The sequence below is a fragment of the Papaver somniferum genome, chromosome 6 (assembly GCF_003573695.1).
Source record: "Papaver somniferum cultivar HN1 chromosome 6, ASM357369v1, whole genome shotgun sequence".
Lineage (NCBI taxonomy): Eukaryota > Viridiplantae > Streptophyta > Magnoliopsida > Ranunculales > Papaveraceae > Papaver > Papaver somniferum.
Genome location: NC_039363.1, coordinates 63594013 through 63665376, shown reverse-complemented (window position 1 = coordinate 63665376; position 71364 = coordinate 63594013). Strand labels below are relative to the sequence as shown.

Here is a 71364-nt window from a genome sequence, read left to right as displayed (position 1 = left end):
AAATCAGGTTCTGCTGGATCTGCATTTTGAGTTGGAGCTTGTGCATCCCGGATTTTACTACCCCTTTTTTGGTGATTTTGGAGGAGCTAGAGAAGCGTGCTTGCGCTGTGATTCGACTTTCTGTTTGCTCCTTTCTGTAACAACATTTGTGAAAGGCTGGAGATTGTACTGATTTTTGACTAGGCGTCGAATGCTTCGAGATTCCTCGACCTTGCATATTTTTCTATTTCTAATAAAGAATTGTTGATCGCTTGGCAGCTCCATGGAGTTCTGAGAAAGTCTAGAATCGCAGATTCTCCAGCAAGGCTATGTAGATTGGGATCATTCCGCTGTGTTCATGCTCTCCTGGTGCCTCCATGAATCACGTGTTCTCGAGCGTTCCCTGTTTCGTTGTATAGTATGGACGTTGGGGAAGTGTAGCTCTTTGGGAGAGGAATTATTTGAGTAGCAGCAGGATATGGAGGTTGATGACGGTGAAAAGATGGTGTCTTGTCTTTTCCTCGATCCTCCATGAAGCGTTTCATGTCCTCACGAGTGATGAAGCCTGCAGGTTTCTTTGTCGGCGGGTTATCTGCAGCCTTGTGGACTTCATCATCATCTACTACATGGATCAGAATGACTTCAGGACCAGCGGCCGGAGATGTTTCTTTGGATTTTCCTTTCTCCTGAGCTTTCCCTGACATCTTGTCAGTGGGAGTTTTGAGATAATTGCACAGCTCTTTCTGAGTGGTGGCCATGTCAATCTGATTTTTTGCGAGAGTCCCTTGCACCTTCATGAGATCATCTACGGTAGGTAGATTCTCCCTGACTTCTTCAGGACGTCGACTGAAGAGAGGTTGATTTTCGTTGTTGGTGTGAGGAAGAGTATTATAACCATTATTGTTGTAAGAAGGAATGGTTTCTGAATACCACCGTTGTTGCTAGTGCTAGCGATGTTCGCGTTAGAATTTATAACTGAACCTGACCTAAGATCAACCATTTTGGGAAAATGTGAGATTGCAACCGAGAGTGTGGTCGCCAATCTGTGGATGGGGAAAAACGGTTTGCTGGTTTTCAAGGAAAGTGGAGAGTCGAGCGTGCTGTCGAGACTCTTCAACCGAGCGAACTGCTAAACCTCACACAGATGCACCACTGCAAATGGGGTGCTTAGATTCAGGAAATCAATCTGTATGACTCCGGCCTAAACCAAGACAATGGTCGTTCCAGAGTCAATTTGGTCGCAAAGAGGGAGATGGGTTGATATGTAGGATGGAGGCTGAGAGTTGTGTGGGATCAGTGATGATCAAGCATTGTGGGTGTGTTGAAGGTTTCTGCAATATTGCTGAACTGCTGAAGTTGAGTTCTGTGAATAAGTTTATATCGAGTTGTTGACGGATAATGATGATAATCGATGATTGATGATATCCTGATGTCCTCGATTTAGACTTATTTATATTTCCAGAATAATGTACCACTGATCCCTGTAAGTGTGACGGTTTCTTAAGTGAAAGAGTGCGAAAGTGGGAGATCGTAGTAAAGTCAGTTCCATGTCATGCGGAGACTTGACTGATCGTGCACCCACTACTTTGCTAACTTCTTCAACCGTTTACACGACTTACGCACATTTCTCGTTGTGGATGAATCCACGTGCCGTAGACCGCCAGACCAAAAACCTAAGTGATATCCCCCCATTTGTGACGTGATTGATATTTCACGAATCGTGGAGTCTGCAAGGCAGACGTGTATTAGTTAGTCAGTTGTTGACTTATTTTGACTGTGAGTCTAGTTTTGTTGAATCGAGCATAAGTGGTGAATGCTCAGTGATTCATGGATTGAACATGTAGTTCTCTGAGATGTCAATGAATTACTGACTAGAGCGATTGAGCAAGTATTGCTCAACTCGACGAATTGCTGAATATTGAGATTTTGTCGAGCAATTGAGCAAGTATTTCTCAATTCGATGAATTTGATAATTTTGGCGTGCAACTGAGCAAGTGTTGCTCAATTCAACAAACTACTGATGAATTACTAAATATTGATGGTTGGATCAATATTCGAGCAACTGAGCAAGTATTGCTCAATTCGACGAATTATTTACTGGTGCCGTGACCCAATAAAATATTAATCAAAAATATTGGTGAATTACCGAATATTATTAATTTGGATGTTGATTGCTGAATCAATATTATTTTGTGTTTGAACTTGCTCAGAATGGTGATTCGTGGAGCGTTTGTTCGAAACCCTAATTTTTATCAATCCTTCATCCATTAGTGAATTGCTGAAAATTGGTTATGAGTGAGGAGGGACCGACCACATGGGATGATGAGCGTCCATGGGTGCCCAATGCTCGAGTGAGAACGCACCAGGGTTCTCAGTTAGAGAGTTGGTGAAAGAACGATGATTAAATGCAGGTTTCATCATTTATTGAAATATTGCTGGATTCAACATTAGGTGATAAAAACTAGGTATGAGAGATGAGGACCGACCAAGAGAGCATGGGACCGCCTCTTGGTGGTCACGGGACCAGTTGTTGGTCATTTGGAGAATCCCCCAGTTGGTTGGAGAGAGTTTGGACCCATTATGAGGAATTGAGCAAATTAGGTCATAATTATGAAAACCTGTGAGACCGGCTTTGTGCAAGACCTAGGAATGACTCTGGTCGGTCATGAAGGAAAGCACATGTTGTTGTGGTGTCCGTGTTTCCATACTGAGAGTTTCAGTATTTTCTGATGCGCGTTCGAGCAACATAGTGAATTTTCAGAAGAGTTTCATCTTGACTGAGAATTCTCGATTTTTGTTGGAATGAGCCTGTATGCTGAATTCATTAATATTTTGAGAATATTAAAATAAAATTATGTTTAATTTTAAAACTGTCGTGAGAGGCTAGGAGTCGTGTGACTATGTTGGCTTTTGGTTTTTCGTGATTTGAGCAATATTCGAGAAAATATGGAAAAATCATGAATTTTGCTCAAACCCCAGGAGTTTCATGAATTAAGGAAAATAATAATTATGAAAGATTAGGGATTGCAAGGTGTGGGACCGTCCATGGCTAGGGCATGGCCGGCCGGCTAGGTTGCCCGGTCCCGCACACCTTTTCCTATTTTATTATTTTTCATGAATCCTTGAAGTTATGGAGAATCCACGAGTTTTTGTTGAAACGGAGGAGTTTCGTGAGATTAAGGAATAATAATTATAAAAAGCTAAGGATTGTGAGGTGTGGGACTGGCCATGGCTTAGGCATGGCCGTCCGGTTAGGTTGCCCGGTCTCGCACACATCTCTTAATTTTTATAATATTATTTCGTGAATCCATCAAGTTATGGAGAATTCACGAGTTTTGAAAAAACAAGGAGTTTTCATGAGTTCACGAAATAACAAAAAATAAGGAAAATAATGGGAGAGTTTCTTATTATTTTATTAATATTTATTGTTTTCTCCTGTTTTGTGAAGGATTCCTCATTGTTTCATATTTTTGGACACTCGTTCGTGCATCCGGGTGCTCAGTCGTGCATCATTGTCGAGTACACTCGTACCATTTTTGTAGGGCTTACTCAGTGATGGTTCAGATGGCCGGTTGTGGAGTATATATTACTAATCTATGAATTCAGTGGAGAATAATCCATGAAACTAAGTAATAAAAATGAACAGTTGTTGATTATTAATTTGCAGGATCAGCTGTGGTTTCGACTACGAATTCAGAATAATAAAACAAGCATTACCATCCTATGGGATCGTGGATTTGACTATAGAATCAGAGTAATTAAGATTATCTATTACCATTTCATGAGATCAGTGGATTCGATCATGCAATCGGAGTAATGAAATAACACAGTTGTTTTATTTCCATTCTATGAGATCAAGCAGTGGATTCGACCATAGAATAAGAGAAATTGCTATTGCAATTCCATGGGATCAGGCTGTGGATTCGACCATGGAATAGGAGCAATAATAGATTATTCTGGGAATCCAGTAGTGAATGTCACGGCAGGATTAATCTATTGCAAAAAAGATATTAGCCAGTTAAAGCGTCACATCTATTTTGAATGATGCATAGTCATGGAGTCACGATGTTGTTTACGACCTGAAGGCGTTAATGTTCTCAATCTACGGAGAACCGCCTGAATATATGCACAGTCTCTCCACATAATCAGGGAACGGTGAGTGTCACCGACGTCCTGAAGGCGTCCGCCGCCCAACTATTCTTCTATGTGGAGGTGGGTCTCTCTCCTGCAATTAGGGAACAATGAGTATCACCGACGTACTGAAGGCGTTAAGCTCTCAATCTACGGAGAACCGCCCAAATAATTTATTCTGCATAGAGGTCACGACGAAATGCCAGGGATCGAACACTCAGCTGGTGGAGGCTTTTCGAAAACATATTCATCATGGCTTCACAAAATATGAATCGTTGCATGCCTGAAAGCCGTGTCAAAAACATGCCTCATGATTTTACGATTTTTTCCCTTTGTTGAAAATCCACCATCTACACTAGGTCATCAGATAAACCTCACAATCACGTTCCTCCTAAAAACAGGGATGCTGACGAGGCTGATGACGAGGATATGCCACAATGCTTCAAGTTTAAAGGTTTTGGTCATTTTCCAAATGAGTGCCAAAATCGTAGAAAATACACTGGGAACAAAGGTCTTGATGTAACACTTGATGAGATGTATGAGATCTATGATTCTGATGAAGATAGGAAATCAAGTGTTGGTCTTCTATATGAAAACATTGATTTTGATAATTGTAGCAATACATATATCAACCTTGATGGTTTCGGTGAAGAAGAGAATCCAATCAAGTTGGAAGAATCAATTGACCCATCCTTTGGAAACTCTGTTTGTAATGTTTCAGGATTTACTATGTGTCTGGCTGCTTTCACACTACAGATGCCTGAATACTATCCAAGTTTGAAGGGCTCGTTTTGTTCTCAGAAGGGTCATGAACTATCAAGATGTTACAAGTACAAACATCAAGTGAGGCACGCCAACAAACTTCAACGAAGAGAAAATCGATTGGCAAGGAAGCTTAAACTTGCTCAGAAGACTGATGAGGTTTGTAGGATTTTATCTTCGTCTAAGAAGTTGGTTTCCAAAGACAACATAAGACCATTAGAGAATAAGGTATGGTCAAATCGCTTTGATAGACAGAAGTCAGAGGATTCCTCTCAAGAGGAAAATGGTGGACAAATTGTTGTTCACCACAACACAAATTAATTGTGTTGTTTGGTAAATCTTGTCTCATGTGCCTGATCAAAAGAGATAAGATTGTGTACCGCTCAGGCTTTAGGAAAAGTTTTTTTTCTTAGGTTTGTTTTTCATGTCTATCAAATAAAGTAAAAGGGTTATTATCGACAATTCTACTCTTTATAGGTTTAGAATTGGGTGTCCACGAACCTGTTTAAAGGCTGGGAACCCTACATTTCTTTTTCCTCTATGATATCCTTTATATCTTAAGACTGCTTGATGAGATTGTGAATTCCACTCACAAAAACCAGTTGTTTATAATTGTTCTCTAAGCATCATGTCTTTGGATGACAAAGATGTCAATATGATTGTTAAGCCATCAATCAAGGAAAAAGAGAAATCTCCAGTAACTCCTTCCTTAAAAAGAAAGAGGAGGAATACAAGAAAGCCAAGAGCTGTCCCTTCTAACTCTCAGAAGTTTTCCGATGTTCTTGATGAGTTGAAGGAAGTAAGAAAGGAGATTAGTGAAATAAAGGCTTACGTTTTAAGATCTTTGGAAATTCAGAAGGCCCTGGTTCGACATCATCAGCCAACACGGTTTGTTGGTATTGACTCCTTCCTCCATGAACCTTATATTCCAATGGATGTTGACGACAAGGAGTTCGGGAATGATAAGGAATTTCTCAAAGACATTGTTTCCTAGTATGTCTTATTTTTGGCTTAGTTGGAAGAATAATTAGTGCTTGGAATAACAATTATTGTGACTACACATAGCTATTATTTTCATCTTCTTATTTTTCTTTAGGTTTATTTGGTTTAAATTCTAAAAATATTTGGAGGATGATGTTTTTGCAGTATTAATCTTTATGATTTGATATATTGCAATTTGTTATGGGATATTGGTGTTTACGTCCGTGATCTATGTTTGTCCCATACTTTGTCAAAAGTAAAGTCATTCGTGTTCGGTATTCACGTACTAGTAAAAGAATGAATGGACTTTTGAAAAATACAAAAGTTAAGCCTATATTTTCAAATATTTTGATGGAAGATAGGTTAAAATCTTTTGTCTTCAAGGATTATGTCTATTAATTGTCGTTATGCAAATAGTGATTGAAGATAGAATGTATCCTTGTGTATTCCGCAGTATTGATCATCCCTGATCCATATTTTTATGTATTACTGTGAGGCTTCGTAATGTATCTTATGTTGAGCACTGTACAACCAAGTTGATTTATCAGCTCAGTTCGTGTTCCGTGAGATATGTTATGTCAAGCATATTGAACTAAATTAATCATCTTGTTTGGTTATTTAGTTATTGCTCCGTAAGTTTTCTTATGTCGAGCAAAACAAATGACAATTAAATTGATTACTTTTGTGATTAGTTTGGTTGTATACTCCAATTAGATTAATTATGGGTTCTCTTGTAATTAATCTAGTTGAGTACTTTCGTGTCTCCATAAGTTCTCTTATGTTGAGCACAATCAATTGAATTGATCACCTCTTATGTTTAATTTGATTGCATATTCCGATTAAATTAATCATGAGTTTACTTGTGATTAATTTGATTGAGTTTTTTAGATATATAAAATCATTCTTATGGTTTTTGGTGTTCAATAAAAATCTTTTTTTCCTTTTGAAATTAAGGTCGCTCTTGTTGTTCTTTCGGGAATGACATCAAATGAGGGAGAGTTCTTTTGAACTTGTGCTTAATGGTCATATCTTGAGGGGTGTGCGGCTGTGGAATTTTAGAGGGGTTATCTTGTATCTTTAAACTCCTTGATGAATGCATTTAGCTTCGGCTTTATGATTGCATCTAAATTAGTTGGTATGTATTTTTTCCTTTTGTCATCAAATGTCTCTCGGAAATTTCATTATGATCCCGTTCTTGTACCTTTGCCAATTTTATTAACAAAAAGGGGGAGAATTAATATGTAGTTCATACTACAAATACATATGGTTTTCGGATCATTGTGTAAGGGGGAGTGGTTTCCATGTGTAAGGCGGAGTGATACATATCACCATAGTATTGCTGTTGAAGTTGTGATATAATTGAACTTTGACGCTGTGTAATAATACTATGACACTGTATAACAATGATCGAGAACTATATTTTCTCATTGTTATAGCTACGGGTCTTCAACAGCGGTGATGCTAAACTTACAACCTTTGGGATCATTGGAATATTTGGAAGTGATGATGTAGTTTTTACAATGGTAAGAAAGGGTTTGATTCTCGGACTTGTGAAGTTGATTTTAGACTTAAATTATAAAATTAATCTAGAAAATAAAACAATGGATAATTACAATATTGAAAGATTACTGGGAATCCGGATTTCACCAAACTCTTTTTCTATGGTTCAATATTAATTCTTAGACAAATGTAGCTCCAAAAACAATAATCATTGACTCTTAATCTTTTCCAAGATAAATTTTATAAAATATTAGTTGTAAATGGTAAGCATGAGTTATCAAAACACAAAAGCTAAGCATAACCCATCAAACTAAATGACAACTAATTAATTTAAAATCATAATTCAAATTATATTAATGAAAAAGTCATAAAAAGAATTAAATATAGTTACCACAGTGATGAGAATTGGCTTCCTCCGTCATCCCAGTGATGGGGCTTAGCTCCTCATGGTGAAAACACACTCAAAATTGGTATTCATAGCTCAAAAAGTGTTTACAAGAGGTAAAAAATAATAAAGCAATGAAATTACAACGAGATATAAGTGTTGCAAAGTCAGTATTACAATAAACGATAAATCGTATGTAGCAGAATAAACGACTGTCTGTTTGTGTCTGTTCTTCGTGTTCTTGAGAACGACACTTCTCTTCCGTCGTCTGCAACTCATCTTCTTCCTCTTCACCTGCTGCTGCTGCAACTCCTCCTGCAGCGTGACTTTATGCCTATGCTCTACCCCAAACTCTCGATACCCCTTCTATGAACTCCCAGCAATCGTTTTATACACAACAGGTCCAAGTTTCTCAATTAAAATCCTTCCTTTTCTTCTCTTTACTTTCTCCGGAGGTCTCGGATTTTCTTTCTCTTTTTCTTCACGTTTTCCCTAATTCTTCCAAAACTCTCTTTTGTTCGAAGGAAACAAATCTACAGTAAGATATTGCTTAACAGTTCTCCACGCAACTTCCATATTCTCCATATACTTTCCAAGAATAAACCCAAGATATACCCAACTCCCTGTTTTACTCTAAACCGAAGAAAGCATCCTATTTTCTCGAATCTGAAACACCTACCTTCATGTTTAATCATTACAACTCCATACCAATCCACATGCACGATTAACTCGCACAAAATCTTATATGGACAGAACTTTCGATACTTCCCTGTTTCACCGAAATATGCATAAGATCCTTTCCTTTTTCGAACCCAATCCAATTACTATTCCTATTTGGATTAATCAGGCCCAAACCAGTTGAAATCCATGATAAAACCCGAGTAAAACTCGTCCAGATAATCTTCAGAAGTTACGCATAAGTGAAATTCGCTTTCCCGCATAGCTATTTTCTTAAACCGTGAAGATGGAATGCCCTCTATCGTCTAATGGGGTGCAAATATCACTTTTGGTGCAAATAGTAGATTGGGGTGCAAATAACGGTGGGTTACCCCTTATCAACTGTGTGCCCATTATCCATTTGAGGGTGTCTTCAGTAATTTTCTCCGGAGAGTCCAAATACCGCATTTCGAGCTAATTTATCCTCAAGAGCTTATTTCTCCAAAAACACCTACAAAGACATAAAAAGCTAAAATAAATACGAAATCGAGCACTAACAATACATACAATTGAGATCATATTAGACACATAATTGCGTCTATCAAATACCCTCAAACTTATTATTTGCTAGTCCTCGAGCAAATCTAATCTAGAAAATAAAATCCTAACTCACTGTCGCAGGCATTGTCGATTGCATTTAGCGTATGCAACAAGTCTTTAAACCCCTAGGTGGCCCTAGTGTCCTAGTTATAGTCTCGGGAGGCCTTACAAGAGATATACCCACAAAACCTTTACTCCAATCCCTAGCTATCTATGCAGAACCTTGGAAGGCACTAAAGAATCTCCTTGGTTGGCATACTTATTGACTACAGGAAGAAGTACCCTGATGCGAAATTCCAATTGTTGTACGCGAGTTTGCAACCACATACTAAAATTCATATATAAGTGACAGAGCTCTACTCAGATAGTCGCCCTATGGACATCAATATCCGGAGTCAACAAATCACATGGATAGATTAAGAGATGGATATAGAGAAAAATGTAGATGGTTTTGATGTTGACTAAGGTGAACGGTGTTTCCCATATCTATCTGAAGGTCACTGCCAAAATGAACCTATCCTAATGGACTGAGATACTAGTCTGACTAATATCAAACCAAATGGCATATACAAGGGTAACAGCGGTCGACTTTATTGAATTTATTCCGGTTGGTCTGGTGGTCTGGTCTCAAATTTTTTATTTTTTTCAACTTTTTTGTTTAATTTTTTTTTTTTAGTATCTCAATCACTCTATTTCACTATAGCAGTGGTAACAACTTGATTCGTATGCCCCACCTAATCACTTAGAGAAACATATTTTAAAAATAAAAACAGAAGTGAAAAGAACTCAACGAGATATGGCGAAACTATCATGTTATTTCCAACACCTGATCTCTGTGCTTTTATGAATAGACTCTTTAGATGTTTCCATCTAATCAGATTGGTTCTTCAACTCCTATAACCAAGATGCTTCCATCCACTTAGATTGGTTAGTGCCATCCTTAGTAACCATAAATTTCTAGGCTCTGGAGTGTAATATAATGCAACTAAAAACTTTCTCCCATACCCTCAAACTTAAATCTAACATTGTCCTCAATGTTCTAAAGATGAATTTAAAAGCATGAACAAGGAGAAACTGTTACCATGTGAAGCAAAAGAGTTAAGGAAAGATATTACCCTGTTGCATGAGCATGGGTTACCTCCAAAGAAGTGCTAAATTTAAAGTCTTTAGCCAGACGTCAAATACCACAAAATGGTTAGTTACCTTTCAAATCATATATCAATAGTCGAAATAATTGTGGATCATCAAAACCAAATAAAACTGCCACAACTATGAAACAACTGTACCGGATTAGAAAAATGAACAGACAGAGCACAACCTGATCTAAAATTTCTTGCAAGACAACTGGGTTTAACTATGGCGCATACTTGGGCTTCATATGAGTGTCTTGACTAATAGATTCATTTGCACTACATGGCTCTAATATCTGGATTTGCTCCTAGACAGTATCAGGAGGATCGGGTTGAGGAATCGGGAGAGACTCAAGTAATACCTCGGTCATACTAGGCTCAATTCCTAAGTTAAGGACTTTTAACGGGGATACGTAACCATCACTACCACCAAACTTAGGGTAATCAGTATTCTCAGACAAAAGTCTAACTATTGCTTGAATTTACGGATCCTCGGAGTCTTTAAAATACTCAAAATCTTCTTCTAGATCATTACCTCCAAACTTAGGGTGAACACTACTCTCCGTGAGGCCTAGCACTATGGCTTGAATTCCAGGGTCTGTAGAGTCTTTAAAGTAATCGATAGCTTCTTATAGTTCAAAAGTTTGGTCACTTAACTGACTTAAGAGAATTGTCTCATCAAATTCATCTAAGGAATCACCAAACAAAGTGTCTTCCTAATTATCCTGAATTAGATCCTGAACTAAAGTGCAAATCATATTCACTTCCTCCAAGTCATCAGAAGGTTGTCTATTGACATTAAATACATTTAGTTCAGTGGTCATATTACCAAAGGATATGTTCATAAGTCCGGTCCTACATTTGATGACATCATTAGCAGTGGCTAAAAATGGGCGACCTAAAATCACCGGTATTTGAGCACTAGGGTACTGAATAGGCTGGGTGTCTAGAACAACAAAATCCACTGGATAAATAAATTTATCAACCTCAATCAGAACATCCTTTATGATACCACGAGGTACTTTGATAGACCTATCAGCTAATTGTAGTGTCATTTTTGTCGGTTTCAACCCTCCAAGACCTAACTGGGTGTACACATGGTAAGGAAGTAAGTTAACACTAGCTCCTAAGTCAAGTAATGCCTTATTAACCATGTCGTTACCAATCGTACAAGATATGGTGGGGCATCCAGGGTCTTTATACTTAGGGGTTGTTTGTTTCAGAAGAATTGAACTTACCTGACCAGCTAAAAAGGCTTTCTTATGGACATTAAGCTTACGCTTTCGTGTACAAAGGTCCTTAAGGAACTTGGCATAAGCAGGCATTTGCCTAATTGCTTCTAATAAAGGGATGTTAATATTTACCTGCTTAAATATCTCCAGTATTTCGTTAAAAGTCGACTCTCTCTTTGTTGGAGCTAACAACTGTGGATATGGGGCTTTGGGCACAAAATGAGATATGTCGGGAACCACATTGGCATCACTAGAAATTTTATCGGTCTCTTCATCTAGTGGATCCTCCTGGGGATCATCTTGGGGACTAGAATGAGGTTCTACATTATGTCCACTATTAGGCATGGAAACCTTATTGTCTACCGTTTTACCACTTCTAAGGGTTGTTACAGAGTTTACATGATTGAACTTATTCTCTCTAGAGGATACTTAATGAATTCCGCTAGAATTGGGTAGTGGTTGACTAGGGATCTTGCCTTTCTCTCTCTCTTTAAAAGACTGAGCAATTAGACTAACCTGGGTGTTTAGCTCGGAAATATCCTGAGATTTTTCCTGTAAACCTTTCTCAACCGATTGCTTAAACTTTGCAGTGTTATGAGATAATATGGTGAGAGACTCTTCTAAGCTCATGATTTTTTTATCCGACAGGTTCTGATGTTGATCTGGACCTAAATGGTTCTTAGTATACCCAAAATATGTGGGAGTGCGAGAATTACTATACTGGCCTTGATTCCGGCCCTTATACCATGAAAAATTAGGATGGTCTCTCCAACCAGGGTTATAGGTCTCAGAATAAGGATCAAATCTCTGACGGTTTTCAAACCTAGAGTTGTTATAAAGAGCATGGGCTTTCTCTTCGTATCTAGCATGGCGTGACCCTTGATTCATTTCTAAGGCCTCTAGACGCCTAAGAATATCTGACCCATAATCAACTCTATCGATCCTATGGATAGGATTTCTAGGTATTTCTGGTTCTCTCATTGAAGCCCATTGCCTAGTTTTCTCAGCTAACTCAATGAACTCGTCAAAACATTCATCTGGGTCTTGATAGGTAAATTCTTCACCACTAATTGTTTCTACCTGCATACGGGTTTCACTATCAAGGCCCTCATATAAAATTTGGGCCATGTGGGCTTTTTCAAAGTCGTGATGTGGACACTGGTATAACAATTCACTAAACCTTTCTACATTATCATGAAGTTTTTCACTAATTTCTGCTTAAAAGTTTGGATAGACTGCCGAAAAGCAGCAGTCTTATGATGTGGATAAAATTTCTTAACAAATACCTCTACAAGACCATCCCAAGTGGTAATTGTTTTAGAAGGCATAAAATGATACCAGTCTTTGGCTTTCCCATCAAGAGAGAAGTGAAACAAACGTAACCTAATCACATCTTTTGGGACATTCATATAGTTCATCGTATCACAAATCATTTCAAAGTCTCTTATGTGGGTATACGGGTTCTCATTCTCTAACCCCCTAAAGGTACGAAGCATGCCAATAGTCTCAGGTCTAATATCAAATTGGACCGTAGAAGCTGGTATAACTACACCTGGGTCACATACTATGCTTGACGGGTTCAAACGATCCCTAACGGTTTTTACCGGGACCTTATCATCATTTTCTTTAACCATTTCGAAAAAAATAGAAGTACCACCTAAATCTGTGTAACGGGTTGGACTCAAATTAAAAAGGTTGTTATCCTCAAGTCTATCTCCTACCCGTTTCCAACGGTGCATACACAAGCAATAATACCAGTGAAGCAATAAAATCGTGCACATGCAAATGCCGGGGTTCACTAATTTAGGTAAGCTTGGGTTACCTACATAAAAATATACCTACAATCAAAGATTGGTCACAGGTACTGGGCTGAGGTTTGTGGTGTTTCGGATGATAACGCCCAGAGGGTTCACCGTACTAAACCACGTGTTTTCCTAAAATCGGTGTTCGGATGATAACGCCCAGAGGGTTCACCGTACTAAACCACGTGTTTTCCTAAAATAGGTGCCAGACGGAATGCAATTGGTGTGTGCGTGTTTTTTTTTATCTATAAAAATAAAATACTAAGAAAAATAAACAAACACAAATTATATACAAGTCCAAAAATAAAAATTAACAAAAATAAACAAAAATCTTGGATTTTCTGTACTCTTTTAGGCAAGTCCAACTTTCCACTTTTAGCTTCCAGCAAACCTGCACACCACAGACAAAAATACCCAAAGGAAATCTAACAAAAGAAACAAAATAAATAAACCTAAAAAAAAATAATTAAAATCTAAAACCTAACCTAAATGCAAGTCCCCGGTAGCTGCGCCAAAAATTTGATGTAGTTTTTACAGTGGTAAGAAAGGGTTTGATTCTCGGATTTGTGAAGTTGATTTTAGACTTAAATTATAAAATTAATCTAGAAAATAAAACAATGGATAATGATAATATTGAGAGATTACTGGGAATCGGGATTTCACCAAACTCTTTTTCTATGGTTCAATATTAATTTTTAGACAAATATAGCTCCAGAAACAATAATCATTGACTCTTAATCTTTGCCAAGGTAGATTTTATAAAATATTAGTTTTAAATGGTAAGCATGAGTTATCAAAACACTAAAGCTAAGCATAACCCATCAAACTAAATGATAACTAATTAATTTAAAATCATAATTCAAATTATATTAATGCAAAAGCCATAAAAAGAATTAAATAAAGTTACCACAGTGATGAGAATTGGCTTTCTCCGTCATCCCAGTGATGGGGCTTAGATCCTCATGGTGAAAACACGCTCAAAATTGGTATTCATAGCTCAAAAACTGTTTACAAGAGGTGAAAAATAATAAAGCAGTGAAATTACAACGAGATATAAGTGTTGCAAAGTCACTGTTACAATAAACGATAAATCGTAGGTGTAGCAGAATAAACGACTGTCTGTTTGTGTCTATTCTTCGTGTTCTTGAGAACGACACTTCTCTTCCGTCGTCTGCAAATCTTCTTCTTCCTCTTCACATGCTGCTGCTGCAACTCCTCCTGTAGCGTGACTTTATGCCTATGCTCTACCCCAAAATCTCGATACCCCTTTTGTGAACTCCCAGCAACCGTTTTATACACAACAGGTCCAAGTTTCTCGATTAAAATCCTTCCTTTTCTTCTCTTTACTTTCTCCGGAGGTATCATATTTTCTTTCTCTTTTTCTTCACGTCTTCTCTACTTCTTCCAAAACTCTCTTCTGTTCGAAGGAAACAAATCTACAGTAAGATATTACTTAACAGTTCTCCTCGCAACTTCCATATTCTCCATATACTTTCCATGAATAACCCGAGATATACCCAAATCCCTGTTTTACTCTAAACCGAAGAAAGCATCCTATTTTCTCGAATCTGAAACACCTACCTTCTTGTTTAATCGTTACAACTCCATACCAATCCACATGCATGATTAACTCGCACAAAATCTTCTATGGACAGAACTTCCGATACTTCCCTGTTTCACCGAAATATGCATAAGATACTTTTCTTTTTCGAACCCAATCCAATTACCATTCCTGTTTGGATTAATCAGGCCCAAACCAGTTGAAATCCATGAGAAAACCCGAGTAAAACTCGTCCAAATAATCTTCAGAAGTTACGCATAAGTGAAATTCGCTTAACCGCCTAGCTATTTTCTTAAACCGTGAAGATGGAATGCCCTCTATCGTCTGATGGGGTGCGAATATCACTTTGGGTGCAAATAGTAGATTGGGGTGCAAATAACGGTGGGTCAATGTTAGAGCATTGCTCGGTCGAACTCGGATGCGTTGCTATCTCAAGCATGTTTGTCAATGTTAGTGATGAAAACTATAAGTCTTGATTTCTAGTCTATTATAGTTAAGTCTCGGACTAGGATAGAAAGTGTAGTTGAACTCAAGGACTTCATGGTGATTCATCATACAAGTAGAAGAACTACTCAAGGAACCGGTGGAACTTCTCGACAAAAAAGTATGTGAAGACTTGAACTTATCTATCACTCAAAAGTCTATCTACTCTATCTCCTATTCTTTGAGACAAGAAGTCGTATGCTATATATATATAGACTAGGATTATACACATTTGGTATTTCGATCCGAGTATACCTCGCCTATCTATATCTCGAAATATGTGTTGGTAAGATTTTCGCTTCGATCAAGTTTATCTTTACCATGTGACGAAAGTCATGATATGTTTCAATCATCTTGAAAATTGCTTTGACGAGAAATGGTGTAACAACTATATAACGCCTCTAAAAATATTTCAATGATTGAAATGAGAGTTTAGATTACATAACTAATGGTGGACATAAGCATTGTTGTGGAAACACATTTATGTATAAGTCCTATTCCTTGAACCAAAGTTTGCGAACTTTGTTGATCAAGAGAACCAGAAGAATGGCGTGAGCCGAGTCCGCGGACTCAGTCCGCGAACTTCCAAAGTTCTCAAACCCGAGAATTTATGCTGGAGTTGACAAACTACTTGCGTGAAGCTAAGTACGCGAACTCAGTCCGCGAACCGGCGACGTTCTCGTACCCGAGAATTTCTGCTGGAGTTTGTAAACTCTGCCCGGTAACTTAAGTCCGCGAACCTAGTCTGCGAACTTGAGAAGGTTATATATCTGAAGATGATTTCTGAACTTAAACTTAAAAAGACTAAGGAATGCAGTTTGCAAACCGTGGCTATAAAAGTTCATGAACCGATTCAAGTGAATCAAATTATCTTTGCTTCAATTGTGTCTTGTGTAGTACATAAGATTTCCTTGCAATTGAACAACTCTCTAACTAGTTCAAATGACATGGTTGATATGAAATGCTCATATGACTAACTATTTGGTTAACTATTGTTGAACCAACAAGTGCATACGTTTGGGTACGGTTAACAAACCTAGAAGCGTGCATTATCAAGTGTGTGTAACAAGCTAAAGTTTTTGATCTAACGGTTGAGAAATATTAGCTTGAATCTAAATCAGGTTTTCATCTAACGGTGAATATTGAATGCTTTGTTACTAACCTAACATTGATTGCAAACCCTGATTTGAAAGAATATATAAAGGAGACATCTAGTATTGTGCAAAACTAATCCCCACACCTTACGTGTGATACTAGTTTGCGTGCTATAGTCGATTCTCCTTTAACCTTTGGTTTTCTTCTTCTAAATCCAGGTTAACGACTTAAAGACTTCATTGGGATTGTAAAGCCAGACTGATACTACTTTTATCGTAGTTGTGTGATCTGATCTTGCATCTGCTATCGTACGAGTACAATCAGATTGATTGGCTTGAGATTGATATCTCCGATAGGCAAGATATAAAAAGTAATCACAAATATCTTCGTCTCATTGTTTGTCATTCCGCAACATCTTGTTTCGCTACCATACGATTAAGATTGTTGTGAGGTGCTTGATAACTCTAGGCTGTTATTCGGGAATATAAGACCGGATTATCAATTGGTTCCTGTTTACCTTGATTATTATCAAAAGACAGAACAAGACCTTTTAGGGTTTATCTGTGGGAGACAGATTGATCCTTTGATAGACTTGTCTGTGTGAGACAGATTTGTTTATTGTCAAAGCCTGCGATTTTGGGTCGTAGCAACTCATAGTTGTGGGTGAGATCATCTAAGGAAATCAATTGCAGAGTATCTTGTTGGGATCAAAGGCGTAGGGAATACAATTGTACCTTGGATCAGTGGGAGACTGATTGGGGTTCAACTACAGTCCAGTCCGAAGTTATCTTGGAATAGGCTAGTGTCTGTAGCGGCTTAATACAGTGTGTGTTCAATCTGGACTAGGTCCTGGGATTTTTCTGCATTTGCGGTTTCCTCGTTAAAAAAATTTACGGTGTTTGTGTTATTTCAATTTCCACATTATATTGTTTTATCTTTATAATTGAAATAATACATGTTGTGCGTTAGATCATCAATTAGAGTAATCCAACCTTTGGTTGTTGATTGTTATTGATTGATCCTTGGATACTGGTCTTTGGTATCATCCAAGTTATTCCTTGTATTTGATTAGAACTTGCAGTTCCTGCTTGAATAAATCAAATCAAGAGAGAGATATAAACTCGTTGATATACTTTTAATTGATTGAGTCTTGTTTATTCTCTTAAAATTATATTCGATTTTGTCCATACAGATTGCTAAGCGAAATATTGGGTGGTGTTGATAGACCCCCGCTTTTTCAGTTAACCTACAGGGTCTCGGTAGAAACCTAAGGTTAAAGAAGAATCGACTCTATCTAGTACAACTAGTATCACACAGGAGGTGTGGGGATTAGGTTTCCCAGTTTCTAGAGTTCTCCCTTATATAGTCTTTCAAATCAGGGTTTGCAATCAATGTTATCTTAGTAACAAAGCATTCAATATTCACCGTTAGATGAAAACCTGACTAGATTCAAGCTAATATCTTTCAACCGTTAGATCGAAACTTAGATTTTTACACACAAATGAAATGCACGTTTATCTAGGTTTGTGTAATCGTACCCAAACATGTACATCTAGTTGGTTCAACAGTAGTTAACTAAATGGGTAGCCGTATGAGCAATTTCATATCAACCATATTCTTCTTTACCACAACTAGTTCAAATGACTCAAATGAACTAGTTAGAGAGTTTTTCAACTGCTTAGATCTTATAGAAGTATACAAGACACAACGAAGTAAAAACGATTTGATTCACTCGAATCAATTCATGAACTTTATAGCTACGATTTGCAAACTTGCATTCCTTAGTTAATACAAGCTTAAGTTCACGAACAATCATTTTTAGAAAATAACCAACTCAAGTACGCGGACTTAAGTACCCAGAATAAGTTTGTTTTCAATTCACAAACTCCAGCGAAAATTTTCGGGATGAGAATCTCCAACAGTAGGCGGACTGGGTACGCGTTCTCTAGTTCCGGTTTTCCTGAGCAGCAAAGTACGCATACTTTGGTTCAAGGAATAAGGACTTATACATGTATGATTTATCACACAATTCTTATATCCAACCATGGTAATATAATCTAAACTCTCACTTTAATCATTGAAACATTCTTAGAGGAAGTTATATAGTTGTTGTTCACACACTATTTTTCGTCAAAGCAATTTTCAAGTAAGTGAAACTTAATATGACTTTCCTCACTAATAAAGATGAACTTGGCCAAAACAAAAGCTTACCAACACATATTTCGAGAAATAGATAAGCGAGATAAACTCGGCTCGAAATAACAAATGTGCATAATCAAAGTCTATATAGCAAAACGACTTTTGTCTGAAGATAGGAGATAAAGTAGATATACTTTTGAGTGATAGATAAGTTCAAGTCTCCACATACCTTTTAGTCGATGAAGTTTCACCAGTTCCTTGAGTAGTTCTTCGTCTTTGTATGTTGATCGCCATGGAGTCCTGAGCTCAACTACACTTTCTATCCTAGTCCGAGACTTAGCTATAAGTAGACTAGAAATCAAGACTTATAGTTTTGATCACTAACATTGAAAAACATGCTTGAGATAGCAATGCATGTGAGTTCGACCGAGAAGTGCTCTAACAATCAAGTCACAGACTTATCAAAGATGCTTTGAGAATAAATTTTGACGTTCTAGTAACGGTACCGGGTCAAAAAACTTGAATTTTTTATGTTCTGGACTTGTTTCAATTAAGAAAGGATCAACATGAAATATCGTTATTCTCTGTTTGATTAGAGGCTTCAGTTTGACAAAGAAGATTATAAAATGGAGTCTTTGTACTATTTCAATATCATCAAATGATGGAAATTAAACTAATAATATTCAAGACATAAACTAAGGATAGTTTGTCCAAAAGCCCTTGTTGTGCATAGTTTTTTTCTTTTTTGAGGGCACATGAGAGAAGAATGCACTTTTCAACACGATCAAGTAATATTGAGGTGAGCGTCAGTGAATTCACCACTATATTCTTGCACATGTTTGTCAATATCCATTTTTCACTGATTGTTTAGATCTAGATCTATTCCTTACTTTAGATTCATCATTTCCCTTAGAATCATCCAAACTTTTAGGAGAAGAAGGAAGATCATTACATACCTTGGATAGATTTGACTTTTATAAGAGTTGCACATTTGTCAAACGACTAGCTCTCTGCTGCAACTTGTTGACATATTTTATTTTTTGTTTATACCTGAGCATTGCTTAAGTTTGTGACCTCCAGTAGTACAATAAGGACATGTTTCCTTGAAGAGAAATTTGGGATCATCACTAGTTTCTGCAGATAGACACAGTTGAGATGGCCTTGAAAAATTTAAGAACAGAGTTTTCATTAGTAATTGAAAAGTCCATAATAATCTTCAAAGTATTTGATGAAGAATCATCAGGGAGGTTATCAAGATTGACTTGACATTGCTACATTCATCGAATTCGACAACTTCATCTAAGAGAACTACGCTTGAGACATTTTCATCTTCACAATCATAATGACCAGATGTTTTATCAAGTGTTGCATCGAGATCGTTGTTGCCAGCGTATTTTCAGCGATTTGGACACTCATTAGCAAAGTGACCGAATCCTCTACACTTGAAGCACTGAGGCATATCCCCATCATCACTATTGTTAGAGTCCCTGTTTTTAGGAGGAATACAATTATGTGGCTTATCTGATGATGATGGTTTTTCTCTGGAGAAACGTTTATTTATCTTCCTAAGAAGATCTCTAAATTATCTTGTGATAATAGATACAGAATTTTCAAGTTCTTCATCTAATATTCACGATAATCAATAAGATTTGTCTTAGAAATACCCACAGTTTCACTTTTATCAAGTACTTCAGTGTTTTTGAGTGCTTTGAAAGCAATACTTTTTCCAGCTTTAGTTTGTTGTTCATGATCAAAGATCTTTAACTTTCCAACGAAAGAGCTTCTGGAATGTGTAGAAAAATTGTTTCCTTCAGTGATGGCATGCTTCTTAGACTCGTATCAAGCTGACAAAGATCTCAGAATTTTCATCAAAATATCCCTCTCAAAAATAATCCTACCTAACCCATAAGAGGCATTCAATATCCCGATAATTTTTGATTAAATTCCTTAAAAGAATCTACGTCGGGCATACGAAATTTTTCCCAGTCAGAAGTTAGTTTTTGAAGCCTTGTTTCTTTCTCTGCGGTATTTCCTCAAATACGGTTTCTAAGATATCCCAAGCTTTCTTCGATGTAGTGCATGTAAAGACATGATGTTGAAGATCTTGGCTTATGTAATGAATGATTATATTTAGTATATTAGAATTATGCTTAGGATTACTGATTGCATCATGTCTAAAACTAGTTATGTCTTTCTCAACAGTCGCCTGTAGCAACTGTTGGAGGAACATGCTTGTTTACAACAATAACCGATGTTTTGAAATCACGATCTTGTATGAAGGAGCGTATAACTATTTTCCACCATAAGTAATTTGTGTCATTAAAGGATGGTGGTACATTAATAGAAATTGCAATTTTATCCATAGATTCAGATCGACACAAAAACAGACTTGTTAGGTCTTAATGTGTTAATTTGTAGCAGGTGTTGTAGGGAAATTGATTGCAAAAGAGGGTTAATCGGACACATTAAATTTTCTGCATGGGGAGGTCCGTTTGATATCCAAAATAAAAATTCCAATGGCTTTTGTTACTATAACCTTCCCAACCACAATTTTTTTGAGGCATTTCATTTCACCTCGAAATAAGAAATTTTATTGATACTCGGTATCAAAATAAAATAAATAAAAAATGATAAATTGTGGGTTCCATTATTTTTATGGTTACTGTTTAAACATTAAAGTACTTTGTATATACCGGAGCCTCTTACCTATTTAGTAAGAACTAGAATTCTTATCAATACTGGAACTCAAAGGGAGTAAGTACATGCATTAATATACCGAGGCTTCTTATTCCACAACAACGAAAGCACTCTTTCAATTTTTTTATATAATAGGGGATTCACTTGGAATCATTAGGATTTAAAAAATCCTCATATGGAAAAAGGGGAAAATAAAAAGGGCTAGAATATACACATTGATATTTTTGAACCGTATGCATCTAAAGGTGCGTGTACGATCCCTAAGGGATATAATTTTGTCCTAATCATAACTATCCCTCTTACTACAGAACGCGTACCTAGCCAACGCTTAGATCCGAATCTACCAAAAAACTTCTGGTTCACCCCAACATTACCCAGTATGATACCAATTGAAAATGAGAGGGTACCAAGTACACCATCAAATTTTTCGTTCGGCAACCTGTATGGAAGAAACCTAATATAATTTGTAAGTAGACCAACTTAATGATCCTTGAACAATATGTATATAGAGTTTATATTTCTACCTCTTCTCAATCAGAAAGTCAAGACAACAAAGTCTGTGGACCTGATTATATAGAAGAGTACTTGGACGATCTCAAAAATCAATATCCAAGATCAATCTAGTCGTATACAAATAATCGAATTTGAATTCTTCCAGGTATGAAACTTGTTATATATCTTTCAAGATACGAATTGAATTCAACAAGAACAAGTCTCGCAATCAATAACAATTAAGATGGACCTATCTACTATAATTGATTATCTACTACTTGTTATTCATAACTAATGATAAGCATTATAAAGCGTAAAGGGGAAAACACAAGACAACAGAAGTTTTGTTAACGAGGAAAACTGCAACCGCTGAAAAACCTCGGGATCTCGTCCATATTTGATTCCCTTAACTGACTTCCTTTACAATATAAGATTTGCTTCAGCCTAAGTGAACACTTACTATACCAATCCTCCTCTAACAGATAAGCCTATTTGATTTCGCTTTAGATCATTGATCAGGGCTTGGAAATCTATTTGCAATAAACAAAAGCTTGCAAATCTCATAAACCCAGAACACTTACACTCAGTTAGTTGATAAGCGTGGATTATTAACGAAACTCTTGAGAACAATCTTAAACCGATCAATTAAGAAGATTTTTCTTGTATCTATCTTGAGGAATTACAAAGTCTAAGATGAAGAGAAATTTGCGATTTTTATCTATCTCGTTCCTAAAAGAGATTACTAAAACCTCGATAACAAAATGAACAAGATCTGGATACATGAACTATCAAGGTAAAGATAGTCGTACCTGGCTTCACGAATACCTAAGTGAAGTCTTTAAATCATAAACCTTATGTTTCTCAGAATAAACATGGGTTCATAGAAGACGACTATAACAAATAACTATGGAACATAAATGTAAGGGATTGATTTTCCTAGTTATTTGAGTTTCTTTATTTATATATTTTCAAGACTAGGGTTGCTTAGAATTCAAGCTAAGATAACTTGAGATTCAAGAAAATACTATTTCTGTTTAGATGAAACTCTTGTTAGGAGTTCATGTAAGCATGTGAGAAGTTTGTCTTGGAATCACATGAAAGAATATATATTATGGTACACGTACTGAAACCATGTATAATGTTGGTTCTTGGCGAATATGCCATGATAACTAATAATAAATATCGTGTTCATTTAAATTGAATCAAGATGCACATGCACAAAGTGTTTTAGTGATCAAACATATATTACAGGTGTTTATGAAAGTCATAGCAATGCTAAACGTATTTTAGAAATATTCGAAATGCATCTACTTTAGTTCGTATTGGGTAAGTATGTGGAAAGGTACCGGTACCTGTGGACCAGTTCGTGAATTTCGATGTCCAAGGTACGTGTACCGAGTATGCGTACCCTAAGGCAATTCAAGAACTCGGGACCTTGAGGTATGCGTACCTTATTACTTTACACGAACTCAGGGGTATGCGTACTGGGTACGCGTACCTACCCCTATTCCGGAACTCAGATGACGACAGTACGTGCATCTTCCCGTGACCAGAATTTCAGTAGTTTGGAGAACTCTCCGTTATTGAATTTGAAACTTTCCCAATTGCCACATATGATGAACACTCTTGCTTGGGTAATTTTCAAATGATTAACTTGAATCAAAATAGTTCATTTAGAACAAATTTTTCTTAGCTAAATTTGTCAAGTATATGAGAAACTATTGCTTGAATCATATTTCTAGATAATTAACTTGACTCGAAACTATTTCTTTGTAATATCTTCTATAATTACGACATAGTCTCATGTAGATATAATGGTAATACATGTGAGTAAATAGAATGGTTCAGTCTTCACATACCTCTTTGTTAATGAAGTTCTCCAAATGTTTTCGTTTGATCTCCAGTCTTCAATCTTTGAGGGTTATGCAGTGATGTTCAATACTCAACTACCAAACTCTAATCCTAGTTCGAGACATGAATTAAGTAGACTTGAAATTAAGATTTGTGCATCTAACATTGACGACAAGCTTGAGATAGAAAAAAATTGCGAGCTCGACCGAGCAGTGCTCTAACATAGGGATTTGTAACTTAGGTTTTCTGGTTAATAACATGGCTCTAGCTCTACTAGTTACAAAAGAACGAGTTTCTTTTTGGTTATTGAAGACTAGATTGCTTCTACTACTCCAAATGAACCATAAAATAGTAGCAAATAAACATTGACATTCATCAAGAAATCTAGTAACATGATCCATAAGCCAGAACATAAGCTACCCAATCACAATCCAAGAAAACATGGGTAATAATACATAGAGATTAGAAACCACACATCACTAGAAAATGGGAAAAGCACAAGAGCATGCATGACAAATTCATGAAGATCAGAGCATCTAATACAGTCAACAGAGGCCATGGGTATTCTAGTATGACAAACACTTCTCCCAAGAATAACATTCTTAGTAGCATTCCAGATAAAAACCTGAACATGGTGCCCAACTCTAGGTTTCCAAAAGCATTTCAAAAATTTACTACAAGGGGATGGCCTAGACCTTTTGAATCCCAAGTAGGAAAATTTAGACGAAAATCTACCATTCTTTAAAAGCTCCCAATCCCTCCTTTCTAGAGTGCACAACTGGCTTAAGAAATGATGACAATCTTCTTAATAGAAGAATTATCAAAGTGGGTATTTAATCTACTAATATTCCAACTTCTAGTGGGTATTTAATCTACTAATGAAGTATCAGACTTTGTCACTAGGATCCTGAGGGACCATAGGATTAGGAGAAGCAGAACCTAACTTTTGTATCCACTTGTCACACTAGGGATCGATAAGTTTTTCATCACCAACAATCCAAGAGATAAAAGGTTTTATAAGTTCTTTTACGGTACAAGCATCTCCGAGACCAAAAGTATCTACTTGGACATTTGGCATTAAAGCAATCAGTCTTAGGAAAGTACCTAGCTTTGGGAACAATACCTAATAGGCAATTTGGGCTCTCAATGATTTTCCAAGCAATTCTAGGCAACATAGCCAAACTATTTAACTAAGCTTTTCCAAATCCTAAACCACCCTCAGACTTAGGGGAACCTAGTAAATGCAATTTTCTATCTTTAGGATCCAAAATTTCCCCTCACCAGAACTTACATAGGAAAGTCATTTTCCTACAAAGATTGGGAATTAAAAAAACTCAAATCTGTTATAAGGGGAAAGCTTGGCTAATGTGTTTACTTAAAGAAGTCCTAACAGCCTGAGATGGCAGTCTGTGGAACCAAGAAGAAATTATGGCATTCACAGATTGCAAGATACCCATGTGAGTTTGAATTTTAGAAGCTTGAAAAGAAATTAGAGTACTAATGTATTTTTTCCTTAAATCACGGATATGGATATTAAAAATGTCAGACAGTTGATTCATCAAATAATCAACAATATTTTACTAAACAAATACAAGACTTATCTAAATTGATTTCTTTCTCAAAGGCCAAACAATATTTATGTATATAATCTTTTATAATTTGAAAGTCTGTAACAGTTGCTTTAAAGATTGGAAGATGGTTCTGGACAGACTGGTCCATACTTTTTAATTATTTTTTCGAAAAAGAGGGATGTAACCTCATACTATATATTGATAATGATAACGATTCTCAGAAACTTGAGATCTGTTTGTTGTTACATGGTTGATACAGTTATAAATGTAGAGATTGTTTAAAATGGCATCTAGGGCATTCCCCTTCCAAATGTTTTCTACGACATTTCTATTACAAAAAAAAAAGAAGAGATATTAGCTGCCTTCTTTATTTTGTATATAGAATTTAAGATAAAAGTATTTACGTTGAAGTTAATATCAAGACTAACTTGATTTCCAAAATCATTATTAATTTCGTATCTTTGTTCTCTTGCTTTTGCATATCTTCCCATCAACATATTTAGAGTTGGTGAAGAATCACTTTGGAAGATGACTTGATAACCACTCCATTCAGTTGCCATTGGAAGGCAGCTTCCGCTCCTTTTTCTTCTAGCTGTTTTCTGATGTTGCAATCTGCATAGGATCCCCTAGCTTCAATTGTGGTACCTGTGTATTTAATAAGAGTCAGTCCAATACCTGAAGTAGTGATAGGATTGTGCATTGACAATGCTATATTTATTCTTAAGCTCATATAAGCCAATTCTTTCGCTGGTTCAGAGGGTCTGCATAATACTGTATGTTGATATGATTACTTGCATCAAGCTATTAATCTTACTATTTGTTTTGCTGTATTCGCATTGTTTTGAATTGATTTTGGAAATTAGACTTATATCTTGCTTTCCAAATATGCCAACTAATGAGACCACAAAATTCAGGACAACCTAAAATACATTTCCCTTTGTTTCATCTTTGATCCATGAATTTAACCATTCTTGGAAACTAGACCGGCCCATACGAAAGTCAGCAACTCACAGAACCACTATCTAAGCCCATAAGGTTATTTATAGTAGGGTCCAACTGGATTTTAGATTTATCACTAGGTCCATAATATTTTGAAAAGAGCAAAATGACGAGCTTACCCTAGTAGTTACCACGTGTGAAGAATGCACCCACTATCTATTCCCATACAAAACCGCTGAAACGGTCAGAAAAATCATTCGTTTTCTAAGAGAAAAAACTTTCTCTTCACAGAGAATTCAGAGAATCCTAACTATCCCAAATTCATTTAGAGATTTTTGAGACAACAGATCTCAAAAATCATTCAGAGATTTTTGCTAGTTTGAAAAACCCTAAACCTAAATTTCTCTTCTCTTCCGATAATGGTTAAAACAAGAAAAATCACAAGAACAATCCAAGAAGAAGAAACAATAATGGATGATAGCACTGCTCCTAGAACATCAGAAGACGATTCAAGAATTTCAAGACGAAAATCAAAGAGAAAAAAGAGTAAAAAGGTTGAAACACCGAAATCGAAGAAAAAAGGTACTGATTCAGAAAACCAATCTACATGCAACTTCTACTTTGTGTTTCTAGCACTTAGAATTGGGAGTACATAACTATAAAACTGCAGAATAAGAATCAAAAGTGATATGCAATTTGTTTCATTTTATTTCTGATACATAGAGCCAGCAATACATATATCAAATACTGAGGTTTTTTCTTAATTAGGTTGTTTTTTGGCAGTACATAAGTCCAGTAGTGAATGGGTAACATTGTTTATGTGTCTATTTACCACTGTTTGTGTTTCTGGCACATAATTGGCAGTACATAACTAAAAAACTGAGACATTGTAGTGTTTATGTACTCTAAATTCATCTGTTTCTTTGTTTATGTGATAATGATCTTTGGATATGAAGTACATAAGGCCAATAGTGATTGATTGTGTTTCTGAGATGATGAATGTGTAGTCCATAAATGTTGTACTGAAATAAAACCAATTAAATTTTGCAGGTAAGGTTGTGCCAAAATCTGTTAGGAAGTTGTATAGGTCTGGTTTCACAGCATTACATAGCCTGGTTGCCAGAATGAAGGCGAGTAAATATACTTTGAGTGAAGCCACATTGGAAAAGATAGCCGAATCTTCTTATAGACAGATCTTTTTGGTGTTCTGGCACACTAAGTACTCAGAAAGTCATTGGGAAAAGTTGGAAGCTGCAGTGAAAAAGTACTTGAAGTGTTACAAAAGGGGTCGAGTCAAGAATGAGCTCACATTTGAGTTTGTTAGAAGAGGTGAAACACACATTATCACGTCGACACCAGAAAAAATGGGTGTAATGTTTGGAATGCCAAGAATGGCAGGAAGAAGAACTGATGACACCTTTTTGATGGTAGGTGGTGGATGGAGGCAGAAACCATTCTACATTAGACACTTTGGTGATAGCAACACGGTTACAAGACCAATGCTACAAGATGCCATCTTGAAACTGCTCAAGCGTACTAGTATCAAGAATTGTAAATCTGAAGGTGGCAAAGACAGTGATGATGACAATGATGAACAAGTAACCGATAGTGAATATGATGAAGATATGGAGTACAGGATACCAAGAGTAGAAACAGAACAAACAATTGAAGATATGGTTAAGCTATTATGCCTGTTTATGTGTATTACTTTGTTTTTTACAACAAAAGATGCTCATAAACTCAAAGAAATGTACTTTGGTTTAGTTGATGATCTTGAGAAGTCAAAGAATATATCTTGGCCTGACCTGATACATAGTTTCTTAGAGAAGAAAATCAATCAGAACTACAACACTCCCGAGGACATCACTGGTTGTGTCGTCTATTTGTTGGTATCGATCATCTAGTACAAGCTTTTTTTTTCCAAGTACATATTTACTCTACTGTCATTTAAGTTTCTGTATTTGATTCTATTGATGTTATTTTTGTCATAGTTGTTGTATGCGGAGCATACTCACTTGGTGAAACCAGTGACGTTACCAGATGATCGATACCTTCCAAGAGCGGCAAGGTGGAACATCAAAGAAATATCTGTTGAGTTTCTAAAGGATATGGAGGCTTCGCAATACACAGTAAGTCCCTAAGAAAAACAATACATATTACTAGGATAAGTTTTATTTCATTATGCTTCTTGTAGTTTTGGTTTAGGAAACAATGATGCACCAGTACATATCTAAAAAACTGATTAAAGTTGATGAATTTAAGTATAATTATTTGTGTTTTCATAAATAATTATACTTAAATGATTTGTTTTAGGTAGGACACTATCAGAAAAGCAGTTTTCTGATTGACCAAAATGATTGTGTGCGTGTCATATGCACTATTTATTTGAGTACATATATGTTATACTGATACAAAAACTGGTTATATGTGTGCGTTATATGTACTTTTCCAGTTCTCTAAAGAATTTAAGGATGAATATACTATGTATGAAAAAGAAATGTTGAATGAAATTGCTCAAAGGCTTCCAGTTGAAGAAGTGCCATTGACAGTAGATTGGCAAGAAAAATTCGAGGATTTGGAAGTAAAGAATGAAGATTTGAGGCTGACAATTGCAGAAAAATGGTGTGAATTACAGAGCAGGAAAGAGGACGGACTACCCATTGATGTGAGTATCCTAGAAGAGCTTTTGAATGATATATATCACAGAGCTTACCCACCTCCACAACCAAACTCGGGAGAAGAAGAATCTAGCAGTAGCTCTGAAGAAGGGCATGATGATTTGGATGACACCGTTCCATCAGCAACTACTCCTTTGGTAACAGAGGATGAACAGGAAATTCCAGATGATACCCAAGAAAATTCGAATGAACAGGGAAATGCTACTCCAACAATGCCTGTTATGGGGGGATCTGAAGAAAATCTCACACAGTTCGATATTGAAGTTTCACAGTTTAAAATTTGGGCTAGATCTGATTTGGAGCGAAAGGTGAAAGAGTTGCAAGAGGAAAAGAGCATGCCAGAACCATCACAGTTAAGTTATATTCTTTCTAGTATTAGTTTAGTTTGTAAAAAACTAAAACTTGTCAGTACATATCTACTATACTGAAAAACATACAAGTACATATCTGCAATACTGATTAAAAACATATCACCTTATGTTGAATAACAGACTGAAAAGGCTGAACTCCAACAAACAGCAGCGACACAAGTTTTGGGTAATATTGAAGTGGAAATTGGTTCTCTTAGAGATAGACAGGTGAGCGAATTGAACGTTACACTAGTTACCAATTTTATACTTTGTCATCCTATAAAATAATACGGTTTGGCATTGCATTTATGTAGGGTGCATCGCTTGAAGAAATGTTGCCGAATATGCAGTTTATGCCTTTGGTTTGTGAGCTGCCGAGTCTCAAAGAACTGCATACCGTGCCGATGGAGAAACTGATTGACCTGGCCATCCATGGGAAGGGTATTTATACCGATGAGTACTCAAAATATCTATAAGCTGAAATTATGGGAGATCCTTATCCATCCTTAGGAATTCTTAGTCTGGAGTACCCGTCGACTGGTAGTTTACCAAGCTTGGAAAAAATGGAATCTTCTCAAATCTTCGACAAATTTTATGCTAAAGATCTGGATCCTCCATCACAAGTTTCAAGACCAACTTTTGACTTGGGTTTAGGACCAAGTGATCAAAATGGAGAAGAGGTGCAGCAGCCTGCAATTGATCTAGGTGCACCTGATCCACCTCAAATCCATCTTGCAGCTGCGCCTGCGCATAATGAAGCTCCAGCTGCTAGAGGAGCATCAGATCAAGCTCAAACGGATCCCTCGGATGAGCAAGCTCAAATCGATACCGCACCTACACTTTATGAAGCCTCTGCAATTGTTTTAGCTGCAGCTGAAAAAACTCGTTTGAAAGCTGATCTTCAGCAACCTCAACAAGAAGTATGAACATGTTCTAAACCTAGTACATATATCCTTCTGATACATATAACCAGCAGTACGTATATCAATTTTTGGTCAAATAGCTCGTAGTCTGATTTGTTTCAAATGCAGGGAATAAGGAAACCTTGGGATCCCATTCCATTCAATGAAGTAGAAAGGAAGAAGAAAATGAAGAATGACAGAAAGCAACAGCCTACTAAAAAATTAGAGAGTCTTGTAAGTACCTAAATCTACTTCTGTTTAATGAATTTATGTTTTGTTTTTAATGATGCTTTTAGCATATGTACTAATGCTGCCGATTCTCAAACAGAAGTATCCAGTTTTAGATGCTGAAAAGGCAGAGGAAGCTCGACTGAAGAAGAATATGAGCGCCGAAAAAGCTAAAGCATATGCTGAGACTCTCCAACTTCTTTCTGAGCTACAGAAGGTAATTATAATTACCAAAAAAGTGAAAAGTAAAAAATTTATCAATACTTAATGGACCACTTATGTTACATATGTTCAATAACATGGGAAAAACCAACAGTACATATGTTATGTACTCAGTGAAACTAAAAGTACATAACTTCTGTACTGAAAAGAATCCAAGAATACATATGTTCTATTCTGTTCATTTTTTTTTTTGCTTTTTTAGTCTCTCATTTTTTTTACGTTTATGGTATATTGAAGGATAACGAACCTGGAGTTAGTCAAACATCAGAGGAAGATGACGTAACACTTGCCAAGAGACTCGAAGATAGGATGGCTACAAAGAGTAATGAAGTCAAACCAATAGCGAAGTCGACCACGTCAGTCATGGACAAGGAGAAAAAAAAGACGACTATCTCAGCCAAGGAGAAGAAACTTACTCCAAAAATCACATACACCCCTCAGAAGCCAGTAACTCGGAGCCACCCGCAGAAAAGAGTTGATCCTGAGTTTGCTAGTGGCAAAGGACTGTCGGGACATAAAAGGCGAAAAACAAAGTCCAGAACTGAAAACCCAGTTGGAAAAGATTGCCCAACAGAGAAAGTTCAGAAAAAGGATAGCGAGAATGTGAGAAAGAGAAAAGCTAAAGGTGATCCAAATCTGCAAGAACTTACTAAAAAAGTGAAGAATGCACGCAAGTTGTTGAGCCTAAGGAAATCTCCGTTCTATTAGGATTTGCGTTCACAACAAAGAGCGCTTCTCTCTCCTTTTTTTGACAAAGCTACCTCAATGTGAGTCTCTCTTGGATATGTCCCTTTCATTTTAACAAAACTTTATGTACTTCGTTTAGAATCAAACTTATAATTGATTTGGATTATTTGAATTTGCAGCAACAGTGCTTGGAAATCTCCTGCTGTGATTGGTCATCACATATTATCTGCAGAGACCTTTGAAGATCTGCTACATAACAAGGCTTTAGAGGGAGATCTTATAAATTACTGGCAATACCAACTGAAAAAAGCATATCATAATGAGCAACCAGTGAATGGACAGAGAAAGTACATTCCAGTACTCCACATTGATCCAACAGGCTGGGTATGTTTTCCAATTTATCTTTATAAACAACATGCATCATGTCTTTGTAAAGGGCATAGCATATCTGCGAAACTAAAACGAAACAATTTTTTTTTGATGTTGTAACAAATATTATGCTTTCATATATGTGTTTTACACTATAATTTTCAGTACATATTTACTACACTGATAAATTTAATTCTTTTTCAGTTTTATTTAAGTGACCCAGTACATCAAGTAGCAGCAAACACTGCTGTATTCTTACCCATCAGGAATATGGAGGAAGGAACCAGGAAGATTATTATTCCAATGTCACACCAAAACGTGCATTGGACGCTTCTTGTGTATGAATGCGAGAAAGGCGAATTCTTCTACTACAACACTTGGGAAGCTGTATCCAAAAATGAGTGTCTCGATAATGCTAATCTTATGGAAGAATACTGCTTGTTAGCAATTAATGAACGCTTGTCGAGCCTGCGCCTTCCACTTGTAAGCAGAGTAAAGATGATTAGTTACCCAACACCTCAACAGGGAGACTATCCAGATTGTGCAATATATATCATGCACATCATGAAGAAAGTTGCAAAGGAGGAAGTAATTGATGGAGTGCGAATGAGCTTGGGAGACCCAGAAGAACTAAAGGACAAAATACATAAGAAGAGGATCTCTTTAGCATGCAAAATACTCTCAGCAACATCTCCTCCTGAGGAGAGCTGGAATATTCATGCTCCAAAAGGTTTTTAAGACAGTGCTTATATGAATTAGGAATGCATAGTAGAAGTTATCATAGAGAACATATTCAGAGTTTGCTAGTTTGTTTTAGACAATATCAAAGTTTAGTAATTATTCTTATTTATTTTGATAACAATTGTTCTCGAAACTATGGTGTTTGTGTTTAATCTATGTACAGTTGTTTGGCTTTATAAAAATGTTGACATGTTGGATGGTAAAAGTACATAGTATGAAGTGTTTTGTTGTGTATTATGTAACATAGACCATCTATTAGAGTCAATTGAAGAATATGACTCTCTAAATTTGTTAATCATGATGGGAGAGAACATGAATCTCAGAGCTGGTCTCTTTGTTTGGTGTGTCTTAATTGAACAGAAAGTACATAATAGTTGTGCTCAGAAAGTCTTGAACAAACTTGGAAATCAACCTGAAAACCAATAATATTGAAAGTGGATAATGCAGTACAAAGTACCATTAAAAGAGTCTTAAATGAGCACAAAGTACCTTGTCCCAGAAAGATATCAAACAGTACATAATTTCAGCACTCTAAAAAAAGCGAACAAAAGTATTTAAAATGATGTGCAAAACAGAATCTGCATTGTGACCAATAGAACTAATAAGGGAGAACTGAAAATCTAAAACTCATGGGTATGAAGGAATGACAGTGCACGTTGCCTTGTTGTGGTGAGTTTTCTTCTTACAGTTGGAACAACGGACGGACTTCCTAGCTTTCTCCCATGCATTCTTGATAAGATTTCCGTTTGGCCTACCTGGTGGAACTCGTGGATGGGGTGGAAAAATAGTATCCTCTGGAAGATACTGCTCTGGCCTGTTGTAGTTGGGGATTGGTCTGATAGCAATTGAATACAGCTGCTGAAAATTTGTAACTTTGAAGTAGTCTTCGATATAATCTACGTATCGATCACCCTTGGAAGATATAGCTGCTGTAGCATGAGAGCATGGAAAACCATAAACACGCCATCTTTGGCAGGTGCAAGTCTTGTTCAGCAGATCAACAGTGTGAGACCTGCAGATGCGTAAAAAGCTTTTCAGCACAAATAACTTAAAAAGTAGTACATATATGCAGCACTGCAAGCAAATACAAAAAAACAAAACATATGATTCACTCCTACATGTATGCTATAGTACAGTAAAAGTTGTTTTATGGGATAAAGCTAACCTAGGCGAATGAATCTCATACTCATACGCAGATGACTGAGTAACATTCCAAACTCGACCAATTTGAATATGTTCTTTAAGTAACGCCTCGTAGGTAGGAGTGAGCTTCTCTGGGTCCATCAAAAGACTCATTTCGCGACGTTCATTCATCAACTGCATAACGCGTAACCTATGAATGGAACAAAAAGAACAACTGTAATAAATTTTGAACAAAAAAAAAATGAACCAAAAACAAAGAAAACACAAACAAAAAAAAACACACACACAAACCTGATCATGTCAACGAGGGCGCAGGCAGGCAACCTCTTGTCTTTCCGAATCCAATTATTGAAGGACTCAGCAACGCTTGATGTAGTCTGACCAAATCTACAGCCAGTGAAGAACGCGCTGGACCAATGTTCCCTAGGCATATTGCGGCAATACTCAGCAACCCCAGGCCTTCCCATTAACTCCATTTCCATTAGTGCTTCTTCATATCTTGATGGTGTGAGAGCATAAGTTGCTTTTTTGAAACAAGCCATAACTTCTTTGTACTTCTCGTCCGATTTCCTGATTGGTAAGTTTCCTTGCAAGTGGTAGTAACAATAGCCATGATGGGAAGTAGGAAAGTGTTTAGGAATAGCCCTCAACAATCCTTCATGACGATCAGACATAAAGGTGATAGGACGGTCATCAACAATGTTGCTAAGATTGCACATAAACCAATCCCAATTGTCAACATCCTCTCCTGGGACCAATCCAAAGGCTAGCGGATAAAAACCTGGAAAAAACAAACAGTACATATATTATATACTGTCACTAAATATGTTGCTATATTCATAGACGTAACATATATTATGTACTGGAAAATAGACTAAGAATTTCCAGTACATAATAGACATATTGTACTCAAGAAAAGGTCTTATGCTTACATATATGAATTAATGTGTGTTAGACACAATAACTTTTCAGTACATAAATGGTATACTCAAAAAGTTCCAACGATTAAAAGCAGTGAATAACTTGTAAACAATAACAATTAAAACGTAACAAAGAGCACTTGCCTTGATTCCCATTCAGACAAGTAGCAGCCATAAGGGTACCTCTAAATCTCCCGGTCAGAAAAGTTGCATCAACAAAAATCATTGGTCGACAAAGTCTATAAACTTCAATACAAGCGCCTATTGTGATGAATTTCAAATGTCTGAGTTGCATCGTTAAACTGAAAATCCTCATAAGAGCCAGGATTTGTTTCTTTCAATGAATTCACCCACCAAACCAGATCAGAGTAAGACTTTACATCATTCCCAAAAATTTCATGGTGTGACCGTTCCAAACCATGATATGCATGGTGATATTTGATATTAACATCAGCACCAACTTTTATATAATCTTCAATTTCGCGAGGCTTGATAAGTGGGTTGTGCATCACACGATCATGAATAAGGTTGTGTACCAGCTTCTTCGATACTTTAGGACTTCTCAACTTCACACCAGCTCCACAAGTGTGCCTCCCAACATACTTTTTTATCCTAAAAACATCGCAAGTAGAATCAATAGCAACTGCATGGATCATCCAAGTGCACGGGACTTTACTGCATTTCATTGTGAACCTTTCACGATCATTCTTCACCTTTGTTACGCGATACCCAGTCTTCAAACAATACTTTTGACAGGCCAACCGAACAGCATCAACACCACCACGAAAAAGCTTGTTATGATCATCAAAAACATTCTCCCACCCATCGGACAGAAGAGGTTTAACAATTTCTTTTCCATCAGTTTCATAACTATCTCTATCTGCCCTAATCAGTTCTGAATTGTTGTCGACGTCGCTGAATGTAGAGGAACTACATCCACCAGCAGAAAGAAAATCCACATGCAGCTCAAAGAACGTCGATTTCTTTGAAAAATGCAAGGCAGCGAGACCATGAAGTTGAAAGTCAGCAATCACATGCACTTTGACACCATTCTCAACATAAGTGATGATAATCTCAGAAAGGTTCAAGGTTCTCCAGTTTTCACAAATAAGAAATTTCAGGTCATCAATACTAGACTTAAAAGTAACGAGGTGAGCAAAATGATGATGCTTATAGTAAATGTATGCATAGCAGTAGGTATTTGGATTGGAACACTCTGCATCAGACATGTTTTGAACCTGCAAATGTGACAAAGATGTAACAGTATTAAAATACAGTATTTCACATACGTACTGATGGGTCAAACTAAAAAAAGTGAGAGATCTATGCAAGAAACAGAATCTAAGAGCAGAAACAATGAGTATGTCATATATGTACTGCTGGATAATACGATATGAAAGTGAGAACAAACCTGATTTTGAAAAGAAAACAGAAAGATAATCAAATCGAAAGCTAAAATAAGCTAAAAACTTAACAATCTAACCAAATAACTGAATAAATACGAACAAGATTCATATAAAACAAACAGAACACAACCAATCTCCATGATCCAAAATTCAAATCTTAAACATGATTCAAAAACTGTAGCAGAAACAATGAGTATGTCATATATGTACTGCTGGATAATACGATCTGAAAGTGAAAACAAACCTGATTTTGAAAAGAAAACAGAAAGATAATCAAATCGAAAGCTAAAATAAGCTAAAAACTTAACAATCTAACCAAATAACTGAATAAATACGAACAAGATTCATGAAAAACAAACAGAACACAACCAATCTCCATGATCCAAAATTCAAATCTTAAACATGATTCAAAAACTGTAGCAGAAACAATGAGTATGTCATATATGTACTGCTGGATAATACGATCTGAAAGTGAAAACAAACCTGATTTTGAAAAGAAAACAGAAAGATAATCAAATCGAAAGCTAAAATAAGCTAAAAACTTAACAATCTAACCAAATAACTGAATAAATACGAACAAGATTCATAAAAAACAAACAGAACACAACCAATCTCCATGATCCAAAATTCTAATCTTATAATGATTCAAAAACTGTAGCACAAACAATGAGTATGTCATATATGTACTGCTGGATAATACGATCTGAAAGTGAGAACAAAACTGATTTTGAAAAAAGAACAAAAAGATAATCAAATCGAAAGCTAAAATAAGCTAAAAACTTAACAATCTAACCAAATAACTTAATAAATACGAACAAGATTCATAAAAAAAAACCCAGAACACAACCAATCTCCATGATCCAAAATTCAAATCTTATAATGATTCAAAAACTGTAGCACAAACAATGAGTATGTCATATATGTACTGCTGGATAATACGATCTGAAAGTGAAAACAAAACTGATTTTGAAAAGAAAACAGAAAGATAATCAAATCGAAAGCTAAAATAAACTAAAAACTTAACAATCTAACCAAATAACTGAATAAAAACGAACAAGAATCATAAAAAAAAAAAACAGAACACAACCTATCTCCATTAAACTGTAGCAGAAAGAAAACGAAAAGATTAAGCAACATACCTGTTAAAAATCGCAGAAGAAATCTTCAGAAACCCTAGTTCCAAATCCAGAAGAAGAAAGAGAGCAGAATTTTCCCAAGAATAATCGGCTGAAATTTTTTTTAGAAATTTTGAAATAGACTGCTTTAATATATGTAGGATTGGAAGGGTAGTTTAGGTATTTAGAAATTTCGTACAATTTGTCCCGCACGTGTACAAGACCTGGGCTTAAAAATTTTGGTCCATTTTCATGTTTTCTCTTAATTATGGACCTCTGATTAGTGGGCTTTAATGGGTGGACCTGCCACTAACTAAGAACACTATAATGGTACCTGTTGGTAATTCCTAGTAAAAAATATTGGCATTAAAAAACCGTTTTGGAGGTCGGTATGTTCAAGAATTTCTTTGTGTAACAAGTACAAATGAAACAACAACGTTGTTTCCAAATTTATAAATTAAAACCCGCCAAAACCCAAAAAGGAGAAACCTCTCTTTTAGTTTTCCCTCTCTGAAAGTCGAAAACCCAAACCGGATTAGTATATAAAATGATTAATCGAAGGTGAAAACTTCTAGGGTAAAAGAAAATGGAGAAAGGGATGATATCACTGGATCAATGGAGTGAAACAAGTCAGGTGTATTTTTTGAGTCATTTTCATGCTGATCATACAAAAGGATTATCTTCAAAATGGAACAAAGGATTGATTTACTGTTCTCCAATTACTGCTAAGCTTTTTCCAGTAAAATTTCCGGGTTTCAGGGTTTCATTAATTAGGGTTTTGGAAGTTGGTTCATTACACTCGATTCCTTTGGTTTCTCCCTCTACTGGATCTCAAACTATTATTCAAGTTACTACCATCGACGCTCACCACTGCCCTGGTATGTTGAGACATGGATTTCGTTTTCAATTTGGTGTGAAATGCTTAGATTTGGAAAAAAGCGATGTGAAATCCCTAATTGTGAGAAAACGACTACTGAATTTTGTTTTTCAGGTGCCGTAATGTACTTGTTTCGTGGGGAATTTGGATGTCTACTTTTTACAGGGGATTTTCGCTGGGAAAGTAGTAGTGAAAGAACCTTGATGGGGAAGAGTATGCTTCTTAATGCTCTTGGTGGTGAGAAAGTGGACTTTCTTCACTTGGATAATACCTATTGCAATCCGTCTTATTCTTTTCCTCCTCGTGAAGTTGTTGCTCGCCAGGTCTTGTTCCTCTTAACTGCAAATTAGCTTACTGTGTGTTCCTTAGTGTTGTGTATGTAGATATATCTTGGGGATTTAGGGTTAACTTCAGATCAGATAGTATCCATTGAATAAGCTTTTGCAGCTGATGCATAAGTGGAATGAAAACCTAGAAATTGAATTTGTTTTTGACATATTTTCCCAAAGGACTACTTAAACCTCAGATATCTCATTTTACCACCTCAACATATCTATTTACGAGAAAAATGTCATCCAGTGCACAAAAAAAATGTTATCTACTGCAAGAGTAATGTGTTTGACTGTTGGCTTTTACCTTACTCATATATTCCTTGATGGTTGCCTATAACAGATTGTGAAAATTATTGCTTCACATCCTCAGCATGATGTTATCATTGCCATCAACACACTTGGGAAGGAAGATCTTTTACTTCACATTGCAAGTGCTTTAAATACAAAGGTATGGCCGCTCCATTATGTAATACTTTCCCTGGTTTAGAAATATAATGTTACATCTTGGTTCAAACATGACATTCACTCAGAAAAGTGGATTGAGGGCATTTTGTTTAAGATGTTATGTTGTATGCCCGAGAAGTGAGCTTATCCACTGTGCCACTTTTATTTCTCATTCTCCTCCTGAAGATTGAATTCATTGAAAGTCGGTATGGATATCAGTTTTGCTCGTTGTATTTTTGGTGGCAATATACTCACTTTCTTACTTAGTTACTTTTACCTCTCGTCTGTTCATTGTAGATATGGGTGTGGCCTGAACGCTTGCAGGTCGTGCATGTCTTAGGTTTCTTTGACGTTTTTACAACAAATACTTCTCTCACTAGAATAAGAGCAGTTCCTTTCTACAGTTTCAGCATCGACACTCTTGAGGGATTAAATAGCATGCGCCCTACCATTGGAATCATGCCTTCCGGTCTTCCATGGGTGGTAAGACCGCATGGTGACCCCTCCCCTAGCTCTTCCCTTTCAGTTAGCGATGATTTAAGCAACTGCAACACAAATGGAAATCATCAGCAGAATGAAGAATTGAGCTGTGTTAGAAAGTTCCATAAGTATATATATACTTTGCCATACTCCGATCACTCGTGCTTCAACGAAATCCGTGAGTTCGTTAAGCTCGTCCAGCCTTTAAACATCAAAGGAATAGTTTCTTCATCATCTTGCTACATCGATCCTCGTTACTACTTCCGTGATCTGCATGGACAAGATGAATGCAACGAGCCTTCAAGCAACAAGTTTCAACAACATTCTGAGAAACTTCAGCAAGAAACTCCCGATACCAGTGCTGGGAAGTTTGTAACCAAATCTTCTAAGGGAAGGCATACAGTCCATACACAGATAAGAACTGAAAGATCCTTGAGGAGGAAATCTGGTTACTTGGGTTTGATTATGAGCAGGGTAAGTATTTTAAGAAGACGAAAACGTGGTGCAAAAATTCTGGAAATCGACATTGTTGATTGATTTGGCATTATTATCTGTGGGAAATTTCCTCCAAAGGGAAGTAGCTTTCATCAGTCTGGCATGTCTTGAGTTTGGGACTAGACTATTACTGTATTAGCCTGGACCGAATCCTGGACCTGGACCCGGCATTGGCGAGTTGGGTTGGGTGCAAATGTATGTCAACTTTCAGGCCCAGAGACCACTCTTGGCTATGCCTGTCTGTGTCACCAACAGTATGACAGAAAACTGAAGATTACACTGCTCAATTTGTCTCCTTTCTCTGCCTTTTTGTCTCAAAGTCTAACGAATGAACGTGTGGAATAAGTTGAGAAAGTCAATATTGACGACAAACTTAAGTTGCAGACAGCGGGTAAAGATTAAAGAGAGTAATATACTAATCAATCCGCTTTCCCTCCCTACAAATGCTTGCGATTCGACTACGTCAATGTGATGTATTCATGGATTTGTAGATTAACGAGCTTAAAACTGACCAGGCAAGACGAGCAAATTATAAGCGCATATACTTTTCAATTTTCATATAGATAGCTAGCTAATTTAGAACTGTATCTATCCGTCTGTGGAACCACCAGCTTTAAGGTCGAGACTCTACAGTTCACATATACCTAGTCAACAACAGTCAACATAAATAGCACTTTTGAAGACCCACTTTTGAATTCATTTATAACTTCTACGTGTCTAGGATCATTCGATATCTTCTTTTCTTTTGTGTTCTGCTTTTGGAAAATTTAAATATTGGTCTCACCTTTGTTCATGTGGAGAAATGAATAACCCATGCTTTCATCTCTATTTTCTCTGTTTTCTCTTCTTATCATTCAAATCCCATGTTAAAGTTTTTGCATCTGATACAATCTCTTTAGGCGAATCTTTAACTGGAAGTCAAACAATCATATCAAAAGGCGGAAACTTTGAATTGGGGTTTTTCTCACCAGGTAAGTCTCAGAACTACTATATAGGTATCTGGTACAAGAAAGTCTCAGTTCAAACTGTTGTTTGGGTTGCTAATAGAGATACACCTGTTCTTGATCCCTCTTCTTCAGAGCTAACCCTTTTAGACGGGAACTTAGTTTTGCTTAGTCAAACTAATAAAACTCCAGTGTGGTCTACTAATTTAGCTTTGAATACTCTGAATACAACTGTAGTAGTTCTTGGTGATAATGGAAATCTTGTTTTAAGAGATGGGTCTAATCCGAATGTTGTGATCTGGCAGAGTATTGATAATCCAACTAATACTTGGTTACCTGGTGGAAAGCTTGGATTGAATAAGAAAACTAATCAATCTCAGTTACTAACTTCATGGAGAAATGAAGAGAATCCAGCTCCAGGAATCTTCTCTCTAGAATTAGACCCAACTGGATTAACCAGTCAGTATCTTATAAAATGGAATATGTCTAAACAAGTTTGGACCAGTGGGGAGTGGAATGAACAGTTAAGGACTTTTAGTTTAGTTCCTGAGATGAGATTAAACTATATTTACAATTTTAGTTATATTTCAAATGAAAATGAGAGTTATTTTACTTATTCACTTTACAACAATTCTATAATTTCTAGATTTGTTATGGATTACTCAGGACAAATTAAGCAATTTACTTGGTCTGAGAAAAATAAAGAGTGGAACTTGTTTTGGTCCCAACCCAAACAATTTTGTGAAGTTTATGGTATTTGTGGACCTTTTGGAAATTGTAACCAGGATACTTTGAAGTGTGAGTGTTTGCCGGGTTTCATTGAACGATCTCCTGCAGACTGGAATCTCCAGGATTCAACTGGTGGGTGTGTTAGGAACACATCTCTGCCGTGTGGGAGTAAAGATGGCTTTTTGAAGATTTCAACCTCGAAATTGCCTGATAATCCCCAGTCTCCACCTGCTAATAGCGCTGAAGAATGCAAATTAGCATGCGAGAGTACATGTTCCTGCAGTGCCTATGCTTATGACAGCTCTGGGTGTCAGTTATGGGATGAACATTTGTTGAATGTACAACAATCAGATGCAGATGGAGGAAACCTCTATCTCAGACTTGCAGCTTCCGAAATTCCCAGTCAAGTAGCTGAAGGTAAGAAAAATAAGAAACCATTTAATGCTGCTCTTGTGGGTGCAGTTGTGAGTGTCATAGCAATTTTGGTACTTGCTCTTGTACTGGTGATGATATGTAGATCAAGAAGATCAGTTGGAAAATCGAAGACAGTCGATGGTACGTTGGTGGCATATACATACTCAGAATTACGAAGTGCAACGAAGAACTTCTCACAGAAGTTGGGTGGCGGCGGCTTCGGCTCTGTCTTCAAGGGGGCATTATCTGACTCTACTGCCATAGCCGTGAAGAAGCTTGAAGGTCTCAGTCAAGGAGAGAAGCAATTTAGGTCAGAGGTGAGCACTATCGGTACAATTCAGCATGTTAATCTCGTTCGCTTACGTGGATTTTGTTCAGAAGGAGATAAAAGGTTACTGGTCTATGATTTGATGCTAAAGGGATCTTTGGATGCTAATCTTTTTCATCAAAAGGATACCGAAGTTTTAGATTGGAAGACCAGATACCAGATAGCACTGGGAACTGCAAGAGGATTGGCATATCTCCATGATAAATGCAGAGATTGCATCATTCATTGTGATATCAAGCCTGAAAATATTTTGTTGGATGGAGAATGCTGTCCTAAAGTAGCAGATTTTGGTCTAGCCAAGCTTGTTGGCCGAGAGTTCAGTCGAGTCTTAACTACCATGAGAGGAACAAGAGGGTACCTTGCACCGGAGTGGATTTCAGGTGTAGCCATCACTCCAAAAGCTGACGTCTACAGTTACGGCATGATGCTGTTTGAAATTATCTCTGGGAAGAGAAACGCAGAGCATTATAATAATGATGAGAAAATTAGATTTTTCCCTACTTGGGCAGCTACCAAAATGCGTGAAGGCGAAGATATCATTAGCCTAGTTGATAACAGGTTGGAAGGTAATGCTGATATTGAAGAGGTCGCCAGAGCTTGTAAAGTTGCTTGTTGGTGCATTCAAGATGACGAAGCTCATAGGCCCTCCATGGGTCAGGTAGTTCAGATACTTGAAGGGGTTTTAGAGGTGAACCCACCTCCAATTCCAAGGTCTCTCCACGTTCTTGTGGAAAACCAAGATAATATGTTTTTCTTCTCAGAGACTTCGAGCCGTAGTTCAAATGGACGAAGCAACACAACATCGTGCACCACTTCTCAGGCCAAGAGCAGCACCTCCTCATCCATGAGTTCAAAGTCTTAATATCGAGGACTGAGGAGTCCGATTAAAGGAAAGTGCGGAGATTCTAGAAATTGTCATTGGCGACTCATTTTTCATATGTTTCCTAGTTGTGTAATGTTAATTTCTTAATGTTCGTGTCTGTATATACCAATCTGTCCTGTCGAGGTAGATTACTGTTGCCTATTGGACTATACGTACCCGGCTAGAATTAGTACATCCTAGATTGAGTCTGGGTGGTGCAAATCTGTTTCAATTTTCGTGCCTATCTTGTCTATGTTATCCCTATTTAACAGAAGATTGACCATCGATTTCGATATCAGTTTTGTCCCCATTCTCTCCCTCTATGTCTCTCATTGTTTAATAAAGGATCGCGTGGAAGACGAAGACGATAACATCTGCATTGACGTCAGACTTTGTTGAAATCGTTTGAATAACATACGTACGCAAGGTAAAAGTGATTCTGTCCATTCCATCTATCCTTTATTTCACTCGTTAAATGCGACCGCGTCAACCTTATGCATTTACTTTTACAACTGCAGTGCTATTTGGCTCCCTAATCTCCACCTCCTTATTCTCCTCCCTACAATCTAAAACTCATATTAGGGGAATGGTGAACCCCACCTGAACCTGAATGCGAATCTCGATATGGATGTGAAGCTTAGATTATAGGAAGGTAAATAGAGAGGTGGAAAATAGGGAGCCAAATAACATTTTCGCTTCTAGAACGATGATTAAAACTTGTACGAATCTTTATGAATGACTTGGTGATTTATACGTAGGCATTCTCATGATTTATAAAGGGGATACCACCATTAGCAGGGGTGATACCAATTTAGCTATCCGATGATCAGGATTTGTTAATATTTATTTGTCCTATATGGATTGGTATCACCCCCAAGCAAACCTGGTATCCCCTTTATAAATCGTGGGCATTCACTTACAGTTTTCGTCCAGATTCTTGTTTTCCCGGAAGTCACGTCCACATATCTGGATTCTGGACTGCAATTGTTACGTGTGGGTGGGGGCTATGTAGTCGATTTCGGCCATCTCGGCCGAAATTTCGGCGAAATTCCGGATTTCGGTCCAAGAAGACGAGATTTTGTTAATTTCGTCCGGACGGAATCTTTGCGAAAATTTCGGCCGGAAACGCGTTTTTCTGTCGGAATTTCGGCCGGAATGTATATATATATATAAATTTTTTTAAAATGAGTGGATTAATCTCAAGTACAAAAATTAAACGGATTAATTCACTCACTAGTATTATTGCTTGTTGTTGTATTTGAATTTCTTGACCTAAAATTATCATTTGGTGTTGATGATGAGGAAGGTGAACAACCAGATTTACTAATACTATGTTTCTTTTAAGTGGGTCAATACTCCCTCAATCTTCTAGTCTGACTCAAATTAGGATTGGAATCAATTGAACCTGGCAACAAACACTTCTTATTATAAAAGTTGGAACGGAATCTCCCCAAGACAACGTTGTACCAGTGTCTCGCTCGGGACCGAGATAAACCGGAATCCGAAATTAACTACCTTGGGTGGGGGTGGGAATATGCTTTCTACTACTGTTTCTTTTTGACTTTTCCTTCAATAATACAGTATGACAAAAGTTTGTTTGAAATGTTCAAATTTTCGAAAGACCATGTTTTGTGTGTTAATAAGTTCTTAATTGTCTTTATTGGATTTTTTTAATTATTATACTACTTATGTTCTGATCTTTTTATTGAAATTTATTCCATCTCTAATGAAACAAGTTTAGTTTGGGTTCACGAAGACAAAAAAACGTAGAATCCTAATTAAGATTAAAATTATCAAACATTAACAAAAACACCATTAACTTATCAATCTAATCATAAAAATTTCACAATCTATTCATTCTATATTTATGATAAATCAAATGCCATCACACCGTTTAAGATATTGGGCTGTTGATTGTTTTTCTTGTTAAGAATACACATCACTGCATTTATGGTACTTGAGGCTGCTCCAATAATCTAGTACTATATCTCAACCACTTAAATCATTTACGGTGGTGTCATCTTCAACTTGATTAATAAACTTTTTCTTACTTTCCCCCGCATTTACTGTCTCAACTATTTTTCTTTAAGAAAAAAATTAAAAAAGAACCTCTATGTGAATATATCGTTTAGTTACTGAGGTCGTTCTTTTACTCTAGAAAAGCAGAATCACTTTTACTCTGTTATCCAAGTGAAGTCGTTATTAGTCTTGTTTCCTTCCTTGCCAAAAACAGGCCCGTTGGAGGTGTGGTTTAAACAAGACCGGCAGATAGAAAAGATAGAATTCAGCAGTCAATGTTCCATTTGATTACCAATTCAAACTAGTCAAGAAAAACTATAACCCTAAGCAGTAACTCTAAAACACTGGTTGTTCTTGTTACTCAACCCCACCAGTCACCATAAATAGAAGACTCACTTTTCTTTATGGTTGAATTCATTTATGACTTCTTCTTCTTCCCCTGATGCCCCGGGAGTTTAAATATCTGGCTGTGTTTTGCTCAACTCTGTTCATCTATCTATTCTAGAGAAATGAATAATCAAAGAAAGAATCCATTGCTTCTTCTCTGTTTTCTCTTCTTATCTTTCAAACCCCATGTTACAGTTTTTGCAGCTGATAAAATCTCTTTAGGTGGTTCTCTAACTGGAGATGAAACTATTACATCAAAAGGTGAAAATTTTGTGTTGGGTTTCTTCAGTCCAGGTAAGTCTCAGAATCATTACATTGGTATATGGTACAAAAAAGTCTCAGTTCAAACTGTTGTTTGGGTTGCTAATAGAGATAAACCTGTTCGTGATCCCTCTACTTCAAAATTAACACTTTTAGGAAATGGCGATTTGGTTATTATTAATCAAACTGATAAAACGCCCAGTTGGTCTACTAAGTCAGCTTCAAATACTCTGACTGCAACTGAAGCAGTTCTTCGAGATGATGGAAATCTTGTTTTAAGAGATGGGTCTAATCCATCTGTTGTCATTTGGCAGAGTTTTGATTATCCAACTGATACTTGGTTACCTGGTGGAAAACTTGGATTGAATAAGAAAACTAATCAATCTCAGTTACTAACATCATGGAGAAATGAAGAGAATCCAGCTCCAGGAATATTCAACCTAGAATTAGACGGGACAAGCCAGTATTTGATAAAATGGAATAGGTCCATACAAGTTTGGACAAGTGGGGTATGGAATGAACAAGCAAAAACATTTGTTTTAGTTCCTGAGATGACATCAAATTATATTTACAATTTTAGTTATATCTCAAATGTGAATGAGAATTACTTTACTTATAATCTTTATAACACTTCGATTATTTCGAGATTTGTAATGGATGTTTCGGGCCAAATAAAGCAATTTACCTGGTCATTTACATCGAAAAGGTGGAATTTGTTTTGGTCTCAACCGAAACAATTATGCGATGTTTATGGTATCTGTGGACCTTTTGGCAACTGTAACCAGGATACTCTGAAGTGTGACTGCTTGCCGGGCTTTGTTCAGCAATTTCCCGCAGATTGGAATCTCCAGGATTCAACCGGTGGGTGTGTTAGGAATACGTCTTTGCAATGTGGAAATAAAGATGGTTTTTCGCCAATCTCAACCTCGAATTTGCCTGATAATTCTCAGTCTCGACAAGTCAATAGTGAGGAAGAATGCAAATCAGCTTGTGAGAGAAAGTGTTCTTGCAATGCTTATGCATACAAGGATTCAGGGTGTCAGTTATGGGATGGAGTTATGTTAAATGTCAAACAACAATCGGATGGAACAGCAGGAAACCTCTATCTCAGACGTGCAGCATCTGAAGTTCAAACTCCCGTGGCTGAAGATAAGAGAAAGAAGAAATCATTTAAAGTTGCTGTTGTGGGTGCAATTGCAGGGGTCGCAGCATTTTTGGTACTTGGTCTTGTACTAGTGTTAATATTTAGATCGAGAAGATCAGTTGGAAAATCAAAGGCAGTCGACGGTACATTGGTGGCATTTGCATACAGGGAATTGCAGAGTGCAACAAAGAACTTCTCACAGAAGTTAGGTGGTGGTGGCTTCGGCTCTGTCTTCAAAGGGACATTATCTGACTCTACTGCTATAGCCGTGAAAAAACTTGAAGGTATAAGTCAAGGAGAGAAGCAATTCAGGTCAGAGGTGAGTACTATCGGTACAATTCAGCATGTAAATCTCGTTCGCTTACGTGGGTTTTGCTCAGAAGGAGCTAAAAGGTTACTGGTCTATGATTTCATGCCGAAGGGATCTTTGGATGCTAATCTGTTTCATCAAAATGACCCTGTGGTTTTAGATTGGGAAACTAGATATCAAATAGCACTCGGAATTGCAAGAGGATTGGCTTATCTCCATGAAAAATGCAGAGATTGCATCATTCACTGTGATATCAAGCCTGAAAATATCCTCTTGGATGCTGAATGCTGTCCTAAGGTGGCAGATTTTGGTCTGGCCAAGCTTGTGGGTCGGGATTTTAGCCGAGTCCTAACCACCATGAGAGGAACCAGAGGGTATCTTGCACCGGAATGGATTTCAGGAGTGGCCATCACTCCTAAAGCTGACGTCTATAGCTATGGTATGATGCTGTTTGAAATTATCTCTGGAAAGAGAAACGCAGAGCATGGCTTTAATGACGAGAAAATTAGATTTTTCCCTACCTGGGCAGCGACCAAAATGCATGAAGGGGAAGATATCATTAGCCTACTGGACAACAGGTTGGAAGGTAATGCAGACATTCAAGAGCTCACTAGGGCTTATAGAGTTGCTTGTTGGTGCATTCAAGATGACGAAGCTCATAGGCCTTCCATGGGTCTGGTAGTTCAGATACTTGAAGGGGTTTCGGAGGTGAATGCACCTCCAATCCCAAGGTCTCTCCATGTTCTTGTGGATAACCAGGATAATGTGTTTTTCTTCTCAGAGTCCTCAAACGGAAATTCACATGCACGAAGCAACACGACATCATCAACGTCTTCTCAGGCCAAGAGCACCATTTCACCAACGAGTTCGAAGTCTTGAAATGAAGAGTCCAATAAAATGAGTGTATATTAGGGTGTTTACTTAGAAGCTTAAGAACTGTAATTTCTTTTCCTTCAGAAAAAAACGAATAAGCAACTGCAAGACTTCATTTGGCTACCAAATGCATGCTTGCCTATTGTACCAATGCTTCAGCTTTCAAACATGTTCAGCCGATCAGCCTATCATTTTGTACAAAAGATGTAGTGAAGCCTAATAGTTATCCTTGTCTTTTACTTCTTTTTTCATCATTCTTTCCAACAAAATGAAGCAGAAATATAAGAGAACTACAATCTATATAGAAACTAAGTACAAACATTTAAAGGATCTCAAGGATTACATCTCAAAAATCTAGGTTTACATCATAACATTCCACTCTATTATATAACTACAGATTTACATTGCAAATCTACTTCAAAAGTTTTACAGGAATATGTTTTTCGCACAACATCTACATATATAGTTATAAAGATATAAGCAACTCTGTCAGCTTGCAAGCTATTTATTAACTATGTTCATTTCTTTCCAGCCGTCTGTTAAACTGGGAGAACTTGATCCTAATTCTGCATGTAACTCGTCTGTAACTGGAATTTACACTACATTATACTGTAATCAATTCACAAGCAAGCGCAATATGCATCAATGTTTACAGTGTATGAAGCAGCACTTGCAAAAACACACATGGCAGGCTTTTATCTGGGAAGGAAATGTACCGTTGGTGAGAGAGCTCAACAAAGAACCTCACCGTTTACGTGCCCTGAAGAACTCATAATCCAGCTGCCGGTTGGTGGATATAACGTGATCCTTGTAAATGGAACCTCGAGCAAACAGTAATGCAGTTTCCTCCAGTGTTTTCAATCTCTCTTTCAGAATATCTGAACTGTTGTAAACCGTATTTGCTTGGGAATTTTCAATAGGCTTACTAGGACAGAACCAGCATTCTCCCTGAAAATACAAGTCACATGATATGATATATTGGAAAACAGAACTTAATTGTGTTGGAAGAGACATCACAATTCACGGGAGCGCTACTATGTAAACCTGCTAGAAGTGAATCGAGACAGAAAGGGGTGCTTCAGACCATCTCAATCACCACTTTCGCATAAATAGTGATAAGCAACCAAGCTTATCTAAGAAATGCAATATTGTGAAAGTGAGAGACAATACCATATGTTAATTAAGAAGTAAAGGTGTTTCTTACGTGTGTGTTGTAGCTTTCCAATCCCAGCACAGGAGAGACGATTGAGGACTGCTCATTCCATTCAGAGTCTATCGAGCATCTTTGAACTAGATATCCTAATGAATGGTATGTCAAGAATGATGCACGGAATTTCCCTTCTGGAATTCTATATATTGGATACCAAGCCACTGAATACCTAACCAATGAAAGAACCCAGATATAAGGAAAAAAAAGATTATCCAACTCATAGCAACATGAGCGCTCATTACCAATTACAATATGCCTTGTCTCTTACCAAGATGCTGGATGGAGATCATGCAAGTTCATACATTCAAGATTGGATGGATCACCACACACTTTATGATTGGAAGTGCCACCTTTTACTAGCTCCATTACTCTGCATTTTATCCACTGAAGATTATTAGAATACTTTTTCTTAGGTGAAAAACAGAAATAAAATTAGTCCAACTAACTCTGACTGTATTTGGCAACAACTTACTTATCATAGAGTGGCTTTCGCAGTTGTGGCCCGTCAGTTTCAAAAAATTCAAATAAGAGTTCCATATTATCTGAGCATATAGGTGTAGAAGATAAATTAGCAGAGTCAATTACAGATGCAGGATAGATGTCTGGTGCTCTCACGGATTCATCCCCTTTAGAATGACTAGGCCCAACCGTTCCTGGACAAGGTTTATTCATAGAACTCTTCAAAGATGATGCACATCCTTTACCATCTCCTTCTACTTGCAATTCAAAATCATGTTGTACATGGCTACATTGACACATACGAGAACGGCCAAACAACTGAACCGATGAAAGAAATGGAACAAAATGAGCAGTGAATGAAACTGAATTAATATCAACTCCCTTCGAATTCCTACGATCATATGCCATCACTTCCAGGCCATAACTACCTGGTTTCTCATACCAATTCCAAATAGCGCTCAACGGAATATTAGGAATCTGATGCTTGCAAAGGGATCTATGAGAGAGCTGATTTCTCAGGCAAAAACTACAATCTTGCAGAGAAAATGCAGAGGAAATGACAGGAGCGGCAGAATAGACAAGTCTCTCAAACTCCGCAAGGGGACTTCCAGTTTCATGTTGAACACTTTCAGATGCCATTTGTAATCTGTAAGCAGCATCTAGTGCTTTCATTCTGAATTGTGAACCAATGCTCAACAAGGGAGCTTTTGTTGCTTGAATAACCGGTTTGACATAATCTCTAACATTTCCATTACTGTGACTCTCTTCAGTTCTATTGAATTGATCATGAAACTCCGCCATATCGTTTTTGATGGGCATCACAGTGGGTATTTCTTCATTGCCAATAACTTTATTCTCTTCCACTTGGACTTTAATTTTCTCCTCCCCTGAACTTGAAGTAATCGTTATATCATTACAAGAACCAAAGGAGTCAGAGTTTGTCATTGTAGTTGAGTTCTTCGTGCAGATTGGAACCCACTGCTGCGAACTTGCCTGAAGCAAGCAATTCCTTGTGATCTCTTCGGCAGATAGGTTGATTTCTAAGCGAGCGGATTCTCTCTTACCATCTTCTAAGGAAATGGGTGAAGTTCCCTCTGATACTTGTCCACTCTTTGAAATCTTCATCGAGTTATATGAATGGACGGCATGGGGCGATGATTGACCTGGAATGGCAGAGTTATATCCACCAATATTCAGCTTTCTATTGTTGATGATCTTGCGCTTCAAAGAATGATTCTGTGTTCCTTTGAACTTCCTCCAGTCCAAGTTCCTCCCACAGTCATCTTGCGCTGATCCAGAGTCGAACTGACAGAGACTACCATGGATCCTCTGAGAAGTTCCTCGTGGAGACTCATTCAAATGCGTGCTACCAGAGATTTTCTGCTTATTATTTACCGTCTCAACTCCTTTACCAGCAATACCATGCCCAGCAGAAAAGACCTTCACCCAGCGGGTGGGTGCCTCCCTGAAACTTTTCCTGCTGTCATGCCAGGTGGAATGGCGAAGTTCCTTCTCGGTTCGGATATTGTGGTCCCACCCAAATTTATCTGCTACAGCAGATTGGCACATCATATTAATACGTTTATTTGAAGCAACTGCATGGCTATTTCTATAACTAGAGAACTGGCGGTTACATTTGTTTGCACCAGTTCTATATGACTTGTTTTGAGACATGCACCCAACAGATATATTCTCTTTGATGTCTTTGCTGCAACGATCATCGCATTGCGTAAAGATTTTCTTATCAATAGGCTTTGGCCCCTCCTCCCCTTGCTTGACTCCATTTAAAAACCTTCCAGAGAAAAGGGCATCGTCACTGTTACAATTCCAACCATCAAACTCGGACAGTACACTACTCCCAGTAAGATCAGAGGGGCACCCGTCATCTGTTGTGGTTATATCATCCTTTTCGCTACCCCCTTCTTTAGGTGATCGAGAAGATGGTCTAGTAATGTCTTCAGCACATTCAGTTGGTCGAGTCTCAGCAGAAACAGTTTCTGACATCTTTGAATTTCTTCCCTTCTTTTTGTTCTTCTTCTTTTTTATCTTTTGAGCAGAATTATCTATAACTACAAGATCATGACTTGCTTCGGGTGCAACCTTTGCTACAGAGGCATCCAATGTTATATATCTGGAAACATCAGTAACATCGTCACAAGGCTGCTTCGGGAACCCGTTACAATTTATACTCTCTTTAGATTTGGCACTTGGTGAAGATTTGTATGCTGTCTTTCTAACAACTCTTGGAGCAGAAATGTAATCAACTGCAGACCACTGAGAAGAGCATTTTGAATCCAAACTACTGCCTATCAAATTTGGTTTGTGGTCAAGTTGCTGCAACACTGCTCCTGGGTGAACGACATCCATCTCAAGAAAATCTCAAGAAGACGTCCCACCAAATGCTGTAAAAGTAAACCTGCTGCTATGGTGCAAAGGATAAAGAAAAAGAAAATATGTCACTATAATTCCAAAATGCAAATCAAAGAAAGATTCATCTCAAACAACCATCTAGCTAATTATATTACGCAGTAGATGCAGTTTTAGAAGTATAGCCATGGGCCACCGCAATCTGGAACTAAAAATCTGGGCAACCAGTTACCTATAAATCAACACCAACAGGAACCAGATTCAAGGTCGTAATTCCACATTTCTGGGTAATGTGTACAGGTAAGAACCCATTTATGTTTAAATGGTTTCCATTCTACCTGCTTTGGTACTTGAGAAATCAAAAGAAAAACGAAAACAGAAAAAAGAGCTCTACCTATTTAATTAGATTTCTTATTGGAGTATATGTATAATATAAACTAACTGTTTAAGAACAGAACTAAAAGCGACCCGTAAAACCCCAGTTAAATCTTACAATCTATCGCCGGGATCACTTTCGAACATGTGCATATACATATGGGAACTGATGGTTTATATTAATGTATAGCCTAAAACGACATAAGGTGACATACATCAAGATTCCTCCGCTTTCCATTCAAAATGCCCAAGTATTGAAATTATGCAAATTATATTTGAAAAAATCACAAAACCCTGAACATATTTATAATTAATAACCATTGTACTTACGGGTTTAATCACAAATTCCCAAATAACAATTTCTCCTCAAATCAAGTTAGTACTCAAAACATAAAACCTTCCACGAACCTAAATACCAATAACGGCTCTAAATAATCATATGAAAAGAATTTAACAGGACTTGATCTATCCTAACTCCAGGTCAAGACTGCGCGATATAACTTGAGTTAGCACAATGCAAGTTACCCACTTTTGAACTTAGCAACACGGATTAGAAGTGAACACGCCGCTCAAAATAAAGCAAGAAGGTGATGAAAAGAAGACTAGAAAGTATTTGCTTCTGGTGTAAGTTGAAAATAGATTTTGGAGTTCTATTTATAGGAGAATTCGAGTTATATTGAGTAAGTATCCTTAAACCCTTAGGTCATTAGATCAAACCACATCAAGACCAAAAGATCTTTTATTAAAACTCATTTTTTCCAATAATTAGTAATTGAGATTGATATTAAAAAAACAAATAAAAATGACTTGAATTCTAATAAAGCTCACACAATAATAATATATGTATGACAAATGCCAAGAATAATATCCCGAAAAAACAAGTCCTTATAACAAGCACCAACTTTACAATATATTCAATTGTCTAAAAAGAGCGTAAGACCTACATAACAAAATCATATGTTTACAAACACAAATGTACCTTGCAGATTTCCGGCACGGATGTACCCGACAACAACGTAGTTCAGTGAATCAAGCTTCACCTATGATTACTTCAGCCTTATAAGTTTGCACCAATGCAAACAACACCTACACAGGTCTACCACAGAAGTCTTTCGGCCTTTTTTCCCTTCTATTTTCTTCTCAAATGCTTACCATAAAGCATTCAAACAATGCGATACATTCACTAAAATTAGACAAGAACACTTAGAACATGACATAATTAACCCATTTTATTGCATCAAAAGGAAGATATACAAAACTTTCCCACTTAGGGACTTACACAGATTTGTTCCTCTTGAATAAGCCTTTTCCTCACCAAAACTCTCTCAATTTAAGTCTCACGATCTCCTATGTAAGCTTGCTGATTTTCTCATGCCTTTGCACTATTTATATAGCATACGATGGACAAAAACCGTGCACAACTCTTGCGCACAATGGGACAACCATCTGTCCCATAGGGCAGTTCCATAACCGCCAATAACTGTGCCAACTGGCCAATTGATTCTCTAACTCGAGCCATCTTTCTACACATGTTTCATGACAATTATGGACACACCTTTTAGGCTATAAAATTCCTTATAACTGTTCTCCCTTGTCTCAAACCATTGACAAGCTTGTAAATACAATAACCAACTCTTAACCGTCACTTGATCCATAATGTGCAAACTTTAGGCATTACTGAACTTGGCCTTGAGTCAATACTCAGCCAACATACGACTGTATTTGTCTTGGCCTAAACCAATGCGCAGCTAACATTGCGCTACAATCCTCTGTGCCATTTACTTAACTCATTCCGTTTATTCATACGTCATATGCTTCACTTAGCCAATTTGCTCGACAATAGCAATGTCTACTCTTGTATTACTAGCTTGTTTGCACTTTTCAAGATTTGGCCAGTCTTGGACTAATGCGTTGGACAATTCTTGGCCTATTCTACACTCTTGCTTCATCATTGAGCTTGGGCCAACTCAATTCCATGGATATGCATCAATGCCAACATCGCATGTTGCATTTTGTCACTTTGGCCTTGTATTTTCTTTTCCTCAATGAAGCATCATTTTGTCGACCAATAAACTTCATTACTTGGCCAATGTAATTACAATGTAACGCTATATTTTTGCTTCACTGGCCCTCCAAGTTCCCGATATCTTACCGCTTAAAAGTCTATTCAGTATAGCGTCATCTTGGTAGTTCACTGACTAGGCCGGCTATGCTGTAACGCGCCATCTTGGCTGTTCACTAGTTTGACCGGTCATAGACCCCCCACCACCTAATCTGTTCAATATTTTCGTTGAACTCAACCCAGTATAAACACTATACTTGTCTTGAATCTTCGCTGCTTGCATTCTCAGAAACTACTCTGAAATTCTACAATCTTTGCTGGTTTTCGCAAAACGTTATTAGCCAACTTTCATGCCTTATCATTAATACCACTTAGATTTACTGCCTTGTTATTGATCTGTTCTGAATTCCATTTGAATAATTTACGCCTAAGTGTACGCATGGAATGATTCTTCCCTAACTGATCACTATGATTATTTCCATAGTCTTTCGCCTCATGACTTTGCCTTTCGCATCTAACTCAACATGACAAGGACTTATAAATGATTTGGCCTTCAATTTCAATCAGTTTTGCTGGAACATTCCTTGGACTGTTGTCCTCCATGCCCTCCATTAAGCACATGAAAAAGTGCACAGAGGTTTAATTCGTATAAGGTTCCAAAATCCTACACTTCGTGCCTCGCTAATTCTGATTATGCAAAAACCATTCAAGAATTCATTTCTCTGAATGTTTGGCTATTAAGTATAAACTCTCTATCCTTAGGCCATGTTTTTATACGAGCATAAACTTGAAAATTTTCTTTTCCTAACTCTCTATAGCAAAACATTGAGTCGTACATCCCATCTACGCAACTCTGACTGACTATCTTTGGACATAACATAGCTAACCCTTTAGCTGTCCATACGCATTTCCTTCAAAGCCAATATGTCTCCAACTATTTCTTTGAACTGCATTGCTTATTGCACGGAAAGTGTGTGTCTTTATCTAGGCCATGAGTTCTATCCAACTCATGCTTGTCGATGGAATAATTTCTTATCTTGCTTACACCAAAGCAAATTATATACAAACTTTAAAAATCAAATAAAAATTTATACAACCAAACTCTACATACAGAGTTTTCAACAACCAACAACTAAATCTACATAAAACAAGTTCAGAATACACTCTTATACTTTGCACCAAGTGTTGCCAATGGAAACAACAACACTCCTTCTTGTTCTAGCTTAGTTTTTGCCTTTGTTGAAGTGAGAGACAACTTCACTACGACGTCTCTTCCTTGTACCTCCATTTCTTCCTTCATGATTCTTTCTAGAATGACTCCCATAGTCATCCCCAGTTGATGCATTAAGTTGCGCCGTTAGTGGACAGCTTATAGAGAACTGTAAGCCTTTGCAAATGAAGCATCCCCTATACTTCTGGGATGAAGAGAATAGTTCATCTTTCTACGGCTTATGCTTATGCTTGCTACCAACATATTTTTCCTTTCCTCTGGCTTTTCCTTCATAGTTTTTCACATCTTCGGTTTGTGTGCAATCATTAATCCCTCATACTACTTGATTGGCCATCTGAACACTCTGAATTTTGCAATTCTTGAGTTTAGTTTTGACTCAATAACTCTCACCGGACAGAAATTTGAACATATGATCTTCTTCACTCATTCCACGCACATCTTGCACCAATGCAAGGAAGTTTTCAACATATGCCTGTGGTGTACCTATCATTTTTAGCCTACGTAAACTTTCCCTTGCATACCAAGCACCATTGCTCGGCCAGAACTCTCAGTCCTTCTTTCAAGTCATTCCAAGTCATAGGATTGACATATCTAGCGGATTCATCTTCTTGTAGCATAGTTCTCCACCAAACCTTGAAATCACCGGGAGTTACCATTTGTCCTTTCCCGGTTTCATTCACATCAAAGTATTCCCCAATGTCATACGATAAATTCTCAATTTCTCTAGCATTTCTGGAACCCGCATAAATTCTTGGCTCGAAGACTCGATTAGAGTTTTATCCATTCATGTTTTCCCTTGCAAACATGTTGTCACTGATTAACATGCGAAGGCTTGTCATCTCCTCAGACATTTTCTTCACATGGACTGTTAGTACGGTATTTTACGTCATTGAATTATCCCGTCAATTCAGTCACTTCAGCATTGGCTTCGCAATTCAACAAGGTTGCATCAGACATCTTGTCCTCGACTGCACCTACCCTTTCGTCAAATTCTTTGAACCAATCTGATGTTCTTCCTCCAAGTAATTCTAGCCTGCCATTTTATTCAGAAACAAGAGAAATATCAAGGCCATCACAACCCACTTCTATAGTCTTATTTCCAAGATCACGATACTCCTCTAATTGTTCAAACGTACCCGGTAATTCTTTGTCGGTTATAGTGCTATTAGAACCCATTTCTGTTGCAAACTGTTTGAATACAATGCATCAATCACTTGCTCACAGGAAAAACAATGTAAGAGATGAATAAGTACATGTGCATTATCCAACAAATACACTTGAACTGTGTACCAAACACATCTCCGATACCCGTTATTTTCACACCCGCAAATGCAACTTGCAAATTTCTGGCACAGATGTACCCGGTAAGTGAATCAAACTTCACCTACAATTACTTCAACCATATAAGTTTGTACTACTGCAAACAACACCTGCACAGTTCTGCACCGGAAGTCTTTCAACCTTCTTTTTCTTATCCTTTTTCTCAAATGCTTACCATAAAATATTCAAACAATGTCATGCATTCATTAATACAATCATCCAACCAATAACACTTAGAATATGACACAATTAACCCATTTTATTGCATCAAAGGGAAGATATACAAAACTTTCCCACTTAGGGACCTATACAGACTTGTGTCCTCTTGAACCAAGCATTTTCCTCACCAAAACTCTCTCAATTTATATCTAACAGTCTCCTATGTAAGCCTTTTGATTTCTCATTCCTTTGGACTATTTACACAACAACTAAAATGGCTAAAATATGTGCACAACACTTGCACACGCATGGAATAGCCATCTGTCTCATAGGGCAGTTCCATAACCGCGAATAATTGTGCCAACTGGCTAGTTTCTTCTCTAACTCGATCCATCCTTCTACACCTGTTCCAAGACAGTTACGAACACACCTTTTAGGTTGTAAACTTCTATTATAACCTCACCCTTGTCTCACACCTTGGCACACTTGTAAATCCAATGACCAACTCTTAACCATCACTTGAGCGACAATGTGTAAACTTTGCGCATTACTGAACTTGGCCTTGAATCAATACTCAGCCAACATGGCGCTGCAATTGTCTTGGTCTAAACCAATGCACAACTAACATTGCGCTATAATCCTCTCGGCTATTTCCTTAGCTCATTCTGGTTATTCATGTGTCATATGCTTCACTTAGCCAATTTGATCGACAATAGAAATGCATACTCTTGCAATACTAGGATAATTGCTCATTTTGGTTATTCATGCGTCATATGCTTCATTTAGCCAATTTTCTCGACAACAACAATGCCTACTCTTGCATTACTAGCTTGTTTGCATTGTCTAAGATTTTTCCATCCTTGGACTAATGCATAGGACAACTCTTGGCCTATTCTACACTCTTGAATCATCCTTGAGTTTGGGCCAACTCAATCTTATGGATATGCATCAACGCCAACATCGTATGTTGCATTTTGTCACTTTGGCCTTGTCTTTCCTTTCCCTCAATGAAGCTTCATTGTGTCGTCCAATAAGCTTCATTACTTGACTAATGTCCTTACATTGTAGCGTCATGAATGCACCGCTGAAAGTATATTCAAAAATATGGATAGTTCAAATTCATTATTGCTGCTTACCTCTTCATCATCACTGCTTTCTTCTTCTGTATCAAAGGCTTCATCTTCACTATCAGTAGATAAATCCAAATCAGACATGTTCACCTAAAAAGATGATAAAAGTACTTTTTTTTTATTAGAATCATCATTATTTCAAAAGCATAAAAGTATATGTATATAGAAAATAAGCATATAGAATATAAAGTTCATAAATTCAATCATAATAACCATAAAGATGTCAACCCATAAAAATTAGTAGCAATCAATCCATAACAATAAGTTCTCAACTAGGAGAAAAGAAAAATTAAATACTAATAGTTATGAAGAAAAACGATCAACTGTTGTAACTTTAAAAGCCCATTAAACCTAATAGAAACTTGCAAAGATGACAGGTTTATGCTTTTAACTTTGAACCAATCCACAACTTTCTCTCTTCAGGAGTAAAACGTATGAATAAGTTCTTCTTGTGATTGTTTTCCAGCATTTCAATTACTTTCATCTTATCTTCCAAAGAAATTTCATTCATCCATAAACAAGATCCCATATTTGGTTATCTTTCTTATCCTTATCAATTCTGCGCATTTCTTTTTCAATTTTGCGGTCTTCTTTCTCTTTCGCAATAAGAGCATGCATTGAATCAATAGAAGAAGCAATCAATGAACTGTTGGCAATCAATTTCTCTAGATAATCAGACTGCCCAGTAGGATTAGTAGATGTAGAAGAGTCACCAATGTCACACCTTGGTCTTTTCTTTGGTGCCGTTTTTCTGACAGGAATTTTCTTTGTGTTCATATCTTGAGTTTCATCTTTATCTTGTTCATCACTTTCCTCTAAGCCATATCCCACGTATGATACGTTAAAAGCATTATCATATTGCTCTCGTTGAGTATAATCAACATCGAAGTAATCATCTTGTTCATCTTCCTTATCACAGGTTCTAGCACTTGTACCCTCATGGGTAAGATCAACTGTAACTTTTCCAGAAGCACATTTATTCCCAAAAACAATAAGCAAGTCACCATAGTCTTTACCATTATCTTCCCTTAAGTTAGTTTGGTTTGGATGGCTCTGTTAACATACAAAAAATAAATAAAGGATAAAACATGATTAGAACTCTGCACAAAATAGAAGAAAAAAATATCAAATTAAGTTTTCATAGTAGTAACACCATACCTCAAAGTAATTGTCCACATCTCATCGGATCCAGTAATCATCTTGTTAGCATCATCCCAACTGAATCCAGAAGTACAAGATTTAAACAAATCCTGGTATTGACCAAATCTAGTCTTCAGCCATCTATGTTTCCCTTCATAGTTCTCAAAAGATTTGTCACAACCACATGCTTGGTTAAGTTTTGGAAGTATCTCCTCTTCCACTATTCTATTAATAAAACATCCACTAGTGTCTTTCTTCTTCTCAAGTGTAGCTTCTACCAACAGTTCCAATAATTTCTCAGTCTCTCGAGTTGTCCATTGTTCGTAATTCGTAGTCACTTCTGTTTCCGGTTCCGTATTCTTATTCTTCCTAACATTCTTTTTCTTCTTGTTGTTTTCAGCAGGTTGGCTGGATTTTTCCACTCTATGGTGTGACATGTTAGCTACATTAGTACTTAGACTAATACTAGAACTTAACAAAGCAAGGATAGTAATAACACCAAACAGTCTAATGTAACACATGATAAAAAATTGTGATACTAGATTACACAGTACTAACACACAGAGCTACTTAGCCAAATTTTTAATCAAAGAAAATCCCTTAGCAACTCCTTGCAACAAAAGCACCGTATGAATTGGCTAAAACACGCCAACACGGAATGAAGTACGCCACTGTATTGAACTTTGGCATATAGAATAGAAGAGAAGTATGTGTCTAAATAAGAGGACAACAAGTGATAGTGATTCTCAATGACACCCATGCAAAGTAGCAAGCCAATTAATGCATGATGACATAACAAATTTGAAGATAGCTGTAAAGGAATTCTGTTCACTGAAACACAGTTTCAGATTGTCCAATCTTTGCAGTACTACTTACCTGATCCTCTTGAAATTTTTACGGTACCTTACAACTCAATATTCCACAACACACTCAAAAATCAGCATTCCAACGGTTCATTAAAAAGATACATTACTCAGAACCCGACTACTTTCAATACGTGCATACAGAATTCAGTTCCGGATTTCTCACACTTTGGTGTACCTAAAGTGATCAGAACTTCATGAAATTTCTACAGTCGGAATCTTCATATATACAAACATCATACTAAAATTTCAGCTTTGTCTGATAAGCGGAGAATGAGATAAATAGGAATCAGTCCCCTATTCGGGATTTAAACTCAGCAGACCATAGTCATATATTGTGCAAGCTTTGCAGTAGCAAACGTGACCTGATCCGCGTGAAAATTTTACTGTACTTCTATAACAAGGTAAACTATGACATACTCAAATTTCATCATATTCCAACGGTTGAATTTAAAGATATCATTATAATCAAATCATGCAATTTCTTACCAAGATCTTTTGAACCACAAATTAGGGTTTTGACAGAGAGAGAGTACCCACAAAAAAAAAACTATACACACAATCAAAATAAACAATCATGGAGATCAAAGATATGAAAAACAATCAAAATAGTACACAAATCAAACTATTATAAACAATCTTGGAGATCAAAGAAGAAAAAAACATACCTGGAAAAAAACGTTTCCTCTTCTTTCTCCTATGGTTTTCTATGCACCAAACTCCTTCCCAAATCTCTACTCTTTTGAGAGATTTGTTGTGAGACCAAAATACACTAAAAACTCCTTCGAACTCCCCAAAGCAACCAACTCCCTAGTATTATAGGGTTTTATGACTAATAGGGAGTTCAAGAGCTTTTTTTAAACTCCCCAGCGACTAATAGGTGTTTTCTAGAGAGTTTAGGAGACTCCTCTAAACTCCCCCACGACTAACGGAGATTTGGAGAGACTCCCTCGAACTCCCTCAGGACTAACAGGAGAAAACCTAAATACATTAAAATCTCTCGAACTCTCCCACGACTAACCCCCTGTAAATTTAGAAGTAATAGAAACCCAACCATCACTACTGAAGATGAGTTTTAACACACAGGCCCTGAAAACCTTCATAAATATTGACCTCCAGGTAAGATTTTTTTAACCTATTCCCAGACCTGCATACCAAAAAATAAATAAAAAATCACGTATTCCCGAACCGCATGCACCCTTTTTTATAAAAGTCCTAGCCTATCTTAATTTTAATGCGTCAAAACTTAAGCCGCTCACTAGCATAACTTGTTAGCATCAAGGCTTTCCATGTATATCTACGATTCCACATATCCTAGGCGTCAAGGCTTTCCATGTGCATCTACGATTCCACATGCTTATCATCACAAGTACAATCACGTAGCTTGATAATATTTTCTTTCTCAAGCAGCACCTTCTCTACCTCTTCAAGTGGGTATCCCTTGGTTTCTGGAACGCATAAGTAGATGAATAGTCCAACAAACAATGAAAACAACTGCAGCAGAAAAAGCATATACACGACGCCGTGACTGTCACCAACAATATCTAGAAAAAAGTAATGGACCAGTATTTTAGAAGCTGAGTAAGCCATTGTACCCCGTACTCCACCAACAGTTCTATACTTCATTGGGTATATCTCAGAATTGATAATCCATGGCGCCGTGCCTATACCTAATGAGTAGGATATAAAGTACATCGCTAATGCCACCAATGCCAATAATCCAAAAATTGATATCCTTCTTCATTGCTAAGGTCATGGCCCCTAACCCCGACGGAGAACACATATGATAACAATCCGAGGGATGTCATGATTCCAGATACGCTAATTAAAAGAAGTCTTCTCCTCCCTAAACGATCTACCAAAGCTGTACAAAAGATTGTGCCGATAATAGAGAGAACAGATGTGACAAGAGGAATTGCCAGGGCTGCCTTTTCAGCTACCTCAGCGTCATTTTCGCTGATATATTCTCCAGCGCCAACCAAATGAAATATCGTGTAGCAGTAGTGCATGATTATGTTCATACCAACAAACTGTTGAGCAACTAGACAGCCAACACCTGCGATAATCCTTCTGTATGGTAGGTTAGCTTTTAAATCTGCATATCGTCTGGAGAAAAGCCTGAGCGGATCTGTGGTCCGATACAACTTTTCATAATCCGCAATCCTACCTTGTTTGGCTATTTCAGCTTCCATTGCCGACTTCATTATCTTCATCTCTTTGGAAACTTCGCAAGGAAATCTGATCTTATGTAATGTTTCAACAGCTTCCTCTTTCCGTCCCTGAGACATAATGCGCTACATTTTAATACCTACATAAATATGCGCGAAACATAAACAAATAGCTGATTTAGTTCACATTAATGACGATAAATCTCCATTAAGTACACCTCTCTATAAAGCCACCTAGGAGACTCTGGAAGTGCACCCATGATTAATGCAATGACATGAATTATCGCTGGAATTCTTCCGATCTTCCAATGCCATGCCTCGTCTTTCTGCAAAGATATATGAAAAAATATAAAATTAGTGAACAGTTTCAATACTGAAAGAGTAACTTAGTAAAGATAAAAAAGATATACCTTAGTCGAGGACATTAGATGTTAGAAAAAACGGTTTTGTTATATCAAATTTGCATGGACTATGTTCTGATCTCTAGACCTATTGCCCACTACTTGTTTTTTCATTTGAATAGATAAAACAATAGTCCCACATAGACTAAAATCTAAAGAGTCTTAGACTTAAATACCATAGAATTGGCTATAAGGGCATGGCCCTTGGGTCATTAGACTTTTGTGTGAGGGGGGAAGGCCTAGACTAGGGCAAGGTTGCCTTTCCCGTACACGCGGTGCTTCGCACAGAAGCACGCCGCGTGTCGGTCGGGTCGGGTCGGGCTCGGGTGTGGGTGTGGGTTCATTAGATCCTATGGTAATCGTAACAAACAACGTAACTCCAAAGGTAACCATCTAAAGCCAAAGGGTGGTGTCTCCAAAAACACCATCAAAGGCGACTGCTATAACTGTGGGAAAACTGATCATATGGCCAAAGACTTTAGGGCACCTAAAAAGACAAACAGAAAAATAAAGCAAACGTAGTAGATGATTCTGGATTACTGGCATGGTGTCTGAAGTCAACCTTGTCTCTAATGTGACCAATGTGAGAGACTGGTGGCTTGATTCTGGAGCCACCAGGCATGTCTGTAAGTTCAGAAATGCTTTCTCCTCCTATAACAAAGTAGGAGACGATGAGAAATTGTTTATGGGAAACTCTTCAACCTCTAAAGTGGTAGGAAAAGGCAAGGTTGAAATGAAGCTCACTTCAGGAAAAACTCTCGCATTGAATGACGTGTATCACGTCCCGGACATATGCAAGAATCTTATCTCAGAAACCATCTTACTTGGGAAAGGTTTTAAATTTGTAGCCGAGTCTAACAAAGTTGTAATCTCTAAGGGTGGTGACTTCGTAGGAAAAGGATATGTCACTGAAAACATGATTAAGGTTAGTGTACTTTCTTTGAACTTGAATGACAATGCATCTTCTTCTGCTTATGTTTGTGACTCCTCACATGTTTGGCATGATAGACTAGGACATGTTAATTTCAAATCCATTGAAAGACTTGCTAAATTAGGATGCATTCCTAAAATAAACTTTGACAGAGGTCATAAATGTGAAATTTGTGTTGAATCTAAATATGTAAGAAAACCCTTCAACAAAAGGGTTGAACGTAGTACAACTCCCCTAGAATTAATCCACTCGGATTTGGGAGATTTGAAATCAACCCCAACTAGAGGAGGTAAAAAATGGTACATCACTTTTATAGATGATCACTCAAGATACTGTCAGGTTTATCTTCTTAGAAGTAAAGATGAAGCCTTAGTCGCTTTCAAATTATATAAACTTGAAGTAGAAAACCAAAGAGGTGTTACTATTAAAACTCTTAGGTCAGACCGAGGAGGTGAGTATGTGATACCTATAGGAGAATTCTGCAAACTTAATGGCATCATTCATGAAACTACTGCACCTTCTTCACCTGAGTCGAATGGAGTAGCTGAAAGGAAAAACCGAACACTCATAGATATGGTGAACGCTATGTTAGCTAGTTCAGGGCTACCTTCGAACCTGTGGGGGGAAGCAATTCTCTCTGCTTGCTATATCTTGAACCGAGTTCCATTTAAGAAATCCGACAAAACTCCATATGAGTTATGGAAAGGAAGACAACCGTCCTATGCATACTTTAAAGTGTGGGGGTGTTTGGCCAAGGTGGCCACTCCTCGTTCCAAGAAAACCAAACTAGGACCTAAAACTGTAGATTGTGTTTTCCTAGGATATCCTGAGCACACTAGTGCTTATAGGTTCATGGTAATTGGTGAGAACACCATAATGGAATCCAGAGATGCAGTGTTTTTCGAACACATTTTCCCTTTAGGGTCTGGACCTCATAAAAGGGTCCGCGATGATCTCTCAGATGTTCCTTCGACTAGTCAACCCCCGTCTCTAGATGCTGAAACCGAACCTAGAAGAAGTAAGAGGGTCAGAACCGAGAAAGGTTTCGGTCCAGATTTTGTGACTCTTACGGTAGAGTCTGAACCCCAAACCTATAAGGAAGCTTGACTCTCCGGAAGCTCCCTTCTGGGAAGAAGCTTCAAATAATGAGTGGGATTCCATTCAACAAAATGAAACTTGGGAGCTTGTAGACTTACCTCCTGGTAGTAAAACCATAGGTTGCAAGTGGGTCTTCAAAAGGAAACTTAGAACAGATGGAACTATAGAAAAACACAAAGCTAGGTTGGTAGCTAAGGGGTACAGACAACAGGAAGGATTAGATTTCTTTGATACCTATTCACCGGTCACTAGAATCACTTCTATCCGGATGCTGATTGCTATTGCTTCTATTTATGATTTGCATATACATCAGATGGATGTTAAAACTGCTTTTTTATATGGTGAATTGAATGAAGAAATTTATATGGACCAACCTGAAGGTTTTGTTGTGAAAGGTTTTGAAGATAAAGTATGCAAACTGAAAAAATCTTTGTATGGTTTAAAACAAGCACCTAAACAGTGGCATGAAAAATTTAATCATGTAATGATATCTAATGGCTTCAAGGTTAATGAATCTGATAAATGTGTTTACATTAAATCTGTGGATGATTCTCATGTTATTGTGTGCCTATATGTTGATGATATGCTCATATTAGGTAGTAACCTTGATAGTATTAATACCACTAAAAGCATGCTTAACGAAAACTTTGACATGAAAGACTTAGGCCCTGCTGATGTAATCTTAGGGATGAAAATCAGAAAGATGTCTGATGGATATAGTCTTAGTCAATCTCATTATGTTGAAACTGTGCTTAAGAGATTTAATCATGAAAATGCTAAACCTGCAACTACTCCTTATGATCCCAATTGCAAATTGAAAAAGAACAAGGGTGAGGGTATTTATCAACTTGAGTATTCTCGTGTTATTGGCAGTCTTATGTATTTAATGAACTGTACAAGACCTGATATTGCCACTGTGAGTAGATTAAGCAGGTACACTTGCAACCCTGGGCAGGATCACTGGAATGCTCTCTACAGAGTTCTACGGTACCTGAGAGGAACTTCAAACTATTGCTTAAGTTTTGGGAAGTATCCTGCTGTGCTAGAAGGGTATTGTGATGCTAACTGGATATCAGACTCAGATGAGTGCAAATCCACTAGTGGGTACATCTTCACACTTGGTGGTGCGTCTGTGTCATGGAAGTCTACCAAACAGACATGTATAGCCCGATCCACCATGGAGTCTGAGTTTATAGCCTTGGAGAAAGCTGGAGAGGAAGCTGAATGGATACGAGGTTTCCTGGGTGGAATTCCACTCTGGCCCAAGCCTGTGTCTTCGATCGCAATCCACTGTGACAGTCAAGCTGCTATTGGATGCGCAAAGAATAGTGTATACAACGGAAAGTCTATACATCTTCGAAGAAGACACAAGACAGTGAAACAACTACTCTCTACTGGCATCATCTCTATAGACTTTGTAAGGTCTAAAGAGAATATTGCAGATCCTTTGACGAAAGGGTTATCTAGAGAGGTAGTTAGATCCACATCGAAGGGGATGGGACTCAAGCTCATAGAATAAATCGCCATGAAGGACACTCAACCTTGTGAATGGAGCTCCAAGATCAAGGTTCAATGAGATAACTAATTTTTGGTGATGTCGAGAGAAAGCACTATCTTTGTCCCTCCCTATGGTGTAACCGTATGATAGTGCTGCCTGCATGTTTTAGGATGATCTGTCAAGATCTTAATGAGTTCCATGGCTTTGCTTAAAGCGGAGTGTGGCAGGACACTCTTAATGGACTCACCTATGTGGATGTTGGAAGTGGGGCCGCTTCCTATGAGAATTTGAGCTTTTTCTCTAGAGACATTCATTAAGTCCGGGATTTAGCCCACGGCCAAAACGGGCACAACGGCAAGAGCTTGGCAGCTTTCTTTTTCTTTGAGACATCAAAGTGTGGTTGTTATTTCTGAATTGCACTCACTGTTGGCGGTTCAAGACATGTGTTCACCGTAACAACAAGCAGTTCCGGTAACCTCTCACTAAGTTAAGGTTCAATCTCTGGGACACCTTAGCCTAATATTGATGTATTATGTTTTCTCGTATTTCGTCGATATGTTTTATCATTCATGTGGGGGATTGTTAGAAAAAACGCTTTTTTATACCAATTTTCATGGACTATGTTTTGATCTAGACCTATTGCCCATTTGTTTTTTCTTTGAATAGATAAAACAATAGTCCCACATTGACTAAAATCTAAAGAGTTTTAGACTAAATACCATAGAATTGGCTATAAGGGCATGGCCCTTGGGTCATTAGACTTTTGTGTGGAGGGGAAGGCTAGACTAGGGCAAGGTTGCCTTTCCCGTACGCGCGGTGCTTCGCACAGAAGCACGCACGCCGCCGCCGTCGGTCGGTCGGTCGGGTCGGGTCGGGTGTGGGTGTGGGTGTGGGTTCATTAGATCCTATCTTTTTGCTGAAACTTTTGGTACGTGTTTTACACACATGTAGAAGAATCTTCTTCTTTGTCTGCACATGTTTGTCTTGGCTTTCTTGTCTGTACGTGTTTGTCTTGCTTCCTTGTCTGCACATGTTTGTCCTGGCTTTCTTGTCTGTACGTATTTGTTTTGGGTTTCTTGTCCGTACGTTTGGCTTGGCTTCTTGACAACACACTGCTCTAAGCCTGACAAAAGCAACACTGTTTTTAACCCAACATTACCAGTATTTCTGTCATACGCATGGTTTGGTTGCATGCATTTTTCCTCTCGTTTGTAACGTCTTAAACACTATATAAGGGAGGAGTCTTGAGCTCATTTACAACAGAGAAACATCTCTTCTACTCCTCCCTTGTTTTTCTGTAAAATTTCTCTTCTCTGTTTTAAGTTTGCCAAGCTCTAAGGGTACCCTCTTGTATGCTACATTGAGGGGTACTAACTGTAGTTGTATCCTGGAGGTGACTCGCCAACTGCTGTAGCATCTCAGAGGAGTGGCAGGCGATATTGCCTTTAGGACAGCGTAGTACGTGCCTCTACATTTCTGTGCAGCTCAGCAACATCTTTTGAGCTAAGTATCTTCTTCTCAGTTACATTATTAGTACTTTCCCAACAATCTAAAGGCAATATCCTCTTTACTATATTTTGTAACAATGGGAAAGAGTACTGTAGACAAACCCCCAAAGTTTAGTGGCAAAGACTTTAAACGATGGCAGTCCAAAATGTTATTCTTCTTAAAAGACCAAAGGCTAGATGAAGTTGCCTTAGAAAGACCCTCAAGAAGGCTTCATGACCGTGGTTATGAAGATAGACTGGATAGGTGGACTAGGAAAATTACATGTGCAAAAACCATATCTTAACTGTCTGGATGACTCCTTGTACGACTTTTATAATGCAAAAGAGAATTTTACTGCTTTTGATTTATGGGAAGCCCTAGAAGAAAAATATCTTGTGCGCTGCTGGAAGCAAGAAGTTCTTGGTGGCTAGGTTCCTGGAATATAAGATGACTGATGAAAAGCCTGTTGTAGAACAATTCGTCGAGCTCCAGCTACTCATCAATGAAATTCTTGCTGAAGGAATGCATATTGATGAATCTCTACAAGTATCTGCAGTGATTGAAAAGCTACCACCCTCATGGAACGAGTACAAGAGGAGGCTGCGACACAAGAATCGTGAAATCACCATGGTGGAGCTGGGGAAAAAGATCCAGGTGGAGGAACTTCTGTGCTGCAAGGACAAAAGCCTGATGCTGAGCAAAGACATGTCAACAAAGCTCATGTCCTGGACGATAATGCTGCGTCAAAGAAAAGCACGGAGAATCCAGCAAAAATGGTAAACGTAACAAACAACGTAACTCCAAAGGTAACCATCTTAAGCCAAAGGGTGGTGTCTCCAAAAACACCATCAAAGGCGACTGCTATAACTGTGGGAAAACTGGTCATATGGCCAAAGACTTAGGGCACCTAAAAAGACCAAAAATGATCCTAAACAAAAAATAAGGCAAACGTAGTAGATGATTCTGGATATTTTACTGGCATGGTGTCTGAAGTCAACCTTGTCTCTAATGTGACCAATGTGAGAGACTGGTGGCTTGATTCTGGAGCCACTAGGCATGTCTGTAAGTTCAGAAATGCTTTCTCCTCCTATAACAAAGTAGGAGACGATGAGAAATTGTTTATGGGAAACTCTTCTACCTCTAAAGTGGTAGGAAAAGGCAAGGTTGAATTGAAGCTCACTTCAGGAAAAACTCTCGCATTGAATGACGTGTATCACGTCCCGGACATATGCAAGAATCTTATCTCAGAAACCATCTTACTTGGGAAAGGTTTTAAATTTGTAGCTGAGTCTAACAAAGTTGTAATCTCTAAAGGTGGTGACTTCGTAGGAAAAGGATATGTCACTGATAACATGATTAAGCTTAGTGTACTTTCTTTGAACTTGAATGAATGCATCTTCTTCTGCTTATGTTTGTGACTCCTCACATGTTTGGCATGATAGACTAGGACATGTTAATTTCAAATCTATTGAAAGACTTGCTAAATTAGGCTGCATTCCTAAAATAAACTTTGACAGAGGTCATAAATGTGAAATTTGTGTTGAATCTAAATATGCTAGAAAACCCTTTAACAAAAAGGTTGAACGTAGTACAACTCCCCTAGAACTAATCCACTCGATTTGGGAGATTTGAAATCAACACCAACTAGAGGAGGTAAAAAATGGTACATCACTTTTATAGATGATCACTCAAGATACTGTCAGGTTTATCTTCTTAGAAGTAAAGATGAAGCCTTAGACGCTTTCAAATTATATAAACTTGAAGTAGAAAACCAAAGAGGTGTTACTATTAAAACTCTTAGGTCGGACCGAGGCGGTGAGTATGTGATACCTATAGGAGAATTCTGCAAACTTAATGGCATCATTCATGAAACTACTGCACCTTCTTCACCTGAGTCGAATGGAGTAGCTGAAAGGAAAAACCGAACACTCATAGATATGGTGAACGCTATGTTAGCTAGTTCAGGGCTACCTTCGAACCTGTGGGGGGAAGCAATTCTCTCTGCTTGCTATATCTTGAACCGAGTTCCATTTAAGAAATCCGACAAAACTCCATATGAGTTATGGAAAGGAAGACAACCGTCCTATGCATACTTTAAAGTGTGGGGGTGTTTGGCCAAGGTGGCCACTCCTCGTTCCAAGAAAACCAAAATAGGACCTAAAACTGTAGATTGTGTTTTCCTAGGATATCCTGAGCACACTAGTGCTTATAGGTTCATGGTAATTGGTGAGAACACCATAATGGAATCCAGAGATGCAGTGTTTTTCGAACACATTTTCCCTTTAGGGTCTGGACCTCATAAAAGGGTCCGCGATGATCTCTCAGATGTTCCTTCGACTAGTCAACCCCCGTCTCTAGATGCTGAAACCGAACCTAGAAGAAGTAAGAGGGTCAGAACCGAGAGGTTTCGGTCCAGATTTTGTGACTCTTACGGTAGAGTCTGAACCCCAAACCTATAAGGAAGCTATGACTTCTCCGGAAGCTCCCTTCTGGGAAGAAGCTTCAAATAATGAGTGGGATTCCATTCAACAAAATGAAACTTGGGAGCTTGTAGACTTACCTCCTGGTAGTAAAACCATAGGTTGCAAGTGGGTCTTCAAAAGGAAACTTAGAACAGATGGAACTATAGAAAAACACAAAGCTAGGTTGGTAGCTAAGGGGTACAGACAACAGGAAGGATTAGATTTCTTTGATACCTATTCACCGGTCACTAGAATCACTTCTATCCGGATGCTGATTGCTATTGCTTCTATTTATGATTTGCATATACATCAGATGGATGTTAAAACTGCTTTTTTATATGGTGAATTGAATGAAGAAATTTATATGGACCAACCTGAAGGTTTTGTTGTGAAAGGTTTTGAAGATAAAGTATGCAAACTGAAAAAATCTTTGTATGGTTTAAAACAAGCACCTAAACAGTGGCATGAAAAATTTAATCATGTAATGATATCTAATGGCTTCAAGGTTAATGAATCTGATAAATGTGTTTACATTAAATCTGTGGATGATTCTCATGTTATTGTGTGCCTATATGTTGATGATATGCTCATATTAGGTAGTAACCTTGATAGTATTAATACCACTAAAAGCATGCTTAACGAAAACTTTGACATGAAAGACTTAGGCCCTGCTGATGTAATCTTAGGGATGAAAATCAGAAAGATGTCTGATGGATATAGTCTTAGTCAATCTCATTATGTTGAAACTGTGCTTAAGAGATTTAATCATGAAAATGCTAAACCTGCAACTACTCCTTATGATCCCAATTGCAAATTGAAAAAGAACAAGGGTGAGGGTATTTATCAACTTGAGTATTCTCGTGTTATTGGCAGTCTTATGTATTTAATGAACTGTACAAGACCTGATATTGCCTATACTGTGAGTAGATTAAGCAGGTACACTTGCAACCCTGGGCAGGATCACTGGAATGCTCTCTACAGAGTTCTACGGTACCTGAGAGGAACTTCAAACTATTGCTTAAGTTTTGGGAAGTATCCTGCTGTGCTAGAAGGGTATTGTGATGCTAACTGGATATCAGACTCAGATGAGTGCAAATCCACTAGTGGGTACATCTTCACACTTGGTGGTGCGTCTGTGTCATGGAAGTCTACCAAACAGACATGTATAGCCGATCCACCATGGAGTCTGAGTTTATAGCCTTGGAGAAAGCTGGAGAGGAAGCTGAATGGATACGAGTTTTCCTGGGAGGAATTCCACTCTGGCCCAAGCCTGTGTCTTCGATCGCAATCCACTGTGACAGTCAAGCTGCTATTGGATGCGCAAAGAATAGTGTATACAACGGAAAATCTATACA

General features: G+C 37.5%; 7 protein-coding genes and 1 long non-coding RNA gene across 8 annotated transcripts; 5 read left to right on the top strand and 3 right to left on the bottom strand.

The window, feature by feature from the left end:
• Positions 1 to 27781: 27781 nt before the first annotated feature.
• LOC113285721 lies at positions 27782 to 28631 on the top strand. Its single transcript, XR_003328883.1, has 3 exons — positions 27782 to 27876; positions 27979 to 28116; positions 28440 to 28631. It is a non-coding gene; the product is annotated as an uncharacterized LOC113285721 (long non-coding RNA).
• An 869-nt stretch (positions 28632 to 29500) lies between these two features.
• LOC113290865 lies at positions 29501 to 32180 on the top strand. Its single transcript, XM_026540455.1, has 6 exons — positions 29501 to 29935; positions 30047 to 30151; positions 30246 to 30362; positions 30605 to 31041; positions 31234 to 31438; positions 31628 to 32180. The coding sequence occupies exons 1-6, from the start codon at positions 29501 to 29503 to the stop codon at positions 32159 to 32161; spliced, it is 1833 nt and encodes a 610-aa protein (XP_026396240.1). The 3' UTR covers positions 32162 to 32180.
• Positions 32181 to 32791: 611 nt separating this feature from the next.
• LOC113290864 lies at positions 32792 to 34402 on the bottom strand. Its single transcript, XM_026540454.1, has 4 exons — positions 34372 to 34402; positions 33599 to 34088; positions 33330 to 33497; positions 32792 to 33176 (listed from the first exon to the last, which is right to left on the bottom strand). The coding sequence occupies exons 1-4, from the start codon at positions 34400 to 34402 to the stop codon at positions 32792 to 32794; spliced, it is 1074 nt and encodes a 357-aa protein (XP_026396239.1).
• Positions 34403 to 37286: 2884 nt separating this feature from the next.
• Positions 37287 to 39672, top strand: LOC113287781 (5' exonuclease Apollo-like). Its single transcript, XM_026536620.1, has 4 exons — positions 37287 to 37626; positions 37740 to 37948; positions 38298 to 38405; positions 38699 to 39672. The coding sequence occupies exons 1-4, from the start codon at positions 37335 to 37337 to the stop codon at positions 39416 to 39418; spliced, it is 1329 nt and encodes a 442-aa protein (XP_026392405.1). The 5' UTR covers positions 37287 to 37334; the 3' UTR covers positions 39419 to 39672.
• Positions 39673 to 39774: 102 nt separating this feature from the next.
• On the top strand, positions 39775 to 42885 carry LOC113287780 (G-type lectin S-receptor-like serine/threonine-protein kinase At2g19130). The gene has a single exon (XM_026536619.1). It carries the CDS (start codon positions 40179 to 40181, stop codon positions 42651 to 42653), a length of 2475 nt encoding a protein of 824 aa, XP_026392404.1. The 5' UTR covers positions 39775 to 40178; the 3' UTR covers positions 42654 to 42885.
• Positions 42886 to 45095: 2210 nt separating this feature from the next.
• Positions 45096 to 47850, top strand: LOC113287779 (G-type lectin S-receptor-like serine/threonine-protein kinase At2g19130). Its single transcript, XM_026536618.1, has one exon. The coding sequence runs from the start codon at positions 45182 to 45184 to the stop codon at positions 47651 to 47653; it is 2472 nt and encodes an 823-aa protein (XP_026392403.1). The 5' UTR covers positions 45096 to 45181; the 3' UTR covers positions 47654 to 47850.
• Positions 47851 to 47945: 95 nt separating this feature from the next.
• LOC113287778 lies at positions 47946 to 51842 on the bottom strand. The gene is made up of 4 exons (XM_026536617.1): positions 49330 to 51842; positions 49126 to 49227; positions 48852 to 49026; positions 47946 to 48595 (listed from the first exon to the last, which is right to left on the bottom strand). The coding sequence occupies exons 1-4, from the start codon at positions 51681 to 51683 to the stop codon at positions 48392 to 48394; spliced, it is 2835 nt and encodes a 944-aa protein (XP_026392402.1). The 5' UTR covers positions 51684 to 51842; the 3' UTR covers positions 47946 to 48391.
• A 9818-nt stretch (positions 51843 to 61660) lies between these two features.
• LOC113290863 (probable inositol transporter 2) lies at positions 61661 to 62556 on the bottom strand. The gene is made up of 3 exons (XM_026540453.1): positions 62542 to 62556; positions 62350 to 62457; positions 61661 to 62242 (listed from the first exon to the last, which is right to left on the bottom strand). Exons 1-3 carry the CDS (start codon positions 62554 to 62556, stop codon positions 61661 to 61663), a joined length of 705 nt encoding a protein of 234 aa, XP_026396238.1.
• Positions 62557 to 71364: the final 8808 nt, after the last annotated feature.

Excerpts from the sequence above, each read along its gene's own strand:
- LOC113290865 (XM_026540455.1), top strand. The coding sequence starts at position 29,501 with ATGGGAGATCCTTATCCATCCTTAGGAATTCTTAGTCTGGAGTACCCG. Across the intron at positions 29,936-30,046 it reads TTCAGCAACCTCAACAAGAA|GGAATAAGGAAACCTTGGGA; the intron begins GTATGAACATGT and ends TTTCAAATGCAG. Across the intron at positions 30,152-30,245 it reads CTAAAAAATTAGAGAGTCTT|AAGTATCCAGTTTTAGATGC; the intron begins GTAAGTACCTAA and ends ATTCTCAAACAG.
- LOC113290864 (XM_026540454.1), bottom strand. The coding sequence starts at position 34,402 with ATGGCTGCTACTTGTCTGAATGGGAATCAAG. Across the intron at positions 34,089-34,371 it reads TTGTCTGAATGGGAATCAAG|GTTTTTATCCGCTAGCCTTT; the intron begins GCAAGTGCTCTT and ends TGTTTTTTCCAG. Across the intron at positions 33,177-33,329 it reads TATGAGATTCATTCGCCTAG|GTCTCACACTGTTGATCTGC; the intron begins GTTAGCTTTATC and ends ACGCATCTGCAG.
- LOC113287781 (XM_026536620.1), top strand. The coding sequence starts at position 37,335 with ATGGAGAAAGGGATGATATCACTGGATCAATGGAGTGAAACAAGTCAG. Across the intron at positions 37,627-37,739 it reads CGACGCTCACCACTGCCCTG|GTGCCGTAATGTACTTGTTT; the intron begins GTATGTTGAGAC and ends TTTGTTTTTCAG. Across the intron at positions 37,949-38,297 it reads GTGAAGTTGTTGCTCGCCAG|ATTGTGAAAATTATTGCTTC; the intron begins GTCTTGTTCCTC and ends TGCCTATAACAG.
- LOC113287780 (XM_026536619.1), top strand. The coding sequence starts at position 40,179 with ATGAATAACCCATGCTTTCATCTCTATTTTCTCTGTTTTCTCTTCTTA.
- LOC113287779 (XM_026536618.1), top strand. The coding sequence starts at position 45,182 with ATGAATAATCAAAGAAAGAATCCATTGCTTCTTCTCTGTTTTCTCTTC.
- LOC113287778 (XM_026536617.1), bottom strand. The coding sequence starts at position 51,683 with ATGGATGTCGTTCACCCAGGAGCAGTGTTGCAGCAACTTGACCACAAA. Across the intron at positions 49,228-49,329 it reads CGAAAGCCACTCTATGATAA|AGTAATGGAGCTAGTAAAAG; the intron begins GTAAGTTGTTGC and ends GATAAAATGCAG. Across the intron at positions 48,596-48,851 it reads TGGAAAGCTACAACACACAC|GGAGAATGCTGGTTCTGTCC; the intron begins GTAAGAAACACC and ends TTGTATTTTCAG.
- LOC113290863 (XM_026540453.1), bottom strand. Across the intron at positions 62,243-62,349 it reads CTAGGTGGCTTTATAGAGAG|GGACGGAAAGAGGAAGCTGT; the intron begins GTGTACTTAATG and ends ATTATGTCTCAG.